Source organism: Pecten maximus, chromosome 10 (assembly GCF_902652985.1).
Source record: "Pecten maximus chromosome 10, xPecMax1.1, whole genome shotgun sequence".
Taxonomy (NCBI): domain Eukaryota; kingdom Metazoa; phylum Mollusca; class Bivalvia; order Pectinida; family Pectinidae; genus Pecten; species Pecten maximus.
In genome coordinates, this window is record NC_047024.1 from 43,244,431 (window position 1) to 43,306,218 (window position 61,788).

General features: G+C 38.9%; 2 protein-coding genes across 5 annotated transcripts; one reads left to right on the top strand and one right to left on the bottom strand.

The window, feature by feature from the left end:
• Positions 1–3,400: 3,400 nt before the first annotated feature.
• Positions 3,401–17,213, bottom strand: LOC117335653 (peptidyl-prolyl cis-trans isomerase FKBP4-like). Of its 4 annotated transcripts, XR_004534474.1 has the most exons (11): positions 16,859–17,213; positions 14,943–15,107; positions 14,264–14,290; positions 14,097–14,168; positions 11,810–12,057; positions 10,686–10,769; positions 9,866–10,105; positions 7,605–7,796; positions 5,946–6,128; positions 5,884–5,914; positions 3,401–4,419 (listed from the first exon to the last, which is right to left on the bottom strand). XR_004534474.1 is itself a non-coding variant. In XM_033895798.1 (10 exons), the coding sequence occupies exons 1-9, from the start codon at positions 17,061–17,063 to the stop codon at positions 5,970–5,972; spliced, it is 1,392 nt and encodes a 463-aa protein (XP_033751689.1). In that variant the 5' UTR covers positions 17,064–17,213; the 3' UTR covers positions 3,401–4,419; positions 5,946–5,969. The 4 variants fall into 4 exon arrangements, 2 of the variants coding, with proteins under 2 accessions (XP_033751689.1, XP_033751690.1); XR_004534473.1 differs by lacking the exon at positions 5,884–5,914 and having other exon boundaries at positions 5,915–6,128; XM_033895798.1 differs by lacking the exon at positions 5,884–5,914.
• An 8,634-nt stretch (positions 17,214–25,847) lies between these two features.
• On the top strand, positions 25,848–55,956 carry LOC117335565 (dynamin-binding protein-like). Its single transcript, XM_033895643.1, has 20 exons — positions 25,848–25,970; positions 27,244–27,428; positions 29,356–29,641; positions 30,200–32,317; positions 33,679–33,746; positions 34,435–34,573; positions 36,511–36,752; positions 43,838–43,961; positions 44,316–44,407; positions 44,545–44,694; positions 45,572–45,677; positions 46,456–46,586; positions 48,716–48,820; positions 49,434–49,565; positions 49,927–50,067; positions 50,427–50,612; positions 52,124–52,300; positions 52,767–52,962; positions 53,759–54,021; positions 55,114–55,956. The coding sequence occupies exons 3-20, from the start codon at positions 29,356–29,358 to the stop codon at positions 55,291–55,293; spliced, it is 4,836 nt and encodes a 1,611-aa protein (XP_033751534.1). The 5' UTR covers positions 25,848–25,970; positions 27,244–27,428; the 3' UTR covers positions 55,294–55,956.
• The last annotated feature ends 5,832 nt before the right edge of the window (positions 55,957–61,788 follow it).

The window sequence follows — 61,788 nt, forward strand, 5'->3', positions numbered from 1 at the left end:
ACTTAACCTTGTTCTCCATAGTAAAACATTAAGTTATTGAGCATCTACCGGACTTAAATATATTTGTTGGGTTTTAATCCACAAAATACTCCCTGAACCTACCCCATAAAGTAATTGTTCAAAGCCACTCTAAACACATCAGCTGTGATGGAGAATAGTGATAAATGATAATGATGATGATTCTTTTGTTATAAGACAATTAAACACTATACTGAACAATCAAAATTATGCAATTTTGCTGTTGTAACAGCTCTTTGTACGTTAGACTTCAACAGTTAGCTCACACCTAACATTCACACTACTATATACTTCACTTACAGTAGAGTCACATAAACATATACACTGTAGCATTTTGTGACCTGCGTTCGGTCCATACACATTTCAGAATGTTCGTCAGTGTAACATAGTGTAGTCAGTTCATGGAATTTGTGTAATACACAGAGACTGGTACATAATTACAAATCTAATCTAATCTTTACCTACTCAGGAAAAAAAACAAAAAATTCACTAAAACAAATACGGTACAAAAACTACGTAGAGATATGCTTATTGTATTACACCAGAGAAAAATTCCCATCCCCACAGTTTGTATTGGTAAGTTAACATGGCGCCATCAGTGGTGGTCATTATTTATTTGGACCCAGATTTCTATACTAACTGTCGGGTTAGGAATTCGTACCAAAGTCCCTGTGGTTTACACCGAAACATTTAGTATTACACCGATAGTGTAAAGTCTACACTGATTGTGTTACACTGAGTGTAATGTTGTTCCTCAGCTCGCTTCTACTGGCTGGCTTTCTTCTCCTGCATCCATATTCTCCTCCTCCACAGTGGATTTGTTGTCAGAATTCTGAAGGTCTTCTGACTGTCCCTTATCCTCTTCTATATCCTTCTGTAAAGATAAAACGACAAAGAATCTGATATTATCATCCTTCAAGAAAATGAGTGTAACTTGATGTAATTTGTGTAGTTTTATCTACAAGTATATTTATCAAAATGAATAAAATAAGAAATGTATGAAGAAAAAATCGACGACAAAATGTTTTAATTGTGATGTTGTTTTAAAGTATTTATATCCCAGTAGTGTTATTATACACGTCTTACAATATTTATGACTTAGGCAGTGACCGTATTTATTACATGGTAGAATGGGCCATGTGATAAACCTACATAAACAAGAGGCCCATGGGGCCTGTATCACTCACCTGGTTGGATTTGACCAAATGTCAAAATAATGTTCATGTTCAATTTGTTAATACATATACAAAAATGTACTCCCTGAAAGACCATATGGATTATTTTTACACCATAATGGTGTTTAAAGAAACTAAGTCCCTTAGGGTGGGGAAAACCCTTTGGCCTATTTTTACATAAGAATTGTGTTTATCCCTTAATGCCCAGCGATACTATACATAGTTATGGGATTGAGGGTCACAGTAACCATTTATGCAAAATCTGTTCCCCCATCACCACGGATGTTTCTGACCAAATTGGGTTCAAATCCATTTAAAACTCAAATCTCTATTTCCCCTATTTGGCCCCTCCCTTCAGGCCCCTTGGGGGTCAGAGTCAATATTTATATAAACTCTCTTTCCCCCTTCCCCTAAGGATATTCCAGACCAAATTTGGTTCAAATCCATTCATAACTTTATGAAAAATAGCGATTTAAAGGATAAACCCCTATTTCCCTATTTGGCCCCGCCCCTCAGGCCCCTGAGGGTACAGAGTAAAAATTTATCCAAACTCGGTTCCCCTTCTCCCAAGGATGTTCTTGACCAAATTTGGTTAAAATCCATTTAAAACTTTATGGCAAATAGCAATTTAAAGACTTATCTCTATTTCCCCTATATGGCCCGCCCCTCAGGCCCCTCACTATTTATACAAACTCTTTCCCCCCTTCCTCTCTGGATGTTCCTGACCAAATTTAGTTAAAATCCATTCGTAACTTAATAATTAATAGCGATTTAAAGGATTAACCCCTATTTTCCCTATCGCACCCCACTCCTCAGTCCCCTGGGGATTCAGAGTAAACATTTATACCAACTTGGTTCCCCTTCTCCAATGAATATTCCTGACCATATTTGGTTAAAATCCATTTACAACTTTATGACTAGTAGCAATTAAAAGACTAATCTCTATTTCCCCTACTTGGCCCCACCCCTTAGGCCCCTAGGGGTACAGAGTAAAAATTCATATAAATTCTGTTCCCCCTCCCCTCAAGGATGTTCCTGACCAAATTTGGTGAAAAGCTATTCAATACTTTATGACTAGTAGCGATTTAAAGGAGTAACCCTTTTTCCCCTATTTGGCTCCGCCCCTCAGGCCCCTGGGGGTTGAGAATAAAGATTTAAACAAACTCTGTTTCCTTTCTGCCAAGGATGTTACTGACCAAATTTGGTTCAAATTCATTCATAATTTTATGACTAGTAGCGATTTAAAGGAGTAACCCTATTTCCCCTATTTGGCCCCGCCCCTCAGGCCCCTGGGGGTTCAGAGTAAAAATGTATAAAAACTCTGTTCCCCTTCCCCCAAGGATGTTCCTGTTTTGTGAAAATCCATTCAATACTTTAGGACTAGTAGCAATTTAAAGAAAAAGTTGACAGACGCCGGACGCTGCACCATGGCATAAGCTCACCGGCCCTTCGGGCCAGGTGAGCTAAAAAACCTAAAGACAGACAGCAAACTTTGATTGTCAGGTACCTATCAGTCTTGAAATTGAAAATGGACAACTTGAAACCAAAGAGAATTTGAGAAAGATGTGTGAAGTACGAGGGTTGATCGATATGTTGTGAGCCTCGTATTAAAGGACTGGTCTCATTTGATTAGTTTATATCGGCGAGGTAGTACTCGAAAGTAAACAAGACAAGTGGCTTTTGCAAAATGGGCAAAATCGGTAAGGGTTAGGGTGAAAGAGTCACGATTGTGGCTTTAAAATGATTGAGCATCTGCCTTATTCACCTGATCTCGCTCCATCAGACTTTTATCTATTTCCAAAACTGAAAACAGCTATTTAAAACAGCTATATAACCCTAACATGCAGTGGATGACTTTCTAAACGTACCCACTTTCAATCCGATGATGTCATACATGCAGTGGATGACTTTCTGAACAACCAAGAAAAGGGGTTCTATAAAAGTGGCATTGAGGCCCTTGTCAATCAGCCCTCATACTTTCCGAGAAAGAGTGATTATTGTAACAAAATCCATGTTAGCCGTCTTGTATTTAGCCCCCTCGCACGGATTTCCACATTTACATTAGTCAGTTTTTCTAGCAACAAATGAACTCACTCAAGATTGTCAGCGTTGATGTTCAACAAAATGTTTGCTTCCAATATCCCAAGGTATCAACTTATCCCTTGATTTCAAGTGTCACAATTTATATTTAAGAAATCAACACAGCAGAGATTTAATACATTTTTAATATGCTTGACTGAATTTGCACATTTTACAACAAATCTTGTGGTCCTTGAAAATTTGATATTAAAATCATTTAGGCTTGCAATAGACATGGCCACACATCGTACATAGCACTTAACCTTGTTCTCCATAGTAAAACATTAAGTTATTGAGCATCTACCGGACTTAAATATATTTGTTGGGTTTTAATCCACGAAGTACTCCCTGAACCTACCCCATAAAGTAATTGTTCAAAGCCACTCTAAACACATCAGCTGTGATGGAGAATAGTGATAAATGATAATGATGATGATTCTTTTGTTATAAGACAATTAAACACTATACTGAACAATCAAAATTATGCAATTTTGCTGTTGTAGCAGCTCTTTGTACGTTAGACTTCAACAGTTAGCTCACACCTAACATTCACACTACTATATACTTCACTTACAGTAGAGTCACATAAACATATACACTGTAGCATTTTGTGACCTGTGTTTGGTCCATACACATTTCAGAATGTTCGTCAGTGTAACATAGTGTAGTCAGTTCATGGAATTTGTGTAATACACAGAGACTGGTACATAATTACAAATGTAATCTAATCTTTACCTACTCAGGAAAAAAAAAAAAAATTCACTAAAACAAATACGGTACAAAAACTACGTAGAGATATGCTTATTGTATTACACCAGAGAAAAATTCCCATCCCCACAGTTTGTATTGGTAAGTTAACATGGCGCCATCAGTGGTGGTCATTATTTATTTGGACCCAGATTTCTATACTAACTGTCGGGTTAGGAATTCGTACCAAAGTCCCTGTGGTTTACACTGAAACATTTAGTATTACACCGATAGTGTAAAGTCTACACTGATTGTGTTACACTGAGTGTAATGTTGTTCCTCAGCTCGCTTCTACTGGCTGGCTTTCTTCTCCTGCATCCATATTCTCCTCCTCCACAGTGGATTTGTTGTCAGAATTCTGAAGGTCTTCTGACTGTCCCTTATCCTCTTCTATATCCTTCTGTAAAGATAAAACGACAAAGAATCTGATATTATCATCCTTCAAGAAAATGAGTGTAACTTGATGTAATTTGTGTACAAGTATATTTATCAAAATGAATAAAATAAAGAAATGTATGAAGAAAAAATACAAAATTAAAACTCTGCTTAGAAAAGTTTCAAAGAGATAAACCAATCTAAATACCAAGATTAAAACAAAAATAACCAATGGGCATTTAATTGGACCTGTGGTTTGCTGAGGGTTAACTTTAACTACCTGTGGTTTACTGAAGACTAACTATAACTACCTGTGGTTTGATGAGGGTTAACTTTAACTACCTGTGGTTTACTGAAGACTAACTATAACTACCTGTGGTTTGATGAGGGTTAACTTTAACTACCTGTGGTTTGATGAGGGTTAACTATAACTACCTGTGGTTTACTGAAGACTAACTATAACTACCTGTGGTTTGATGAGGGTTAACTTTAACTACCTGTGGTTTGATGAGGGTTAACTATAACTACCTGTGGTTTACTGAAGACTAACTATAACTACCTGTGGTTTGATGAGGGTTAACTTTAACTACCTGTGGTTTGATGAGGGTTAACTATAACTACCTGTGGTTTGCTGAAGACTAACTATAACTACCTGTGGTTTGATGAGGGTTAACTTTAACTACCTGTGGTTTGATGAGGGTTAACTATAACTACCTGTGGTTTGCTGAAGACTAACTATAACTACCTGTGGTTTGCTGAAGACTAACTTTAACTACCTGTGGTTTGCTGAAGACTAACTATAACTACCTGTGGTTTGCTGAAGACTAACTTTAACTACCTGTGGTTTGCTGAAGACTAACTTTAACTACCTGTGGTTTGCTGAAGACTAACTATAACTACCTGTGGTTTGATGAGGGTTAACTTTAACTACCTGTGGTTTGATGAGGGTTAACTATAACTACCTGTGGTTTGCTGAAGACTAACTATAACTACCTGTGGTTTGCTGAAGACTAACTTTAACTACCTGTGGTTTGCTGAAGACTAACTATAACTACCTGTGGTTTGCTGAAGACTAACTTTAACTACCTGTGGTTTGCTGAAGACTAACTTTAACTACCTGTGGTTTGCTGAAGACGAACTATAACTACCTGTGGTTTGCTGAAGACTAATTATAAATACCTGTGGTTTGCTGAGAACTAACTATAACTACCTGTGGTTTGCTGAAGACTAACTACAACTACCTGTGGTTTGCTGAAAACTAACTATAACTACATGTGGTTTGCTGAAGGCTAATTGTAACTATCTGTGGTTTGCTGAAGACTAACCATAACTACCTGTGGTTTGCTGAAGACTAACTATAACTACCTGTGGTTTGCTGAAGACTAACTATAACTACCTGTGGTTTGCTGAAGACTAACTATAACTACCTGTGGTTTGCTGAGGACTAACTATAACTACCTGCGGTTTGCTGAAGGCTAATTGTAACTACCTGTGGTTTGCTGAAGGCTAATTGTAACTACCTGCGGTTTGCTGAAGGCTAATTGTAACTACCCTTAGGCGCTGGATTGCCAGTTTTCAGTGGCTACCATTCGGAGTTTCATGGTTGTTTGTACCACGGACAGGCATGGTTTCACCAAAGGCAGCCATCTCCTGTTCCAGGGACATCATACCAGCAGCCATATCATTATTCCACTCGCCCAGACTAGCAAGGCCATCCTCATACTGGTGCTGGGGCTGAAGTTAGGGTCAGAGGTCAAAGGTCAGGACAGTGTTTGGGTCAACATTGCTCATTTATCATTATAGAATTCCACATGTTAACCTCATTTGGAAAAATACCTTTTTTTTAAAAACCTGTTTGTGAAGAAGGTTGTAAGCAAACAATTTTGGCAGTATATTAGCTCAGCAAGCCACAGGCTGTTCACATGTTTATAGAACTTTACAATATAGACTTAATTAATATAAACTAATGTTGCTACAGGCTATCATGTCTGTAAGTATATCCATGAGGGAAACAAAATCAGAATTATCATCTTTAATGGTTTCACGCAAGTTTGAAAAAAAAAAAAAATCCCAATTGTAGCAAACAAAGTCTGTTGCAAATTTCACTGTTTTCAAAAGGTCCCTCTGAGAAAAAATAAATACTTCCAACTGTCAAAATCCAATATGGTGGCATATGGCCATCTCTTGGCCATTTTGTGATTATAGTCAGTCTCAAAATTAAAAGATGCCTAACTGGGAACTTCTACATATGAAATCTGGGAAAGATCCATTAAGATCTTTAAAGACAAACAGATGATATATACCATAGAAGCCAGGGGATTCGAACCCACCATGACTATGGTGGGCTGACAATGATATAAACAAACTTGATATAGCTTTGATCTGTATAACAGGTATATGGTTATACAAGCATCATTTGACACTTCCCTAGAAACACCTTTACATTTCATGTGGGGAATAAAAGTAAGGTGAGTAAGGCTTTCAATCTGATGCTTCACATTTTGACCACCACTGTAATTAGTCTATGTGTTATCCAATACCCAGGCTCAACAAAGGGTATATATGTACATTGATATACACAATCAAGTTTAACCTCTGGCCTTGACTGATGATCTTGATGGTGTGATGTTAGGGTGATAATATAAACTAAATCTGTCCAGAAGTATATTTGATATCTTATTAATAAGCTTGTAGTCATGCTTTGCACAGACAATCATGTATTTTTTTCCAGACTGATACGCCGATACAAAGACAAAGTAATTATTATTATTTACCCTTAAATAAGTGGGGACATAAAGAGAAACCCTGTCTACAGGCTACACATTATCTAATTTATTCTAGGTAATCATACGTCAGTGTTGAGTCTAATGACAAGGATGTGACCATACCTTTTTATATTTAATCCCTAAATTTACAAAAAATTCTTGTAGATATTTCATTGCTGGTCAGCCTGTTGCTCAACAAATTTTTTCATTTATCAAAAGTTTTCACTAAGCTTTTCAATCAGGATTGCATCTGTTGTATTATGATGGTTATAAAAACCTTACCAAGTCCTTGATGTGTGGTCTTTCTAGGACTAGGAAGAGTGATTTAGTATAACTCATGTTAATTTTCATAACGTGGTATGCATAAATGTTCCTAATAAAGAATTTCTTCCAAAACTCAGAAATAATACTATCAACAAAGGTAATAAATTTGTAAGCATCTCACCTTTTTGCTGTCTGCCTCTGCGAATTTCTGGAACATTCCAGCGTAGATTTTTTTCTCTTTGTCCTTAAACTCCTTGATCTTCTGTATACACTTTGTGACTTGGTTCTTAGCTGCTTTGTTCTCAGGGTCAAGCTTGACAACTTGTTCAAAATCTGTTTTAGCCAGATCATAATCGCCTTTGTTTTGTAGGGCCTATAAAACAAGCATAAACATCAGTACTTTAACAATGTTTGCTGTAAAATCTATTCCTTGTATAACTGTTTATGTCTAACTCTGACTAAAACGTAGTCTAAATCTGACGCAAATATCCAACCAAATCGTAGTCTAAATCTGACGCAAATATTTAACTTAAACGTAATCTAAATCTGACACAAATATCCAACTAAGATGTGGTCTAAATCTGACACAAATATCAAACTTAAGCGTAATCAAAACCTGACAATGGTAATGGTAATGTGAAACATGAATTTGTGTCCGGCATTTCTTACTTGACCCATGTATGAAGTTTACTTTAAATGCATTAAATAATGAAGTTGTAGACAAAGATTACTCATAACTAGTAATCAAAGTGACTCTGACCTTCACCTCGAAACACAAACTTGTTTGAGGTATTCTCCTACATAATCAACAAATCAAAAGGGCATTCTTTTGTTTGATTAAAGTTTAGGTTGTCAAATTTGAACTTCAATGAAAATATGTATTTTCCCCAAGTAGTAAAAGTTATTAACATTACATTAACCCGACAGTTTTACTCACAAGATAAAGTTCTTAAGTATTAAATCCTAAAAATTCTTTATTTGCCCCGAAGTATCACTAATCATATTACTGCAAAGACAGACAGTATTTGTGTACGATTTGTCATTTTTCTGTACATTTTATTACTACTAGTCACAAACACTCATATAATCCTTGTTCGGACATATATTTCACCAATAGAGATTTTGCATGTTTCTGTTGTCCAAACAGAAATGCCCCTTTAAGTTTTAAGAGAAATCTGTCTAAAAGTAAGGTTGCAAGACTACTGGCAAAAGGTGAAACCATGAAATGAACTGCACACAGGTATACAAAATGACCGTTATCTCCTCTCGGACTTTGTAGCGCTACTTGAATATGGCAGTTCATTTCATTATGAACTTCTACGTACCAGACACAATGTATATCAGTCTGCCTACAGAATAATGTTAGGTATATATTATTGGTGCAACAATTTACTGATACCATAGCCATGTCTATCAAATCGCTGTGAAACCTAGGAGTTAATGAAATGTGTTGGTTATCTCCCTTTCCTCATGTACAAAATGTAAAAAAAACAAAACAAAAAAACAAACAGGAAATCTGGCTAACAAGCATTCTAAGAGTATTGCTGAGCAATACATCACATGCAATACATTACATGTCCCCTACCAGCCACCACTAAAAATAGAAACAGTGTCCTTGACCCAAAAACACCGAAACTTGAACTTGATCTGTAGGTGCTCATACTGAAGTTACATACATTGAACTTGATCTGTAGGTGCTCATACTGAAGTTACATACATTGAACTTGATCTGTAGGTGCTCATACTGAAGTTACATACATTTTATCAACTTTAGACAACATATCTTGAAACATGGCTGAGAAAAGTGTGAAAAAGTGAGTGGACACACGGGAAGCCTGAGAGGAAACCTATAGCTCCCCCCCCCCCCTCAGTTGTAGGGGACTAATAAACACAGGGCATCAAGTTGATCCTCAGGGCTTTTTTTCACTACTTTAGGATTGGGAAAAAATGTGTGGCAACAGGTAAATGGGGAAAAATGGACATAATGATAAAAATAACAAGTAGACACAAATATGTATCTATGCTATATCTATTTAGACTCTAGAGCATTATCTTCCTTTATCAGGCCAGAATAACCAATAAAACGTAGACGGGACTGCACCATCCGGATTTTTAAAGACATAATTTTTTTTTATAGATCATTCGATTGGGAATTTTAACTGGTTGGATTGGTAAAATATCCAATTTTGCTGTGGGGAATGGGGCCGAAATTGGTCCCAAAAAAAGCCCTGATCCTTGATGATTTTCATCAGTTTTAGAAATCAAATCACTATTTCGCAGAAAACTGAAGGTTAAAACGCATATATCAAATAGACATGTTCCTTCAAACCCAAAAATCAGATTTCATTTCAGGGAGTCAAAAACTTACTATCGGCTGGATGTCCTGAAACACCTAATTTTTAACTAAGTTTGTACACATCTACATCCTGCAGTTAAACCCACCTGTCCACGTCTGAATAGTGCCTTGACATTGTTGCTGTCCTGTTCCAGGGCCTTGTCACACTGACCATGTGCTTCGTGGGAGTCCCCCATCTTGAGATAACACATAGCCAGATTAAGAAAGGCGGCGAGTAGGAGGGAGGACTTTCGTTTGGAGTCTTCCTCCGAGTCCATACCCGTGGCATTTTCTAACAGCGACACAACAGCAGTGTAAAACTTGACAGCCAGTTTGTACTTCTCAGCCTACAAGTAGAAATAAACAAAAAATGTCTGAAGAAGGAGTGTGAAAGACAACTGAATATCAACACTACCCGCCAATTCCACAGTGAGTGTCAGCGTACCACAGTGTCAGCGTACCACAGTGTCAGCGTACCACAGTGTCAGCGTACCAGTGTCAGCACACAACAGTTTCAGCATACCACAGTGTCAGCGTACCACAGTGTCAGCGTACCAGTGTTAGCATGCCACAGTTTCAGCGTACCACAGTGTCAGCGTACCACAGTTTCAGCGTACCACAGAGTCAGCATTCATCAGAAAACATTTAAACCACAGGTATTATTTTGGGCTACCAAATGGATGGTTCATTTTCAAGAAAAAGAACTATCTGTTGTAAAATTTATGGGTCATTTATAGAAACTTCAGGATTTTTCAGAATCACGTGAGTCATTCAGGAAAAGTGTGAGCCAATAACCCCATGACCCCCTCCAAAATAATCTCTAAAACCACATTAACATCTAATGTATCATGTCCTTCTGTCTGTCCAACACAGTAAGGAAACTTTGTCCTTTGGTTTAGTGTATAGACAGTGATTAGAGCTCCATACCTTGAAGTAAGAGGTTCCCTTGGACTTCTTAATCTCTGCCTGTTCCAGCTTCTCACTAGCATCCATCTCCCAAGATTCTTTAGCCTGTAAACACAGCCATTCTTTGTAGTTAAACAATTAAAAGTCTTTATGGAAAACTGTTAACAGATCAAATGCTTAACTCTCACATAAAATTGTGATTATTATATATATATACACACACATGTATATGTTGGTTTTCCCCGGGTACTCCGGTTTCCTCCCACAGTAAGACCCCTCGCGCACTTCCATCCGAGCCAAGAAGCGTGTTTAATATAAGTTGATATAACTTGTTTCACATTTGTTGTAAAATAAAGTGTACATAGTTACTTAAGCATTGATGTCATTTTTTAAAAAGTTTTATTGGGGTATGAAAAAAAAAAATGTTTGCAAACTGTATAAATCTGCGCAGCACATTCTTAAAAAATTTTGAAACAATTTTTAAATGATTAGAGTCCCCAGTGCCCTTCAAGTTTGTAATTTCAAATAACGTATCAACAGGTCGAAACCAATTTTCTTTATCCTGACCCCACTCCAGTATATTTTGCGTGGAATTGCTTTCAGTTAATGGTTACGAGTGTTGAAAATCTGTTGTGATTTCACTCTTAATGATTGGTTATCAGCGGTTACAATCGGTTAACATTTTGCAAAAAAAAAACCCAAACATTTTGTTCTGAATTTCTGAAAATCTACAATATTTCACGTTGTACATTGTGTATGGTAATTATATTATGCACCAAATATTTAATCATATTATTTTGCATTAGAATAAATAAAATTACGAACTGAAAGTGTATAAGATTTCTCCTTAGGTCAAACCAAAGCATGCATGAAGACAGAGCTGTCACACATGACTGATTATGACATTCGCCTTTTTTACAATATGGCATGATCTTCTTTCCATCGTTTCCTCTCACATTTATTCAGCTAGGTAGGACATCAATACATCGAAAATTGTTTATGTTCGATATTGGGAAATCATGATCGATTGCTTGGTCATTTGAAGTCGGCGACCAATATTCAATCATTTCAATTAATCTCACCACCACTAATTATTACTAATAAAATTAAGTGCTATATGGTCTTGTTAGATGAAATTGACATACCTTTTCAAATGATAGCATTTCAACATCAAACTGAAGGGGAGTGTTAGGTGGAATGTTAAACTTTGAGTTTCCTGCGTCTCCATAGGCCATTGACGGTTGAATTTCCAGTCGACACTTTTCCTTATTTTTCATTTTTTTGATTGCCACCTCAAGAGCATCAATAACTCCAGCCTCCTCCCCCTCTCCAAGGATAAACTCCACCTGCTGGTCGTCAAATACTGTCATGCCACATCGACCTACATAGTGTACTGTAATAACAAAGACATACACCCTTATACGTCACCATCCCACAATGCTCTCTATCATCACACATAAGTAGCCGTTACAGGGAACATCATATGCAGGGAATGAAAACTTTATATTAGAATCAAAGGGTTCTTTAATGAGAATAGAATCAAAGTGAGCATGGCTGACATAGATAACTGGCCAATCCCCTATCTGTAAATAGTTGATGTGATTTACCTGCATCAATAAATTCAAAAGTCACCAAGTCTTAGAAGTTAGCAGTGGCGTAGGAAGTCGTCAAAAAGTGGGGGGGCACAATTTTTTTTTAACCTTAAATTTTACGCACTAAACAAATCGTATGCCATCTCTGCAAAATTAGGGGGGGGGGGGGGGTACAGTAATTTAGTAATAATGCGAGCGCCGTAGGCGCGAGCCAATTTTTTTTTGTGGGGTCCGAGGGGCCGCCCAGCGGGTCCAGGACAGCGCCCTGATATGGGGTTCAAGGGGGTCTAAGCCTCCGCGGAAAATGAATATAGCACATTTCCAATAATTCGGGATCAGGCGCGGATCCAGGAGTTTTCGAAAGGGTGGTCCAGTAAATAAGTGACCAAGCGAGCGCCGTAGGCGCGAACCGATTTTTTTTTCCTTTTTGCGAGAGGTCTGGGGGCCGCCCAGCGGGTTCCAGGGTGGCGAAGCCCCCCTGTAGATCTGCAATCGAAAGGGGGGGGGGGCAGTAATTTAGTGATAAAGCTCGCGCCATAGGCGCGAGCCAATTTTTTTTTTGTATTTTCTCGTACCTGTCGGTAATTAGTATCACTCTATTCACGTTAAAACCGCGCATTCTTCTTCATGTTGTGTTTCTGTCTTTTTCTCATTATGAACTCAATTAACTTCACAGATTATCATCAACTTATTGAATCTATGTGATGAAGTTAAGCAAAATTGCGTATTAAGATATAAATATTGACTTACCAGGCTATTGCAGACGACCGACACACAGGTCTGAGGATTGATATACTAGTATAAAAGTCGAAATGTTCCGGATGTACAAGATAAAGTTTTTACCGTTGCCTTCAAGAAAACATTATCGGTTCGGAAATATACAGATATTTATCGAAATGAATATATAAATTCGCGTTTTATCCCCTTTTTTAGATTTTGGATGTCAAAAAGTGGGGGGGCAAAAAGATATGTTTGCCCCCCCACTGAAAAAAGTGGGGGGGCAATTGCCCCCCCTGCCCCCCCGCTTCCTACGCCACTGGTTAGTGTTAACTTGGATCTTCAACATGGACTAACGACCATAAAAATGTAATCATGAGTTATATAAGAGAGATGTTATATTACAGATTAACTCTTTCAGTACCGTTGTCCTCCGTTTCCCCCGTTGTCGACTATAGTCGACATAATTTCAAGCTCCCTCTTCCCCACTGTTGACTATAGTCGACAGGTTAAGTTGGCGTTATTAAAGTATTGATTTGTTGAAAACATCAACCGACATATAAAATTATCCAATGCAATGATATATAAAATGCGTTAAAAACTTTAGAAACAAACATTTTGGTTGATAAATTTGTTTTTATTTCGTTTGTGTTACGTGTTTTCCGTTAGAGTAATAGGTGATATTTTCTCAATATGTTGTTAATGTAAACAATATGGCGGCTTGTATTATTTGCATTTTAGATATCAGAGTCTAGGACGTTTCAGAGTGTTCAATCTGACATCTAGATCTAATTTTGTTAAATATTTCTTAATCATGTACAAAGATAACACTAACCTTTCTGTTTCTATATGAAAAAAACAACACACCAAAAATGTACATGTAGTCTGCCATTTTGTTTAAACTTCTGGGGGCGAGCCTAATAACTACTTCCGGTACGGAATCCGGAAAGAACACAAAGTATGGAAAGAGTTAAATATGTAAATCTGTGTATAGATTCATGTGTTATCTGGTACACAAATGTTTTTGCTAAGGATGCTACCAAACCTCCTCAGGGGTATGCATTGTACAGGAAAGAAGCTCTCTCTGAAGACACACAACTACTCGAAGAGCGATCGCTAGTACCTTTGACGCTGGCTCCGTCGTTCGGTGATTGGTACCCTTCTCCAGCCTGTACAATGTGTCGGATAACAGAATCTATCAATTTCTGAGCCATCTTTCTTCTCAGAGATGTCTTCTCCTAAAAGATTAGTGTATAAAGTTTGATTTAGATTATCTATCAATTTCTGAGCCATCTTTCTTCTCAGAGATATCTTCTCCTGCAAAGATTAGTGTATAAAGTTTGATTGAGATTATCTTGCATTTTCCGAGAAACAGTGATAAACTCTAACCCTGCAATCAGAAATAGACTCTGTTCTGTGAACTCACCACGATTCATTGATAACAAGATCTGTTGACAGATAGAGCCCAGACAAAAATACTGTTTGAATGGTCCAACATCTCTACTTAATAGTACATCCATGTAACAGTAGTGATGGGAATTGGTTTCACTTTCAAAATCGATAATCGGAAACTCAAAAATTAAACACAAATCATTTTGATAATCTAAATCTCCTTAATCACATGTAAAGGACTAACATATATATCATTGAAATATAACATCAACTACTTACCTGTTTGGTTACATTACAAAAATATGCGAAGCTGAAGATTTACTAACAAATTTCAGATTACGTAATTGCTTTTTCAAAATCGTCATCAACAATGTTTTTTTGTTTTTTCTTCTTTTTTTTTTGAAAGTCATTTTCAATTATTTTTTTATCATCAGCCTACCACTATGTACCACTATACAATTGTGATACCTGAGAGATTAGATAGATAGATTCACTCATCTAAGCTGAGTGTTAACTATTTAAGAAATTGGAGGGACAGCAAACATTTGATCAATTTGTATTTTATCCTGTGTTTTACCTTTCCATTCAAAGAGTTCTACTTCAAATATAAGCGTAGCATTAGCAGGTATTTTAGGCGGGGAGCCATTCTCCCCATAGGCGTAGTCACTGCGACATGTGAGTCGACAGACTTCTCCCTTCTTCATAGTGGCTACACCAAGGTCCCATGACTTGATGACGCTGCCTGAAAAAAACAAAATGAAAGACATTGCAGTTTTGTAAAAGGAGAAAGAGTTCATTTTCTTGTAAAGGTGAAAGTAAGTTTGTAAAATATCCTGTCTTATCATAAATCATTAATGTTTTGGGTGGTAAAACAGAAAATCTGTCTTAATGCTATTACTCAAAATAGTATACTGTTCCAACTTGCAGGTTTTGATTTCCTGGTTTCTGATAGAGGTGCATTCTGGTCCAACACCAGAAAATTATACATAAAAAATGTCTATAATCTACTCAATCTATACACATTCAGAAGTGTTGCAATAATTAATTACTATATTAGAGCGAGGGTCTATATGGACGGAATTTAATACTGATACAGGATTAAATGGGTATTTAGGGGTAAATAAATATCTCAATTATCCATTTATGTAAGGTGGGCGTTATGTCACACCTGATTTTATTGTTTGCACCAAAATCTTATAGCAACGCCAAAAGGTGTTGGGGAGAATTCCACAATAGTAGCACACTCTGGCCCTACATGTACACCAGACATGGTGTCAGGGCCAGAGGAAACACGGGCTACTTGCATTGCTGATATACTTGTAACCCAGGTGTTATATACATATTCATATATATAGAGAAAAAATAATAGTAGTCCTTGTGGAAGAAAATATATGGAAAAATTAAAAAAATGACTCAGACAACATCTAACGTTTTCGTCCCGTCTAGGGGACTCTTCAGACTGTTCATATATATATATATATATATAACATAGTATACGCATTGTACGTTGTATACCTGTCCATGTATACATAAGTATGCATTGTGTACGTGACATGTTGTTTATATGATCCTGTCAAAGTACCTGTCCTGTGGAATGTAAGGTATGTGTACAAAGTAGCCGGACCAGTCAGACGTGACATGGACATCAGCATGAACGCAACTCAGCAATTAACACCTGCACTTGCTTTGCACGCTCGTTGCGTTCCCACACCTGTCTACGTAACTTCTCTTCTGGCTTTCTATCTCTCTCCCTATATAGCTATCATTCCATTGCTGGACGTCGGCGCAAGCGGTCCAGCAGCGCAAAGCACTCATATCGGTCATCGAGAGATTACCGAGCTGAATTTGACGCCATAGAAGCCTGGTAAGTTGACATAGTAGTAATGGTGAATGGTGTGTGGAACTCGCGTTCGAGACTGGGTGAGTGTGTTCGATTTGGAAGACTTTGTGAGTAAATGTTTGTCTCGTCTTTGTAGGTTTCAGGACCTGATTAAAACATCAACCGAACAACCTCTTCTGTGTCTCTCTGGATCTGTATTCCACACCCCTGGTGACATACTTCTCAGAGCTTTTTCTGGGAGGTTTTTGGGGGCCATTGATGGGCCCCATTCCCAATTGAAATTGTTTCATATTTAAGCCAAATTCCCAAAAATTTCAGTTTACTCCTAAAATCTTTCCCAATAGTCACCAATTTTCATCCCAAAATGAGACCAAAAGGCCCTAATTCCCAAACCAGTGAGAAAAAGCCCTGCTTCTTCATACTGGGCTCGTATATATTATTTCACTGATGTAAAGAAACGAGCTTCTGTACATGTGCGCAAAACTGGGTTCCAGTACACATGTTGATCGGTGTGGTAGCCAACAGCCACTACAAGATTACACCGTTTCAAATGACACAAAACGGTTGGCGGGTTCGATTCATGGAGACGAAACCTCGTGGTGCAAAAGTGAAAATAGGTTGAAAGGGTATAAAATTCAACTTTGAGCGAGTACCTTTTCCCAAGTCAAATTCAAATTTGTCTCCTCTTCTTCTACTGGAGTCGAATTCTGATCCGTCTTCAAGTGTGCCGACATAATGTACGAGCACTTTATCGCCGGCTAAAGGCTTATCTTCACCAGTTCCTTCTCGTAAAATTTCTTTCAGTACTCCGCCATCTTTCGAAGGCGTAATGTCTATTTTTTCCGGTGTTGCATCCATATTATGTTCGGTAGATGTATGCAATGCACACTTCAAAGAAGAGGTGTAAGCTTTCTTCCAGAAACAACAAAACGCCGGTTATTATCTAGTCTCAACTGTGTTTGCTGGAAATTTCTATTTTCACACGTGATAAGCCAGATCGTCGATATCTTACAGGCGCTTGGCACATTCGAGGTGAGACTATTTGCTTCAAAAGTCGAATTTGAGCTAAACACCTTAAACAACCGAATGTTCACGCTTGACCAGTGTCAAACGTAATTCAACCAGCGACTCTAATTATGGAAGCAAATGTTTTTTTATCTGCCACTTAATTATTTTATAGGCTAGCTGCTAGAATCTATATAATGCTAATGTTAATCGGTTTGACGAGAGGACCGTCTGTAATAATCTTTTAGATGGTGATGATGATGATGGTGGTGGTGGTGGTGGTGGTGGTGGTGATGATGATGATGATGATGATGATGATGATGGTGGTGGTGGTGGTGGTGGTGATGATGATGATGGTGGTGGTGATGATGATGATGATGATGATGGTGATGATGGTGGTGGTGGTGGTGGTGGTGATGATGATGGTGGTGGTGGTGATGATGATGGTGGTGGTGTGATGATGATGATGATGATGGTGGTGGTGGTGATGGTGATGATGATGATGGTGGTGGTGGTGGTGGTGATGATGATGATGATGATGATGATGATGATGGTGGTTGTGGTGGTGGTGGTGATGATGATGATGGTGGTGGTGATGATGATGATGATGATGATGATGGTGATGATGATGGTGGTGGTGGTGGTGGTGATGATGATGGTGGTGGTGGTGATGATGATGATGATGATGATGATGGTGATGATGATGATGGTGGTGGTGGTGGTGATTGGTGGTGATGATGATGATGATGATGATGATGATGATGATGGTGGTGGTGGTGGTGGTGGTGGTGATGATGATTGTTTCTGTACATTAATTGGTCCTTATAATTATATGTGCGCTATCGGAGCGATAGCTTTCAGAATTTTTAATTTGTATGTGGTCGTTTCATCGATAGGTTACGCATTGCAGAATTATTTTGATATTTTTAAAGGTTGTCAATGTTAAACAAAATGTTTTGTGCTGTAATGTAACATGTGCTAGATATATAATTATCATCGATAGAAACTGTATGAAAAACCTTTTCTCTGATATGTAATGTAAAATTAAACTCTAAAAACTGAATAACCCAGCAATACTTGAGAGGGCATCGTGCGTATTTTAAAGCGATGTCACCAATATCGCACGAAAAGGGAGACGTAAGGATACATTACGAGATATAAATTAAAAAACGAGTGTATTTGAAAATGTAAATGAGATGAAATGGTGTCAAATACCATTCTATCGAGAGCATTAAAAGAAATATGGACAATATATGTTCAGCATCATCAACTTAATAATAATATAACCAAAGAACACGTGGTGAAATTAACTTATTTTGTAATTTGTCTTCTCATTTTTATGGGCGGCCGTTTAAGGATAAAATACAGACACTACTTAATAGTCTAGTCAGACTACAGTTTTGGCACAAAGAAATAGCAACAGAAAGAATTTTTGCTTTGAAATAAACAAGATATCATACTAATCTATGTATAAAAAATCTAAAAAAAATCTAAGTTGGGGAAATAGTAAAATTTAGCGATTTAACATGGTAAAAATTGCAGCAAAATGTATGGCATCTATAGGCCGCCGTAGGACAAAAGAGCTCTCAAAGGGCGGTAACTACGTCGAATCTCCGAACAATGTAACCAGAAATGAAGAAATCAAAACAAAGCTTATTGGTTCTATTTGGCGGTTTTCATCAGAAATGGTAAGTGACTTTAATACTCATTGGTCTTATGTTGATAATAGAAATACTGAAATGAATATTTCTTGTTGTAAAGCCTATTGTTACTCTTTCCCAATTCATCGTCTGCTATCGACACTACAGTGTGTTCCCGCGTATCATACTTTATACGTAATTTTGTTTATTTGATTATAACTTGTTTTTAATAAAACTAATGATAAAAATGATCTATTGTATTTAATATTAGAGGCATTTGTCGGGTTGGGGGGCGTATTGATACTATAAAACCCTCAGTTTGACCAAAAATAAAATCTATGGAAGCCCATATTCCCGTGTTTGAGAATGTGGTGTCGGTTCATAATTGCAATGTATCTAGTGAAATATTATGCAATTCCCGGGCATTTTCTTCCAAACCAGAAGGCCAACAACAATGTAACTACACAATATGATGTCTAAATGTACAATAATTTTTCAAAAGTTCGTCCAATTTTCAAGATGGCGACCATTTTAAAATCCGTTTTTTGGCATAAAATACAATTGGACAATCCCTCGAGGAACACCCCAAAGACCAACTTACGGTACTCAATCTTGTAGAGAAGATGAAAGGTCTTGTCGGTGATAATGCATAGTGCTATATACATGAAATCTAAGTTGATTGAACATTTCGGCGAAAGAATTTTAATAACGGACATAAACGGTAGTGCGAATGTTGTGACATTTAAATCAACTGCATCTTACATTCTCAGGGATTTTTATAATTCACCACAGACTGATACTGAGACTGAAAAGAAAAAAATGATTGAAACAGCCGCAAAATTAATACAATCTGACATCAAGGAAATCAATTTAACCAAAGTAGAATATCCTTCCACGCCAGATATTGCATCGATAAAATGCAATATTGACTTTGTTCCGACTAGTTTACAGCAGTTTTTGCGTTTGCTATTTACTGAACATGACGCAGAGTTGAAAATCGACCAAGAACGCTTATCGCTCCACTTCAACTTGGGTTAGGAGTACAAACACACCATCAGTTTGGATCTAGGTTTTTGATAGATATATTGTATAGTTTGGGATTTTGCGTGTCCTATGGGGAAATACAGAAGTTTGAGGAACATGCTGCTAAATCTGGCGGAACTGACATTGACGAGCTCCCGACTGGTCATGTAATACAATACATATCTGACAACGTCGACCACAATCTACGAACACTGGATGGTCATGATACATTTCATGGTATGGGGATCATTGCTGGTATTACCCCCGTTACCTCTAAGCATAGACCGATTCCACGAGGAGACGTATCTCGTTGGATGAAGTGGCAGAGTTAGGTAGACTTAACATCGACTTTTACAAGCTGCGTTCAAATCCCCTCGAATGTTTAACATACGGAAAACTCAACTTACTTGACGATTCGGAAGCAAGTAGAAACATTGACCTTCTCTCAACCATTGTTTGGCCATTAAAGACTTCTAGACAAGGATGGTCCGCTACAATGTAAGCCGTTCATCATGGTACATTTCCTGGACAATCGTCCATTGTATTCTTGCCGAAATTAATGAGCAGATACCGGAAAATTTAGAAGTAGAACACGAGAATGACCTTCAAGTTGCTGCACGAATGTATGACATGTTGATGTCAGGTGATATCACATTAGAATCCATCGAGAATTCTGACAGGCTCCTCAGTATTCAGGAACGATTGAAAGAAAAGATATCTTCCCTTTCCGGAAACAGAACTTCCAAGCTCTGGCTCCAATATATGGACATGATTGCGATTCTTCGACGTTTTATCAAGGCGGAAAGAACCGGGGATTGGAATCTTCATCTTGTTTCTGTACAACAGACGCTACCATACTTCGCATCATCCGGACATAATCTTTACACCAAATCGGCTTACACCTACTTACAAACAATGCTTGATCTTGAGAAAACGTATCCCTCTGTCTACGAGCTGTTTCAATCCGGTCACCACGTTTTACGGCGGAGTGAGAGATATTGGGCGGGCCTATCGACAGATCTAGTAATAGAGCAGGTTCTGATGAGGAGCGTGAAGTCCACAGGTGGTTTGACAAGAGGCCGTGACATGAGCGACATACAACGAGCAGTATGGCTCCTTTCCATGCCAGCTTGTGCGGACGTAAATAACGCCATGCAAGAGCTATGTGATGTCAATTTTACCACGAGTGACCAGCACAAGGAAAGTGGAAAGTCGCGTCGGGAAAAAGACAGAAAGGATACCGAAAACATCCTCGGTTTTCTTTACACCAGGAATCCGTTTGAAGGCGAAGTCTCTCTTCGAAACATCGAAACGGGAGAAACTGACGATGGGAAATCGAATGTCGAAACGTCTAGATCCATTGGGAACAACATCATTCAATCCATGGAAGGGCACAACGTTTCTGAATATGTCTTCAGGAAAGCAGCAAAGGCCATAACACTAAGCACAAAACCTACAAGTGTGAGTATGGGAAATGAACATTTGAACGTCGACCCTCAGTTGTTATTTCAGAGTCTGGTTGCTGCGATAAATGTAAATGGACTAGACGATCTGTCCAACGTGTTCTCGTATGAACTCGCGGCTTCTCCCTCTTCGTTATTTGAGGCATCCGGCCTCATGAGGGCGGCGCAGAAATCGGCTTTGGCGGAAACTATTTGGATCTCAGGCGATTGCTCATCTGCCATACCAGACGTTGTGCATTACGTACTTGATTGTGGATCCCTTTTGCATCGGCTTCCGTGGATTAAAGGCTCAACATTTAGAGATATATGTGGAAATTATGTGGATTATGTCAACAAGAAGTACGGCAATGCTACTGTTGTTTTTGACGGATACTCATCTGGACCATCTACAAAAGATGTAACCCATCTTCGCCGTAGCGGAGGTCCGACTGGAACTAGATTTGATGTATCCGAAACATCCATATTTCGATCAAAAAAGGAGACATTTCTGTCAAACAACGAAAACAAACAGTCCTTCATTTACATGCTTGCGCAGTCATTGGAAGACAGTGGTTGCAAGATTATCCATGCAGAGAGTGACGCGGATTTCCTTATTGTTAAAGAGTCAACAGAAAACGCCCTCAACAGGACTACAGTTGTTATTGGAGAAGACACCGACCTTCTTGTAATGCTGATTTTCCACACAAGTTTGGAGTCTTACAACGTCTTCTTTCACTCTGTTGAATCTGGATATCGAAAACTGAAAATTTGGGATATACATAAAACCAAGCAGTTGCTCGGACCACACATATGCTATTACATCTTCCGTTCCTTCACGCAGTAATAGGATGCGACACAACGTCACGTATTTATGGAATCGGTAAATCGGTAGCACTAAAAAAAGCTCAAAAAAATTATGAACATTTCAAACAACAAATCCTGGTGTTTTGTGACAGCTCTGCTTTACCGGGGGACGTTGTTGCTGCAGGTGAGAGGGTAGTCGTTTCCCTTTACAACGGAGAGACAACAGAAGGACTTGACACTCTACGATACAAGAAATTTGTAGAGAAGGTTACTTGTGTTAAATCTTGTGTACAGGTCCAAACACTCCCCCCTACATCAGCGGCCGCAACATATCACAGCAAGCGGGTATATCTTCAAACTCAAGTATGGATGGTAAACGATAGACTTTTAGCCGAGGAATGGGGATGGTATCTTAATAATGGTATGCTTTCGCCCTCAAAAACGGATTTGCCACCTGCGCCAGAAAACTTGATTAAAATCATCCGTTGCACTTGCAAGACTAATTGCGACTCTAAACGTTGTACATGTCGGAAACATGGCCTGGAATGTTCACAGGCATGCAAAGAATGCCACGGGTTCAGTTGCTCTAATGTACAGGCAATTTTCGAGGTAGACACCGATTGTGACAGTGAAGGATAGTTTTTGTTCCTTTAATACTATTATCACTTAGTTAAGGAACACCATACCGATATATGTGCTTGTCATAAAACGAGCTAGATACTGTATATCACTACACTGCATGTATAATAGTAGTTTTGGAAACGATGAAGTGAGTTGATATTAGGTACAATACTCTGATGATAATGACTTTCTTTACAATGTCATCCCAGTGCCAGACTTATCTACTGTGACTTCGTGTGCTTAACTGTATTGAGTGAGACGTTATCTGATCCGGGTAAAACAAAGCCATTGGACACGGATCTTACAGCAATAGCATTGTTGCAAAACTTCTTTAATGGGTGAGAATGCTTACTTAGCGTATTAATATGGATTATATGACATATACTGTTCTGTGAAGGAACATGACACACTACAAGTTGCTTTAAAGTGTTTTTTTTTTAAGATAAATCAACTCTTAAACAATCATTTTGTAATTTATTTGGAAGAGAAGGATGATTGCATATCGTCAATTGGTCAAAATGATTTTTTTTTTTATTAATTTTAACCTTTGACCTTCACTTGAACTAAATCAACCCTAACCTGTCTGTTGCCTAATTCACGGGACATGCACAAGCTACATAGAAGGTCAAAACCCATATATAACAGTCATGTAAGAAACTGCATTGAACTTCAACACTGAGTAGGAAAATAACCTTACCAGTTCCCCCTATACCTCCATTATATTTGCAAGTTTGGGCATCCCACAAATGACACTTATATATACATAAATGTGTATGTATTTTTCCAATTTTATTTTCTTAAATTGTGTATATGTGTTGTTTAAAACATGTTAAAGGTGAAAGAACACAAAACAAAAACAAAAATGTGGCATTCTTATTTTTTTACCAATAGATTGAGATAAAATGAGCAGTATCAATTTTCTTAAGTGCAAAAAAATTAACGTAATGGCAAAAAACCACATAATGGCAAAAACTTTTTCACTTAAGTGCAAAAATCACATAATGCTAAAAATCGTCTTTTGTCATTATGTAGTAATCTTTTTACATTATGTACCTTCGCACATAAGTACGAAAAAAATCTTCGTATCCCTCTCTTCAAAATGGATTGTTCCAATAATACTGCAACTCTTTTGCACTAAACACCACAAATGATGTCCCTTGTCTGCGCATGTCAGCCTCATTGATGTTGAAAAAATGGCCGCAGATCAGGTAGATGATTTTTGCAAACGATTTCGCGCAATATTGTCACGGTAAAAACTTTTTTGCCACTTAAGTGCAAAAAACTTTTTTGCCACTTAAGTGCAAAAAAAAAGTTGCCACTTAAGTGCAAAAAACTTTTTGACACTTCAGTGTAAATCATTTTATGACACTTAAATGCAAAATTTTACTGTGACACTTAAGGCTGTAATACATTTATTATCGGTTTTAAGATTAACACGAGGTAATATAGAAGTCGCCATATTGTTTACGTATCGCTAGGGTACACTGCGACAGTATACATGATTTGATTGGTCGATACGAAATTGATAGAACTTCGCCCATTGGTCGACCAATCATTGTGCTTCATTTTGGAACAGTCGAAACTTTACTTCGGTAGGTGAATTTCTTGTTGGAAACCGCTTCATATTTTTTGCACTTAGTGTCAAAAGAACATAATGGCCATTTTGCTTGTTTTGCACTTAACTAGTGTCTGTATTTTATCCTACAACGGCCGCCCATACATTTTACTCATCGATCAAATAGTTTAATTATGATGGGAATATAACTCAGCAAAAACAAAATTGAAGCAAACGTGATCGAGGAGTGATCGCCTAAAAGGCAAGGTGTAAACACATCTGAATACAAGGTCCGATAAGATTTTTCGACCTTACATTCACACTGTAACAATGAAGTCTGAATAGACAGTCTTGGATTAAAAAATTGCCAGATATTTATATTTTTAATTCTAGAATTTCGTGTTCGAAGATCGACCAATAGGTATGATAGCAATTGGAAACGCCAAGATTTAAAAAAAATGATATACAGTATCAACTCGATATACTGCTACCTTCCATTTTAGTTCAGACATCATGCGGTCGATCGGTCACCTTGAATTGGCCGGTTTCGTTTTGGCGGTCCAAGTCGTTAGACCACTTGCACCGGGGTTTATGAAATAAAGACGGACCTGGTGATTTTATATTGTTTTCAGACGAGCCTTGACAAAGACTTCCAAGGCCTGTGTTAACATTTGCAGGTCCGTCAAGATATATGTTTGAAATGTTACAATTAAAATTGACGAACCGGTTTGTCCGCATAAACGAACAGGCCCCGCACCCCTGCAGCCCAGCCACGTGCATGAGTTACATGTACTTCATTGGCACCTGATCTAAATTACCAGAGCTAGATTATCCTCGGTATGTATACATGTTCTGTGTATAGGACATATCTAGTTCTAACTCTGATGTTAACTACCAGATACAAGTGGTTGTACGGGTACTCCACAAGTTTCCTCCCACATTGACCCTCGCTCTTCCATCCGAGTGACAACAGTAATATTACATATCCTGAGTAACATCATTGTCGCTCTCGATTTCAGTGTTGTTAAGTATTGGACAAAATTACTCAATGTGAAATGAGAGCAACACATGTTTGTTTGTTTGTTTGTTTGGGGTTTTTTTTGTACGATATTAATAAAATCAATATTGAACCTATCTTCAATTATTTATATATAATAAAAAAATATATATATAAAATGTCATCGTTATATGGTATATTTATTATAAATAAAATGAAAGCAAAATATACAGTAAGTCTTATGGGAGCAAGATTTAAAAATAGATCATTCTACCTATGTAGGTACACCACAGCCACGTGAGTTTTTTTTTTTTTAACGAAAGTCAACACAAGTAATTAATTTGTCGTATATTATCAGAGACGTATGTATCATAAAAGGATCTATATAGGCATGAATTTATAATTTCCTGTCTCTCACAGGCCAGTAACATTTAATAGTAATCTTGCAAATGATAATTGAAGACAATCTTGTCGCTTGTTGTCGATTAAAATTACACCGCATTTAGATAAACGAGTTATCTTCCCTGACACGCCAGGTGGCGTTAGTGGTTTGGAATGGCGACAACCTGTCAAAAGAAACTAGTGTTTTGCACTGCATCTCGTAAAAAAAGTTGACATAGAGCTGCAATAACGCAATGTCACTGACAGAAAGTGGTAGGCCCGTGAGTTAGAACTTAGGTAACATTCTCATAGACTGTTGGGTGCTGAACCCTTCTTATTGCGCTGTTTACATATGTAGTCTACCACCACCTGTGACCTGGATTTGACGTTTTACAATTTAGGGACGACAATTCAGTTGTCAAATAATAACAAACAGGCAAGTATTTGCTGTTGAAAGTTGTGATGAATACATTCTAGCTCGATGATAACCATGAATTCACGTGAAAACTAACAGTTAGGGACATCCGCTGCATGGTGTGTGCCTGGTCTTAATCACGGAAACATTTTTCAGTCTCTGACCCCGAGTCTACTCCAACAATGTTGTTAGGTAGTCCGAATTTTTTTGACTATCTTGTTACACAGTAGGCCAAAGTCGCTACAGGACAGGTAAAAGGCGATATTAACACCAAACCTATTCAGATTATTAAGAGAATAACCTAGCGTGTCTGAGAAACGTATGCTGTCGTGCTAACCCGATCTGAGAACGATGCATGTATACAAACCCCTGCAGTACTGATCAACGGTTGACTTGTATCAAAGTATTGTGTTAGCCTTTAACGTACGTGTGCGCTATTTATAGACCAGTGCCACAAAGCCTATACACTGCACAGGTACTGAGACTGCAGTAGCCGGGTCTCGATCAACTAGGATTGGTTGAACGAAACTGAAAGTACATGTGGGGTTTTCACTTTTGTCAGAAAATGAAGCATGGAAGGTACTGACATGGATGCGTTTTTAAGCGATATTAACCTAGGTTTGGTGAAATACAGAGAGGAGTTTGAGAAACACTCGGCCACAAATAATGAAACTTAACGCTTTCTTCGGGCAAATGAGGTCCATTAAATGAATTACGTGTCGGTTACCACCGCCATATTCCCCACAGTTCAATGTTGTGGAGCATGTATTTCATGCTATGAGATACCGTCTCCGAAATCATTTGATATTTATCGAGAACTTCACAGAATTGTTTGGTTGACACAATACTTCGATACAAGTCAACTATTGATCGTTAGGGGTTTGTATACATGCATCATTCTCAGATGGGGTAGCACAACAATAACTGTTGGACGGCATAAAAAAAAACAACTATCCAGAGAACTTTAAATAGCTGAAGAAACCACATACATGGGCCCTAAAATGGAAACTGTTGGAAATTATGATCATGTAAACTTCGACTGTTCTTGTATACATTATTGCTTAGGCCATACTATATATATGATCGTAATAATGACAATTAAGTGATGTAGTTGTTTTCCCCACATTTTGTAAGTGACTTTGATTATTTCAACAGGTATCATAGCAACAATGAGTGTTGAGCTGTCAACAACCCCCAATTGCAACAGTGTGTGTGATTTGATGGACAACATGTAACAGCAGCCACATGTGAACTATTGGAGAGAGATGTGTCTCACTGTGAATCTGACTGACTATACAGATCCTGGCATCTGAAGGATATACACAGCATAAAATATCAAGGTAGCTCAATATGATACAGCTTAAAATATCAAGGAGGCTCAATATAATACAGCATAAAAGCTCAATATGATACAGCATAAAATATCAAGGAGGCTCAATATGATACAGCATAAAATATCAAGGAGGCTCAATATAATACAGCATAAACTATCAAGGTAGCTCAATATAATACAGCATAAAATATCAAGGTAGCTCAATATAATTAATACAGCATAAAATATCAAGGTAGCTCAATATAATACAGCATAAATTTAAATATCAAGGTAGCTCAATATGATACTGCAGCGTTCAGTAATGTGACATTGTCTCAATATGATACTGCAGCGTTCAATAATGTGACATTGGTTCAGAATGATACTGCACAGTTCAGATTACCACCAATGATATATACTACATTGTAAAGTAATGTGACATTGGTTCAGATTAATCAATGATACTACATCGTACAGTGATGTGACATTGGTTCAGAATGATACTACATCATACAGTGATGTGACATTGGTTCAGAATGATACTACATCATACAGTGATGTGACATTGGTTCAGAATGATACTACATCGTACAGTGATGTGACATTGGTTCAGATAATCAATGATACTACATCGTACAGTGATGTGACATTGGTTCTGATAATCAATGATACTACATCGTACAGTGATGTGACATTGGTTCAGAATGATACTACATCATACAGTGATTTGACATTGGTTCAGATAATCAATGATACTACATCGTACAGTGATGTGACATTGGTTCAGATAATCAATGATACTACATCGTACAGTGATGTGACATTGGTTCAGAATGATATTACATTGTACAGTGATGTGACATTGGTTCAGAATGATACTACATCATACAGTGATGTGACATTGGTTCAGATAATCAATGATACTACATCGTACAGTGATGTGACATTTGTTCAGAATGATACTACATCGTACAGTGATGTGACATTGGTTCAGAATGATATTACATTGTACAGTGATGTGACATTGGTTCAGAATGATACTACATCGTACAGTGATGTGACATTGGTTCAGATAATCAATGATACTACATTGTACAGTGATGTGACATTGGTTCAGAATGATACTACATTGTACAGCGATGTGACATTGGTTCAGATAATCAATGATATTACATTGTACAGTGATGTGACATTGGTTCAGATTTATCATCAGTGATGTGACATTGGTTCAGATTTATCATCAGTGATGTGACATTGGTTCAGATTTATCATGAGTAATGTTACATTGGTTCAGAATGATACTACATCGTAAAGTGATGTGACATTGAATTGATATTTACCTCAGAAGTGGTTCTTTCCACAGGTGTACATGTAGTGACTTGTGAAAGGTCTCACCAGATTCATTATTTTCATCTGGTCCCAGTTGGCTAAAATATCCGGTACATCTAACTTATCTAGTTATAAGTTTATTAAGATTACTAGTGTCACATAATGTTTGATATTAATTTATCTTAAAGTGCATTTACTGAAAACGCATTGTAACATGTTGATTTGTCTGAACATAAGAAATAATGATATGTTATTTATTTGTCTGAACACCACAACTTATGATCTGTTGTTGATTTGTCTGAACACCACAACTTATGATCTGGTACTGGTGTTGATTTGTCTGAACACCAGAAATAATTATCTGTTGTTTATTTGTCTGAACACCACAAATGATGATCTTTTGTTTATTTGTCTGAACACCACAAATAATGATCTGTTATTAATTTGTCTGAACACCACAAATAATGATCTGTTATTAACTGTCTGAACACCACAAATAATGATCTGTTGTTTGTCTGAACACCACAAATAATGATCTGTTGTTTATTTGTCTGAACACCACAAATAACGATCTGTTGTTTATTTGTCTGAACACCACAACTTATGATCTGTTGTACATTTGTTAGATGAAGCCCGGTGTGTCAGATTATGTGGACCAGTACGTCCGTGCAGTGTATGATTTCAATTCCACCCAGAGAGGGGAGTTAACTCTAACAAAAGGAGAGATAATTCGTGTGTCTTCCTTGGTTGACAATAATTGGCTGAGGGGAAAGAAAGGAGACCAGGAGGGAAATTTTCCAGTGAGTTTTGTGGAGAAGGTCACTCTTCCAGCTGTACAGCTGGGTCAGAAAGTGTTTGGGGCTATAGAAAACTTCCCTGCGCAACAAGATGGTGACCTGCAGTTTAGGAAAGGTATATATATATATACATGTCAGTTTCTGTAAGTCTTGTAGGTGCGAGAGAAAATTTTCTGTGTTTTTGTCTTGTAGGTGGGAGAGGAAAAACTATCTGTGTTTTAGATAAAAGAAAATTTAATACTTAATTTCACATCATCCAATGATATTGTTATGGGTGAGAAATATTCAGTAAGAACTAATTTGTAGATTCTGGAAATATGATTACTTATTAATCATTCAATCCATTAATAAGTTGAATATGTTTCACATAACTACCCTGTTATCAGTGTAATTACACTCATTGTTGATATTTATACACACGTATGATATATTGGTTATCATTAAAGGTTGACCGTTCGTATTGTTCTCATATGAAATGTGGTTGCAATGGATATTAAAACAGGCTTTGTGCTTGTATGTATCTACCATTCCCATAAGTACAATTATTCAAGGTAGCTGACCTTAGTTTTGTACATATATCAGGCTAGTGCTCTAGTTGTGCCTTTAGACATTTAATTGGTGATATTTTTAGATCATCTTCTGCTCTAGTGAGTAATTTGTGCTCCTGTTTTAGGTGCGGTGGTCGTGGGCCTGCGTCGGATAGATGAGAATTGGTGGGAGGGTAAAGCCGGAGATCACCACGGGATTTTCCCACTGACACACGTGATGGAGCTAGAGGTCCCTTCAGATCTTCGTGAGAGATCCAAAAGTGTGCACTCGTCGGAACCCATGTTTGCTCGGGCCTTGAGGGATGCTGTAGCACAGCTGGATGGAGAGCTGGGTTTCCAGGTCGGAGATATGATCACCATCACCGAGGTCGTAGATGAGGACTGGTACATTGGTGAGTTGAGTGGACGCACCGGCATGTTCCTCGCTTCCTGCGTGGAGTTATTACAAGACACTACCGCTCTGGAAAATTCTCATCAGAATGACCCTGGTCAGATTTATCAGGACCCTACTCCTGTGGGGATACCACAAAGTGTGCCATACCAACCCATCTCCTCCATGCATAAAAGTGATACAGACTCGGAAAGTCCAATGGCTGTCATAACAAAGGACTCCACCGTACCTTCAGATGTTACTCCATCACGTTCCACCTCACGCGAGGCAGACATCACACCGTACGCACGCACTCTTTACCCCTTCGTTGGTCAGTCAGAAGACGAGTTGACATTTCGTGGCAATGAGATGGTGTATCTCATACAACATGTGGATGATCAGTGGATTGAAGGCGAGTTGGAAGGGAAATCAGGGCTGTTTCCCGCCTCGTATGTCTCTATTATTGTGGATTGTCCGTATGCTTCTGATGCGACATCTACAGACATATCTTCACAGTCAAGCATTCAATGTTCAGCCCCGGAGGTGTCCGAGGTCAGTACAGAACCACGGTTGAGTGATACAGTGCAAAAGTTTGGTGGCAATGATACCAGTGTAGGCCGATATGGACTGGTTAAATTCACGTTTGTCGGGGAAAGTAGCGGGGACCTTAGTGTCATGGAGGGTGACACTGTCCATATCATAAACCATATTGATGATAATTGGGTCATGGCTCAAGATGACAGAGGCAAGTCGGGGATCTGTCCCAAAAACTTTGTGGAAGTCTTTGATGATAGCCCTGATGTTCAGCCTCAAGGAAACTCACCAGAAGTCAGGCAGGAACAGACAACAGGACATCAAGTTACAAAAACAACACAACATTTGGATATTGAGACTTCAAAAAATAAGATTATTGACAAATCAACAAAGCCATCTGTGAAGCCTATGGTGTCTCCAAAGCCAGCTCTTAAACCTAAGCCAGCGTTACTTCCAAAACCGTCACCAAAGCTGATGGGGTCATTGAAGACCTCCGCCCCATTGACAGTACAAAGTTTTGATGAGAGTGGCTGTATGCAAAAGTCTCCATCCTCTCCAGTCCTAACTAGTGCAATACTTCCTAATGCAAGCTCAAAACCTAAATCTTCATCTACCTGTGAACTAGACAAAGTTGGTTTAGTTCAGTCTCAAAAATTAGCAGAGGGGTCTAACATAAACAAAAATCTTGACTCATTAATCGCCAGTGAGATGGAAAAGGCAATGGAAGAGACTCGGTCCAGAAGCTCTAGTACTCAAAGTACCACCTCCTCAGGGTCAAGTGTGGCTTCTGTGACAAGAGATACTGAAAGTCTGGGGTCGGTGAGAGTAAAACGGCCTCCACCACCTAGCCAAATGTCCTCCAACCAGTTCCGACACTCTGTAAACTTTCCTGTGACCTTTGACTCCTCAGACATGCCCCAGTCCCGGATCAGCAGGCAGAAGAGTGTAGTCACATCTCCAAGTAACCAGATCAGTGTTGGAAACTCCACCTTCTTTACTGATATCCTCGTCCCGGAGCGTAAAATCCCAGCCCAGAGGAAGCCACCTCCAACTCCACAAAGGGTGCAGTCTGTTGATATACTTGACCGGAAATTGTCTTTGAAAAAGCCACCTCCACCCCGCCCAACTGTGCCCTGGGGTAATGCACCGGATGTACATGCCTCTCAGAGGATGTCTAGTAAGGCTGTACATGTACCTCACAGATCTGCGCCCCGCCCTCCAAAAAATGTGCGTGTTCCATCCCGCCCTGCTCCACCCACCCCATCACAGGTGTGTCCTCCTCCTCCTCCGAAGCGACCGCCTCCACGGAGACCCTTATCAGAGGAGGCCATCGACAAATGTAAGTACGACCAGTGTAAATGACAGACCTAGTGAAGTGGGAAATTCATTTATTTTGCCTGTTTCCTTTCATTTTCTATTTCATTAGCTCACCTGTCATGGTGCAGCATCTGTCGTCCTGTCCAGCATAAAGTTTTCCATTTCAATGATTTCTCATTAACCAAACAGTTGGAATCATGATATTGTCTGATTGGTCCAAGGATTGAGTTCAAAAAATTTTGTGAACAGAAATGCCATTGACCTACATCTGGGATCTCTTGTTGCGTCTTTTGCCGTGTAAATTATTACAACTTTAGCTGTGTAAATTATTACAACTTTAGCTGTGTTAATTATTACATCTTTAGCTGTGTTAATTATTACATCTTTAGCTGTGTAACTTATTACAACTTTAGCTGTGAAAATTATTACAACTTTAGCTGTGTTAATTATTACATCTTTAGCTGTGTTAATTATTACATCTTTAGCTGTGTAACTTATTACATCTTTAGCTGTGTGAATTATTACATCTTTAGCTGAGTGTTAATTATTACATCTTTAGCTGTGTAAATTATTACATCTTTAGCTGTGTTAATTATTACATCTTTAGCTGTGTAACTTATTACATCTTTAGCTGTGTGTTAATTATTACATCTTTTGCTGTGTAAATTATTACATCTTTAGCCGTGTTAATTATTACATCTTTAGCTGTGTGAATTATTACATCTTTAGCTGAGTGTTAATTATTACATCTTTTGCTGTGTGAATTATTACATAATTTATTACATTTTTAGCTGTGTAAATTATTACATTTTTAGCTGTGTAAATTATTACACCTTTAGCTGTGTAAATTATTACATCTTTAGCCGTGTTAATTATTACATCTTTAGCTGTGTGAATTATAACATCTTTAGCTGTGTAAATTATTACATCTTTAGCTGTGTTAATTATTACATCTTTAGCTGTGTTAATTATTACATCTTTAGCCGTGTAAATTATTACATCTTTAGCTGTGTTAATTATTACATCTTTAGCTGAGTGTTAATTATTACATCTTTAGTTGTGTACATTATTACATCTTTAGCTGAGTCAGGTGTAAATGATTACATCTTTAGGAGTATAAATGATTACATCTTTAGTTGTGTACATTATTACATCTTTAGCTGTGTACATTATTACATCTTTAGCTGTGTACATTATTACATCTTTAGTTTTGTGAATTATTACATAATTTATTACATCTTTAGTTGTGTACATTATTACATCTTTAGGTGTATGAATTATTACATGTTAAGCTGTGTTAATTATGAATGTTAAAGCATTGCCCTAGGTTCACCTTTCAGAATAAATATGATTTTTATAAAAATAGTATTTTTTTTATTGAAGATGAAGCCAATGCTGAGGTGATACGAGACTTGCGTAACAGGATACAGGAATTGGAAAATGACTTGGAGGTAAGCTTTTAGTACTGTTAATGCTGCGATGATTCGTTTTATATACAATATGTAAATTTGGAGAGACACCAATTATCTTAACAATGACTCAAACATGCATTAATCAAAGAATAAGTTAAGCTTGTGTGAGATGAGCTTACTGTTTTTTTGAGTAAGATATATAGCCTATCTGGCCAAAGAACATGTGATGTCATAGCTGGGGTGTAGCATCTGTCCATTGTCCATTAATTACGATATGTACAAATCATAATGTATTTGGAAAAACTTTTATTCAATGCCTTTTAAAATTTTCAATAATCACACTAAAACTTCATAGAGTGATTCATTGATGAATGTGGTTGTATTGGAATCTTTCCAGGTCAGAGGTCAAGGTCATTTATTAGAAATTAGAAAAAAATGCTTTCTACATATGCTTCATATGCATATACATATGCTATACAAAATGCTTCAGTTGTCAGACGAGAGTTCCCTTGCTGATCAAACTTTATGCACTGGTTTTCTATTGAAGGCTTTGTATTAAATTACTTTTCATGTTGGGAGGTCAAAAGTCAGGGTCATTTTTGAACTTAGTCTAGCTCCTCCACAATCATTTTGATTTCAGAATTTTTCTACATTGGCAGCACTATTGTATAAAAAACATATTTGTTGACATAATGGTTGTAAATATTAAACTGTTATTTGTTGATAGAATTGTCGTAGGTGTAAGAGCGAGTTGGAGGTGATGCTAACTAACAGTCGAGAAGAGGATCGTGCGGAGGTGTACGACAATGTGGAATTTTATGACGAAAACATCAAAGGTCTGACAGATGAATTACAAAACCTGAGAGGTGAGTACTTTTTACTGAAGTCAACATTAGAAAAGTCTGTATCTCAAAGTGGAAGTCCACATCACAGACACCTGTATCTGGGAGTGGAAGTCCACATCAGAGACACCTGTATCTCCGAGTGGAAGTCCACATCACAGACACCTGTATCTCGGAGTGGAAGTCCACATCACAGACACCTGTATCTCCGAGTGGAAGTCCACATCACAGACACCTGTATCTCCGAGTGGAAGTCCACATCACAGACACCTGTATCTCCGAGTGGAAGTCCACATCACAGACACCTGTATCTCCGAGTGGAAGTCCACATCACAGACACCTGTATCTCCGAGTGGAAGTCCACATCACAGACACCTGTATCTCGGAGTGGAAGTCCACATCACAGACACCTGTATCTCCGAGTGGAAGTCCACATCACAGACACCTGTATCTCGGAGTGGAAGTCCACATCACAGACACCTGTATCTCGGAGTGGAAGTCCACATCACAGACACCTGTATCTCCGAGTGGAAGTCCACATCACAGACACCTGTATCTCGGAGTGGAAGTCCACATCACAGACACCTGTATCTCGGAGTGGAAGTCCACATCACAGACACCTGTATCTCGGAGTGGAAGTCCACATCAGGGACACCTGTATCTCGGAGTGGAAGTCCACATCACAGACACCTGTATCTCCGAGGGGAAGTCCACATCACAGACACCTGTATCTCGGAGTGGAAGTCCACATCAGGAACACCTGTATCTCGGAGTGGAAGTCCACATCACAGACACCTGTAACCTCGGAGATAGAGTCACAGATTTGAGTTTACTGTATCTTTAAAAAAAACATACATTAAAATACTTTATAGGTGATTTGAGAGTTTAATACTGATGATAAATCGTTAACTACTCTGGTCCATCAAGGACCAAGTGAAGCTTATGTCATACCATGGTGTTTGTCATCCATCGTCCATCTGTCTGTCTGTCAACAATTTAACAAAATCAACTGTTTCTTAACTACTGATTTGAATAAAACGAATTTTACTGGAAGCATCAGTGAGTGGTGGGGATTCAAAAAGCTACAAAAAGTGGGGCTAGCCCCTGAGGGGGCTGAGAGGCAGGGCCAAAAGGAAGCAATTTGACAATGTTGCTATAAACAATTTCTTCTCTGGAACTAAGCAATGGGTATCGCTCATATTTGACTGGTATCAACCCTATAGGTGGTGGGGATTCAAATAGCTACAAAATGGTGCAGCTGACCCACACAAGGCTGGAGGGGGTGTTAAAAGAACAGCTTCTTCTCTGGAGCTTAGCAATGGATATTAGGCATAATACTTAATTTGACTTGAAGCGTCTTTAGTTGATGGGGATTCAAAAACCTACAGATGGGTCTGACAGGCAAGGCCAAAAGAGAGCAATTTGGCTATATTGCTAAAATCAACCGTTAAGATCCTGACCCCATAACCGTATATAGCGTTGTAAGGCAACAAGAGATAAATTCAATCCTGTTGATAGAAAAGACCCTGTGGTCTTTCCCCCTATGGAGTCTGGACTTTGTTTCTGGGTTGTATCCTTGAAGCAGTTGAGATCCCCACCCCATAACCATTTATAGCATTGCTCGAATTCAAGTTAAGCTATTAATGAATTGAACATGAACATTATTATTTTGGCGTTTGGTCAAATCCAACCAGGTGAGCATTACAGTCCCTCTGGGCCTCTTGGTTTTACCATATATCAACATAAGTTAAACTAAATTTAATTTGATATCACAATTATGATGCTTAAGTTTGTACACATTATTTCCTTTTGTACTGGAGAGGGTGAGCATCTATACTCTGTCTTTATTATAATCAATGATACATTGTAACATTAAACAATGGTACTTGGGTTTGACTGGAGGTGGTGAGCATCTTCTGTTTATACAGTTGATAACTTTTGGATACTTGACTTTTTTATAGAAACTCTACAGAAACTCTCTCCAGAAGAAGTGGATGCTGTGGAACAACAGATTGCCGAAGAGAAACAGAGACTAGAAGAGGAAAAACAACGTATTGAAGATAAGAAAAAACATGAAGAAATGATGCAGAAAAGAAAGGAAAAGAGATCAAAAGTGATTGAGGAGTTGGTACAGACAGAAAAAGACTTCCTGCAGAGTCTTCACTTGTGTATGGAGACTTTCCTTGGTCCTCTGTCAGACAAGGTAGTGTATCTCACCTGTGTATAGAGACATTCCTTAGTCCTCTGTCAGACAAGGAAGTGCATCTCACCTGTGTATAGAGACGTTCCTTAGTCCTCTGTCAGACAAGGAAGTGTATCTCACTTGTGTATGGAGACTTTCCTTGGTTCTCTGTCAGACAAGGTAGTGTATCTCACCTGTGTATAGAGACTTTCCTTAGTCCTCTGTCAGACAAGGTAGTGTATCTCACCTGTGTATAGAGTCCTCTGTCAGACAAGGTAGTGTATCTCACCTGTGTATAGAGTCCTCTGTCAGACAAGGTAGTGTATCTCACCTGTGTATAGAGACATTCCTTAGTCCTCTGTCAGACAAGGTAGTGTATCTCACCTGTGTATAGAGTCCTCTGTCAGACAAGGTAGTGTATCTCACCTGTGTATAGAGACATTCCTTAGTCCTCTGTCAGACAAGGTGGTGTATCTCACCTGTGTATAGAGACATTCCTTAGTCCTCTGTCAGACAAGGTAGTGTATCTCACCTGTGTATAGAGTCCTCTGTCAGACAAGGTAGTGTATCTCACCTGTGTATAAGAGACATTCCTTAGTCCTCTGTCAGACAAGGTAGTGTATCTCACCTGTGTATAGAGTCCTCTGTCAGACAAGGTAGTGTATCTCACCTGTGTATAGAGACTTTCCTTGGTCCTCTGTCAGACAAGGTAGTGTATCTCACCTGTGTATAGAGTCCTCTGTCAGACAAGGTAGTGTATCTCACCTGTGTATAGAGTCCTCTGTCAGACAAGGTAGTGTATCTCACCTGTGTATAGAGTCCTCTGTCAGACAAGGTAGTGTATCTCACCTGTGTATAGAGTCCTCTGTCAGACAAGGTAGTGTATCTCACCTGTGTATAGAGTCCTCTGTCAGACAAGGAAGTGTACCTCACCTGTGTATAGAGTCCTCTGTCAGACAAGGTAGTGTATCTCACCTGTGTATAGAGTCCTCTGTCAGACAAGGTAGTGTATCTCACCTGTGTATAGAGACGTTCCTTAGTCCTCTGTCAGACAAGGAAGTGTACCTCACCTGTGTATAGAGTCCTCTGTCAGACAAGGTAGTGTATCTCACCTGTGTATAGAGACGTTCCTTAGTCCTCTGTCAGACAAGGAAGTGTACCTCACCTGTGTATAGAGTCCTCTGTCAGACAAGGTAGTGTATCTCACCTGTGTATAGAGTCCTCTGTCAGACAAGGTAGTGTATCTCACCTGTGTATAGAGTCCTCTGTCAGACAAGGTAGTGTATCTCACCTGTGTATAGAGACATTCCTTAGTCCTCTGTCAGACAAGGTAGTGTATCTCACCTGTGTATAGAGACATTCCTTAGTCCTCTGTCAGACAAGGTAGTGTATCTCACCTGTGTATAGAGTCCTCTGTCAGACAAGGTAGTGTATCTCACCTGTTTATAGAGACGTTCCTTAGTCCTCTGTCAGACAAGGTAGTGTATCTCACCTGTGTATAGAGTCCTCTGTCAGACAAGGTAGTGTATCTCACCTGTGTATAGAGTCCTCGGTCAGACAAGGTAGTGTATCTCACCTGTGTATAGAGACATTCCTTAGTCCTCTGTCAGACAAAGTAGTGTATCTCACCTGTGTATAGAAACTTTCCTTAGTCCTCTGTCAGACAAGGTAGTGTATCTCACCTGTGTATAGTCCTCTGTCAGACAAGGTAGTGTATTTTACCTGTGTATAGAGACTTTCCTTAGTCCTCTGTCAGACAAGGTAGTGTATCTCACCTGTGTATAGAGTCCTCTGTCAGACAAGGTAGTGTACCTCACCTGTGTATAGAGACGTTCCTTAGTCCTCTGTCAGACAAGGTAGTGTATCTCACCTGTGTATAGAGTCCTCTGTCAGACAAGGTAGTGTATCTCACCTGTGTATAGAGTCCTCTGTCAGACAAGGTAGTGTATCTCACCTGTGTATAGAGACTTTCCTTAGTCCTCTGTCAGACAAGGTAGTGTATCTCACCTGTGTATAGAGTCCTCTGTCAGACAAGGTAGTGTATCTCACCTGTGTATAGAGTCCTCTGTCAGACAAGGTAGTGTATCTCACCTGTGTATAGAGTCCTCTGTCAGACAAGGTAGTGTATCTCACCTGTGTATAGAGACTTTCCTTAGTCCTCTGTCAGACAAGGTAGTGTATCTCACCTGTGTATAGAGACTTTCCTTAGTCCTCTGTCAGACAAGGTAGTGTATCTCACCTGTGTATAGAGTCCTCTGTCAGACAAGGTAGTGTATCTCACCTGTGTATAGAGTCCTCTGTCAGACAAGGTAGTGTATCTCACCTGTGTATAAGAGACATTCCTTAGTCCTCTGTCAGACAAGGTAGTGTATCTCACCTGTGTATAGAGTCCTCTGTCAGACAAGGTAGTGTATCTCACCTGTGTATAGAGACTTTCCTTAGTCCTCTGTCAGACAAGGTAGTGTATCTCACCTGTGTATAGAGTCCTCTGTCAGACAAGGTAGTGTATCTCACCTGTGTATAGAGTCCTCTGTCAGACAAGGTAGTGTATCTCACCCGTGTATAGAGTCCTCTGTCAGACAAGGTAGTATATCTCACCTGTGTATAGAGTCCTCTGTCAGACAAGGTAGTGTATCTCACCTGTGTATAGAGTCCTCTGTCAGACAAGGAAGTGTACCTCACCTGTGTATAGAGTCCTCTGTCAGACAAGGTAGTGTATCTCACCTGTGTATAGAGTCCTCTGTCAGACAAGGTAGTGTATCTCACCTGTGTATAGAGTCCTCTGTCAGACAAGGTAGTGTATCTCACCTGTGTATAGAGACATTCCTTAGTCCTCTGTCAGACAAGGTAGTGTATCTCACCTGTGTATAGAGACATTCCTTAGTCCTCTGTCAGACAAGGTAGTGTATCTCACCTGTGTATAGAGTCCTCTGTCAGACAAGGTAGTGTATCTCACCTGTTTATAGAGACGTTCCTTAGTCCTCTGTCAGACAAGGTAGTGTATCTCACCTGTGTATAGAGTCCTCTGTCAGACAAGGTAGTGTATCTCACCTGTGTATAGAGTCCTCGGTCAGACAAGGTAGTGTATCTCACCTGTGTATAGAGACATTCCTTAGTCCTCTGTCAGACAAGGTAGTGTATCTCACCTGTGTATAGAAACTTTCCTTAGTCCTCTGTCAGACAAGGTAGTGTATCTCACCTGTGTATAGTCCTCTGTCAGACAAGGTAGTGTATTTTACCTGTGTATAGAGACTTTCCTTAGTCCTCTGTCAGACAAGGTAGTGTATCTCACCTGTGTATAGAGTCCTCTGTCAGACAAGGTAGTGTACCTCACCTGTGTATAGAGACGTTCCTTAGTCCTCTGTCAGACAAGGTAGTGTATCTCACCTGTGTATAGAGTCCTCTGTCAGACAAGGTAGTGTATCTCACCTGTGTATAGAGTCCTCTGTCAGACAAGGTAGTGTATCTCACCTGTGTATAGAGACTTTCCTTAGTCCTCTGTCAGACAAGGTAGTGTATCTCACCTGTGTATAGAGTCCTCTGTCAGACAAGGTAGTGTATCTCACCTGTGTATAGAGTCCTCTGTCAGACAAGGTAGTGTATCTCACCTGTGTATAGAGTCCTCTGTCAGACAAGGTAGTGTATCTCACCTGTGTATAGAGACTTTCCTTAGTCCTCTGTCAGACAAGGTAGTGTATCTCACCTGTGTATAGAGACTTTCCTTAGTCCTCTGTCAGACAAGGTAGTGTATCTCACCTGTGTATAGAGTCCTCTGTCAGACAAGGTAGTGTATCTCACCTGTGTATAGAGTCCTCTGTCAGACAAGGTAGTGTATCTCACCTGTGTATAAGAGACATTCCTTAGTCCTCTGTCAGACAAGGTAGTGTATCTCACCTGTGTATAGAGTCCTATGTCAGACAAGGTAGTGTATCTCACCTGTGTATAGAGACTTTCCTTAGTCCTCTGTCAGACAAGGTAGTGTATCTCACCTGTGTATAGAGTCCTCTGTCAGACAAGGTAGTGTATCTCACCTGTGTATAGAGTCCTCTGTCAGACAAGGTAGTGTATCTCACCCGTGTATAGAGTCCTCTGTCAGACAAGGTAGTATATCTCACCTGTGTATAGAGTCCTCTGTCAGACAAGGTAGTGTACCTCACCTGTGTATAGAGTCCTCTGTCAGACAAGGTAGTGTATCTCACCTGTGTATAGAGTCCTCTGTCAGACAAGGTAGTGTATCTCACCTGTGTATAGAGTCCTCTGTCAGACAAGGTAGTGTATCTCACCTGTGTATAGAGACTTTCCTTAGTCCTCTGTCAGACAAGGTAGTGTATCTCACCTGTGTATAGAGTCCTCTGTCAGACAAGGTAGTGTATCTCACCTGTGTATAGAGACATTCCTTAGTCCTCTGTCAGACAAGGTAGTGTATCTCACCTGTGTATAGAGACGTTCCTTAGTCCTCTGTCAGACAAGGTAGTGTATCTCACCTGTGTATAGAGACTTTCCTTAGTCCTCTGTCAGACAAGGTAGTGTATCTCACCTGTGTATAGAGACTTTCCTTAGTCCTCTGTCAGACAAGGTAGTGTATCTCACCTGTGTATAGAGACTTTCCTTGGTCCTCTGTCAGACAAGGTAGTATATCTCACCTGTGTATGGAGACTTTCCTTAGTCCTCTGTCAGACAAGGTAGTTATCTCACCTGTGTATAGAGTCCTCGGTCAGACAATGTAGTGTATCTCACCTGTGTATAGAGACGTTCCTTAGTCCTCTGTCAGACAAGGTAGTATATCTCACCTGTGTATAGAGTCCTCTGTCAGACAAGGTAGTGTACCTCACCTGTGTATAGAGTCCTCTGTCAGACAAGGTAGTGTATCTCACCTGTGTATAGAGTCCTCTGTCAGACAAGGTAGTGTATCTCACCTGTGTATAGAGTCCTCTGTCAGACAAGGTAGTGTATCTCACCTGTGTATAGAGACTTTCCTTAGTCCTCTGTCAGACAAGGTAGTGTATCTCACCTGTGTATAGAGTCCTCTGTCAGACAAGGTAGTGTATCTCACCTGTGTATAGAGACATTCCTTAGTCCTCTGTCAGACAAGGTAGTGTATCTCACCTGTGTATAGAGACGTTCCTTAGTCCTCTGTCAGACAAGGTAGTGTATCTCACCTGTGTATAGAGACGTTCCTTAGTCCTCTGTCAGACAAGGTAGTGTATCTCACCTGTGTATAGAGACTTTCCTTAGTCCTCTGTCAGACAAGGTAGTGTATCTCACCTGTGTATAGAGACTTTCCTTGGTCCTCTGTCAGACAAGGTAGTATATCTCACCTGTGTATGGAGACTTTCCTTAGTCCTCTGTCAGACAAGGTAGTTATCTCAACTGTGTATAGAGTCCTCGGTCAGACAATGTAGTGTATCTCACCTGTGTATAGAGACGTTCCTTAGTCCTCTGTCAGACAAGGTAGTGTATCTCACCTGTGTATAGAGACTTTCCTTAGTCCTCTGTCAGACAAGGTAGTGTATCTCACCTGTGTATAGAGACGTTCCTTGGTCCTCTGTCAGACAAGGTAGTGTATCTCACCTGTGTATAGAGACGTTCCTTGGTCCTCTGTCAGACAAGGTAGTGTATCTCACCTGTGTATAGAGACGTTCCTTAGTCCTCTGTCAGACAAGGTAGTATATCTCACCTGTGTATAGAGTCCTCTGTCAGACAAGGTAGTGTATCTCACCTGTGTATAGAGTCCTCTGTCAGACAAGGTAGTGTATCTCACCTGTGTATAGAGTCCTCTGTCAGACAAGGTAGTGTATCTCACCTGTGTATGGAGACTTTCCTTAGTCCTCTGTCAGACAAGGTAGTGTATCTCACCTGTGTATAGAGTCCTCTGTCAGACAAGGTAGTGTATCTCACCTGTGTATAGAGACATTCCTTAGTCCTCTGTCAGACAAGGTAGTGTATCTCACCTGTGTATAGAGACGTTCCTTGGTCCTCTGTCAGACAAGATAGTGTATCTCACCTGTGTATAGAGACGTTCCTTGGTCCTCTGTCAGACAAGGTAGTGTATCTCACCTGTGTATAGAGTCCTCTGTCAGACAAGGTAGTGTATCTCACCCGTGTATAGAGTCCTCTGTCAGACAAGGTAGTGTATCTCACCTGTGTATAGAGTCCTCTGTCAGACAAGGTAGTGTATCTCACCTGTGTATGGAGACTTTCCTTAGTCCTCTGTCAGACAAGGTAGTGTATCTCACCTGTGTATAGAGTCCTCTGTCAGACAAGGTAGTGTATCTCACCTGTGTATAGAGACGTTCCTTGGTTCTCTGTCAGACAAGGTAGTGTACCTCACCTGTGTATAGAGTCCTCTGTCAGACAAGGTAGTGTATCTCACCTGTGTATAGAGACTTTCCTTAGTCCTCTGTCAGACAAGGTAGTGTATCTCACTTGTGTATAGAGTCCTCTGTCAGACAAGGTAGTGTATCTCACCTGTATATAGAGACTTTCCTTAGTTCCCTGTCAGAAAAGGTAGTGATTTTTTTTGATAATGCATTTTTTAAAATGGCTGCTGACTTCTGATTGGTTTAGTCTTGTCTGGACAACTCCTACTAAAGTACTGTTCTGATTTCAACAAAACTTGGCATGTATAATAAGTACAACATGTAGTTGTGCATCTTGACTTTTTTTTTTGCGATAATGCATTTTTCAAAATGACCGCCGACTTCTGATTGGTTGAGGCTTGTCTGGACAACACCTACTTAAGTACAAAACAGATTTTAACCAAACTTGGCATGAAGTTATGCCCAACTAAAATAAACACAAGTCAATTTACAATGTTATCAGGAGTGTTAAATATTTGATACCGAACTGATGTACAGTTGCAGTTTTGGATGGTGTATATCATGTACATTTATCAATTGGAGCTGGTTTTAGATCGATTGGTGTCTTAATATTGTCATTCATCAAATGTAATAACTGACTGGATTAGATATGATTACACTCACCAATAGCCTACTCAACTATAGTCGCCCATGAGGGGTATTAGTTATCCCTTGGGATACAACTCTAGTCTTTTTTGGACTTATTTCCAAGGTCAGTCTTTTTTAAAGTGATGTGACTTGTTTCAGCACCCTGATGTGGATATTGAGCTGGTGCTTGGGAACATGGAGGAGATCGCTGAGGTGTCGCAGAAGTTACTAACGTTGATGGAGGAGGCAGTTGGAGCTAGAGAGTTCGAGGATAAGATAATAGGTAAGGATGTTTATTGTTAAAGTTAGCTGTGAGGCTGATGAGTGGACTAAGATTGAAGTTAGTTGTGAGGCTGATGAGTGGACTAAGATTGAAGTTAGTTGTGAGGCTGATGATTGAAATTAGTTGTGAGAGATTATATGCAGAATGATATTAATTGTGAAACTTTGGAGTTGAAGTAATGGTAATAAAAAGTTTAGTTGACAAAGAAGATCAGTTGTGATCATATCAATTAATCAGATATAAATGATGTAAGACAGTCGGTGTTGTCAGAGTTCAGAGGATATCTGTCACAATGAAATGACATGTTCTATTATATAATGCCATTTTGTGGTAATTATTTGTTTCTTATCTCAGGCCCGTGTTTTGTGTCGCTGGCAGAAGATATGAAGAATGTTTACGCACCGTACTGTCGTAACCATGATGATGTTATAACAGTCCTGGAAAAGGTTAGTATCAATAGCCAGTCAGAAATTTAAAAAGTAGAAATTAATCCTACACAAAATTAAGATTATAAGAAATATCTAGATTCCTTTTGTTACAATATGAATATATAAATGATTAAGTGAGGTTTGTTATCCTACAGTACCATACCAACGCTTCCATCAACGAGTACTTTGAAAGAATGCTGGACATAATGCGAGAGCAGACAGTTGTGTTTGATGTAGAGGCGCTCCTCATAAAACCAGTACAACGCATACTCAAGTATCCCCTCCTACTCAATGAGCTCATCAAGGTAAGACTCTCACTCAGTGAACTTGTCAAGGTAAGACTCCGGCTCAATGAACTTGTCAAGATAAGACTCTCGCTCAATGAACTTGTCAAGGTAAGACTCACGCTCAGTGAACTCATCAAGGTCAGACTCTCGCTCAATGAACTTGTCAAGGTAAGACTCCGGCTCAATGAACTTGTCAAAGTAAGACTCTCGCTCAATAAACTCATCAAGATAAGACTCTCGCTCAATGAACTCATCAAGGTAAGACTCACGCTCAGTGAACTCATCAAAGTCAGACTCTCGCTCAATGAACTTGTCAAGGTAAGACTCCGGCTCAATGAACTTGTCAAGGTAAGACTCTCGCTCAATGAACTCATCAAAGTCAGACTCTCGCTCAATGAACTCATCAAGGTAAGACTCTCACTCAGTGAACTTGTCAAGGTAAGACTCTCACTTAATGAACTTGTCAAGGTAAGACTCTCACTCAATGAACTCGTCAAGGTAAGACTCTCGCTCAATTAACTTGTCAAGGTAAGACTCTCACTCAATGAACTTGTCAAGGTAAAACTCTCTCTCAATGAATTCATCAAGGTAAGACTCTCGCTCAATGAACTCATCAAAGTAAGACTCCGGCTCAATGAACTTGTCAAGGTAAGACTGGCTCAACAAACTCATCAAGGCATTAGGTCTTTAATCAGCGTTTATATCCTCAAGATATTTTTCAATTGTTCAAAATCAGTTCTTAACCTATACTCACAATTTTTGTCATCTTACATTTTTGAGAAATTTTTGACCCTGATTCTTGCGGGTTTTTTTTCTAGAGATCAGTAAGAGTCATCCATCGTTACTATGGTGGTCTATAAGAAATTAAAATTTGATGTTGTGTTTTGTTGACCAGACTACTGAAGAGAATCACAAAGACAAGTTAGAACTTCTCAATGCCATCAACAGCATGACCAATGTGGCAACGGCTATCAACGAGTACAAACGTAGGAAAGACCTAGGTAAGTTTACTGATTGGTAAGAACTTACAGGTTGTGAAACTACAGGTAAAGAATATTTAAATCTAACTTCTCTTGTCTGTACCATATAGAAATTTAAAAGGAAATTCTGTTGACAGTCATTTTGGATCTAAGTAGACCCCTGCCTTTTTCTAGTAAGGAACATTTGCATGCACTTTAACGTGTTTCTTACCTCACCAGTTGCTATCTGCAATACGATCTACAGTGACTTTCCTCTCATTGCATGTTTGCTCTTCGCGCACCAACAAGTATACCCAGCAATGTACTGTAATAAGTTTTAACATTTGATTTTCAATCTCTGTTTATTTTCTGTTACCAAAGTTCCATGTCATGGCATGACCAATCTTAGCTATTTAAATCTTTCACTTGAAAATAACTTGCTGATTCCTGAAAATTACACAGTTGGTGGATTCTTAACTTTCCATAACCTTTGGACTTTATTGACTTACCATAAACATCATGATAATAATAGTTGAAAATTAGTTTGCCCCAGTAATGTTATTTTAATTTCGATAAATTGGTGGCATTTGTTCACAGCATCTAATCATTCTGGGAGATATTCTTTTTATAGGTGTGATTTTATATTCCTGATCGAAAAAATTATCATGCCCTTTTGAAGATTTCCCTCAATGACTCTTTCTTTGTTTTTAAAAATGTTTAAAATGGCTATTGACAAATCAATTAACTTCAGGAAATTAAATCATTTAGAATGTACTGTAAGAGTGTTTGTTGTTTTAATTGTGATGATTTCTCCTTACAGTTTACAAGTACAAGAAGATAACTGATGAAAGTCTCGGGGACAAACTGGCAAAACTCAGTCTCCACTCACTGAAGAAAAAGGGCAGTCGCTTCAAGGGTCGATTGTCAACATCTATAGGGCTGTCCCCACAGGTAAGGCAATGATCAACATATATAGGGCTGTCCCCACAAGTAAGGCAATGATCAACATATATAGGGCTGTCCTCACAAGTAAGGTGATGATCAACATATATAGGGCTGTCCCCACAAGTAAGGCAATGATCAACATATATAGGGCTGTCCCCACAAGTAAGTCAATGATCAACATCTATAGGGCTGTCCCCACAAGTAAGGTGATGATCAACATCTATAGGGCTGTCCCCACAAATAAGGCAAAGATCAACATCTATAGGGCTGTCCCCACAAGTAAGGTGAAGATCAACATCTATAGGGCTGTCCCCACAAGTAAGAGGAAGATCAACATCTATAGGGCTGTCCCCACAAGTAAGACAATGATCAACATCTATAGGGCTGTCCCCACAAGTAAGGGGAAGATCAACATCTATAGGGCTGTCCCCACAAGTAAGGCAATGATAAACATCTATAGGGCTGTCCCCACAAGTAAGGCACTGATCAACATCTATAGGGCTGTCCCCACAAGTAAGGCAATGATCAACATATATAGGGCTGTCTCCACAGGTAAGGTGATGATCAACATATATAGGGCTGTCCCCACAAGTAAGGTGATGATCAACATATATAGGGCTGTCCCCACGAGTAAGGCAATGATCAACATCTATAGGGCTGTCCCCACAAGTAAGGTTATGATCGGCTTGTGTAGGGCTGTCCCCACGAGTAAGGCAATGATCAACATCTATAGTGCTGTCCCCACAGGTAAGGTGATGATCAACTATAGGGCTGTCCCCACAAGTAAGGTGAAGATCAACATCTATAGGGCTGTCCCCACAAGTAAGGTGAAGATCAACATCAATAGGGCTGTCCCCACAAGTAAGGCAATGATCAACATATATAGGGCTGTCCCCACAAGTAAGGCAATGATCAACATCTATAGGGCTGTCCCCACAAGTAAGGCGATGATCAACATCTATAGGGCTGTCCCCACAAGTAAGGCAATGATCAACATCTATAGGGCTGTCCCCACAAGTAAGGCAATGATCTACATCAATAGGGCTGTCCCCACAAGTAAGGCAATGATCTACATCAATAGGGCTGTCCCCACAAGTAAGGCGATGATCAACATCTATAGGGCTGTCCCCACAAGTAAGGCAATGATCAACATATATAGGGCTGTCCCCACAAGTAAGGCAATGATCAACATATATAGGGCTGTCCCCACAAGTAAGACGATGATCAACATCTATAGGGCTGTCCCCACAAGTAAGGTGATGATCAACATCTATAGGGCTGTCCCCACAAGTAAGGCGATGATCAACATCTATAGGGCTGTCCCCACAAGTAAGGGGAAGATCAACATCTATAGGGCTGTCCCCACAAGTAAGGCACTGATCAACATCTATAGGGCTGTCCCCACAAGTAAGGTGAAGATCAACATCTATAGGGCTGTCCTCACAATTAAGGTGAAGATCAACATCTATAGGGCTGTCCCCACAAGTAAGGCACTGATCAACATATATAGGGCTGTCCCCACAAGTAAGACGATGATCAACATATATAGGGCTGTCTCCACAAGTAAGGTGAAGATCAACATCTATAGGGCTGTCCCCACAAGTAAGGCACTGGTCAACATCAATAGGACTGTCCCCACAAGTAAGGCAAAGATCAATATCTATAGGGCTGTCCCCACAAGTAAGACGATGATCAATATCTATAGGGCTGTCCCCACAAGTAAGGTTATGATCGGCTTGTGTAGGGCTGTCCTCGAAAATCAATCAAAATCTGCTTCACCTGAACAGAAAGCTTCACATGAACAGAAAGCTTCACCTGAAGAGAAAGTTGTATAATTGAGGAAAGACTTCCACTGATGGGTTGTGTGTTTCTTTTCTCAATTCTATTCTGCATCACATTCAAGGTTTTTAGCTCACATGGCGAAGTGAGCTTAAACGAAATTTGAGCTTAATCAATATCTTCTCATTAACCAAGAGGCCCAGAGTAATGATATTTGGCTGCTAGGTTCCTGGGGTGAAGCCCCACAATGTTTGTGAAAAGAAATGAACTTGACCTTTATTCAAGGTCACAGGGGCCATAATTGCTTAAACCTTTCAACAAGTTCTTCTGGTTAATCTTTCGGTTTTAAATTTCAGACAAAAGATGAAGCTTTTGACAGAGAAGAGAGCCGTTTCAGGTTGTTAGAGAAAATTGTGAGGGTTTTTGTTCGAGACATACAGGTGTATATGGAGCAAGTTCAGGTAAGTTTCATCATTCTTGAATATGTAATCCTACAACCTGTTCCAGGTACTATGACTGATGTTGACTTCTCCATAGCAGGTGTAAATGGCCCCAATATCTTAATTAGATTCCGTGACACATCTGCTCTGTATGGGTTCATCTATGAAAGATAAGATGCTGCATATAAGGCACAGGTCACTGTTTTAAGTGTTACGTATTTTTTCGTTCTTTTCAAACTAGCGGCCATTGTTTATACAGGTCATCATATCACATAAACGCTTGATTATTTTTACCAGACTTACAAACACATACGTGATACTGACTATTGGATAGACTAAGCTCCGGAACCGAAACCGATAAAAAAAACAACAAATAAAAACACTTCAAAAAATAGAATGGGTCGCACGCATTTGTAGGAGTCGGGCGGCTCACTCCAAACAGTTTTTTTATTTTGGTCCGAGCTGTTTTCTAACCCCCATAGGACAAAATATCTTACGTTTTTGTTTTAGGTACATATATATATACTTTCTCACAATGATCTTCCAAGAACTGTGTTAGGGTATATATTGCATAACCAAAAGAAGGTACAGACTGATAGGTTAAAACAACACTGATCTGTTTTGTCGTCCTCAGGAGTCTGTTCGTTGCCATGAAAGTATGGTGGTAGATGTGGAGGATTTCTATGAGGATGTTCCGAATCTTGCCATGATAGAGAAATACAAACAAGTACACAGCCTTATTGATTGCCAGTTCCTGCCTGCATTTGTAAGTCTTACTAACCTCTTGTTTTCCTTTCTGATTTTCAGATAGGAAATCTATTATACATGTAGTCAAAGTAGGAAATCTATTATACATGTAGTCAAAGTGTCATCATGTCACCTGAATATCGTCTTTGTTACAAACATATGACCATTAAAAAGAAAATACTTTTGAGTGTCCATTAAATGGTGATGGAGTTGAATTTCTGCATAACTTTGCTGTAAATTATAGGGAAAAACCTGACAAAGACAAATTTCAGGATGGCGATCTTCATCAGTCTGTACATATGATATTGGATTCTCTTGGGATCTTGTGTTGTATGTGTGTAAGGAAGGAGCATGCGTACATTGTTGGTTTTGATTGACAGGTGAAATGTGTGACGGACCAGGTTATCTCCCCTTTGGAGCGCCTAGTTCAGTTTTTCATCGCTCCAAACAAGGTGATACAGAAAAGGTACGACAAACTGCTGGACTACGACTCGATGTTACGCAAGTCCAAGGATGACAAGGTATGATATTTTTGTATGAAAATCAAAGGATGCAAAGTATGATATCTTTGTATAAAGATCTAAAGATGAAAAGTATGATATCTTTGTATGAAAATCAAAGGATGACAAGATACAATATCTTTGTATGAAAATCTAAGGACAACAAGGTATGCTATCTTTGTATGAAATCTAAGAATGGCAATGTATATGCTATTTTTCTATGAAAATCTAAGGAATTAAGTTGACTATATGTTTTAACTTATGGGTCAAATATAATGGCAAAGTGGTTTATTTCTCACTGTGTATAGGTAATATTTCATAATTAACAGTAATTATGACTGGATTTATTATGACCATTTTTCCTTTCTGTTTTCCCTCAGACACTTGAGAAGGCTCTAGAGATGACAAAAAAGAATTACGAGGCCATGAACGCCCAGTTACTGGATGAACTTCCTTGCCTATACAGCTTGGCACTGAGCCTTCTCCAAGACTGCGTCGCAGCCTTCGTCAGCGCTCAGCAGGTGTACACTGATGGCGTACTGCACCAGATGTCAGAAGTGCTGGATGTAAGCTACACTTTCTGTACAATAATACATATTTATGTGCTGTTACGGATGTTGTAGTTGTCGTCACTGCTGTGTATAGTCGGGGATTAATAAACTGTTATGGATGTTGTAGTTGTCACTGCTGTGTATAGTCGGGGATTAATAAACTGTTATGGATGTTGTAGTTGTCGTCCCTGCTGTGTATAGTCGGGTATTAATAAACTGTTATGGATGTTGTAGTTGTCATCATTCTGTGTATAATCGGGGATTAATAAACTGTTATGGATGTTGTAGTTGTCATCATTCTGTGTATAGTCGGGGATTAATAAACTGTTATGGATGTTGTAGTTGTCACTGCTGTGTATAGTCGGGGATTAATAAACTGTTATGGATGTTGTAGTTGTCATCCCTGCTGTGTATAGTCGGGGATTAATAAACTGTTATGGATGTTGTAGTTGTCGTCACTGCTGTGTATAGCCGGGGATTAATAAACTGTTACGGATGTTGTAGTTGTCACTGCTGTGTATAGCCGGGGATTAATAAACTGTTATGGATGTTGTAGTTGTCATCATTCTGTGTATAGTCGGGGATTAATAAACTGTTATGGATGTTGTAGTTGTCGTCCCTGCTGTGTATAGTCGGGGATTAATAAACTGTTATGGATGTTGTAGTTGTCGTCCCTGCTGTGTATAGCCGGGGATTAATAAACTGTTATGGATGTTGTAGTTGTCGTCACTGCTGTGTATAGTCGGGGATTAATAAACTGTTATGGATGTTGTAGTTGTCGTCCCTGCTGTGTATAGTCGGGGATTAATAAACTGTTATGGATGTTGTAGTTGTCGTCCCTGCTGTGTATAGTCGGGGATTAATAAACTGTTATGGATGTTGTAGTTGTCGTCCCTGCTGTGTATAGCCGGGGATTAATAAACTATTATGGATGTTGTAGTTGTCATCATTCTGTGTATAGTCGGGGATTAATAAACTGTTATGGATGTTGTAGTTGTCATCATTCTGTGTATAGTCGGGGATTAATAAACTGTTATGGATGTTGTAGTTGTCGTCCCTGCTGTGTATAGTCGGGGATTAATAAACTGTTATGGATGTTGTAGTTGTCACTGCTGTGTATAGTCGGGGATTAATAAACTGTTATGGATGTTGTAGTTGTCACTGCTGTGTATAGTCGGGGATTAATAAACTGTTATGGATGTTGTAGTTGTCATCATTCTGTGTATAGTCGGGGATTAATAAACTGTTATGGATGTTGTAGTTGTCCCTGCTGTGTATAGTCGAGGATTAATAAACTGTTATGGATGTTGTAGTTGTCCCTGCTGTGTATAGTCGGGGATTAATAAACTGTTATGGATGTTGTAGTCGTCCCTGCTGTGTATAGTCGGGGATTAATAAACTGTTATGGATGTTGTAGTTGTCATCATTCTGTGTATAGTCGGGGATTAATAAACTATTATGGATGTTGTAGTTGTCGTCCCTGCTGTGTATAGTCGAGAATTAATAAACTGTTATGGATGTTGTAGTTGTCGTCCCTGCTGTGTACAGAGAACAGTGTGATGGACGTGTTTACCCACAAACATGTTTCGGTGGTGGACAAAATGTCACAACTTTCCTTCATTCCCAAGGGTTTCAACCCACGCATGGAGCTTATCAAACAGGACAAAAAGGCTAAGCGTCAGTCGATGGACGTCACAGACAAGGTAACACTTCGTAACAATTTATTCCGCATTTTCTGACAGAATGAAATTACAAAATGGCCGACATGTGGCCATCTTTGAGTGTGACAGTTGAAGTTATTACTATTTCTAACAAAATGCTTGAAGATTTGTCCCAATTTTATAGATAGTCGAGGTTCCCTTTAGCACCAAATTGTGCATATTAAAAACTTAAACTGATCAGAGGAATTATGCCTGACAGATGTCAGTTTAAGTTTGACATTGCTATTTCTCAGAAAGTACCTGATTGAGAGAAACAATTTAGATCCTACCATGTTGAGCTCTAAGACCCTTCAGGGATCTCTTGTTCAAAGTCAAATTGTCCAGAGTAGCATCTCCTTGACTGTGTAGATGATCTGAATTGTGCCTTGTTTACTTGTTTACTGTCATACAAAATTTGACTGAATACAATTCAATAAAGTTTATTTTGTTGATATTTATTTACTACAAGGAATGTGGTGATCAGTCAGACAGTCAGCGTATGTATGTGACCCAGAAATATCCTGCTGACAAACTGTACATCGTGGATGAGAAATACACCCCTACAGACATGATGGACATCTCCCTCCAGGCGGGGGCGCTAGTAGGCATTGTCATGGAGAAGGACCCGATGGGCAACAAGGATCGCTGGTTTGTGGACAATGGAGGTGAGTCACATTGTATGGCGTATCATCCAACTTTTATTCAGCAGAATTTTGTTTTTTAAGAGGTCTCCTCTCTCTTTTTCAACAGTATTTGAAACTTGATACGCTTGATCATGGCATGTTGTTGTATTTTCAATTGGCCAAAATTTGAAAAAGTAATTTGCCGTTTGCATTTAAATTTTGTCTTGTAATCTTATCACTCAATTTTAGTTCTCTATCGGTGAAACTGGGGAGACTTTTGGTTTCCTCTTAGACTGTCTTGTATATAATGATGTTTGTAACACCAGAGTTTGTCAGAGATCTAGCAGTTTCATTCCTCGAGGGATTTCATTCAAATTTCACACAATGATAAAGCAGCATAACATCTTGGACAAGGTCGAGTTTCAGAGTTTTTCGGTCAAGGTCAAGGTCATGGTTACTATTACCGTAGTGGGGGCCGGTAGGGACATGTATTGCTTTAGTAATACCCAGAATCCTTGTTAACATTGAGCTATTCAATTTATCCTTTGTCTATGTGGTCCAGCCATCACTCTCCCAATCTTCAACAATTTTTGTTATCACTATAGCGTCAGATTTACTGGAATGGACTTTCTCATATTTCCTATGTGGTTTTCCTTGGTCTATGTATCTGTAATTTTTCTGACTCCAGATTTGCATGATCCCTGTATCAGGCCGGTCACGTTCAAAATGGCTCCCGGGTATCCGTCTTATCCAGAATATAAACATTGAAACTAGTCTTAATATCCTGTCCCACTAGGAAGTAAAATTGTAATTTTACAAAAAAGATTGTTTGTTTCAGCAACCAAAGGTTTTGTTCCGAGGAATATTCTGAAAACCTACCAATCCAACCCATCTTCTCTAACACCAGGACTGCAATCTTACTCTCCTCCCTCTCTTGTAATATCCACGGTGAGTGGAGCTGTTCTAGAGCCAGACAGAGCGGACACAAGGCTAGCGACAGCCATTGAACAGGAGGATGAGTTTGACTTCGCATTGGAGGAAGATATGAGTCCAGAAATCACAGAGGAGATTCAAGTTGCGAACACGAGTGGTTCAGAGGAGGTATGAAATTTTAAGGACTACCGATCTCAAGTCGTTTGATGTTTTTTTCTATTTTCACCAGTATAATTTAACTAGAATAAAAATCACAGGATCGTACATGAAGGAAAATTGCATCTAAAGTAAAAAGTAAAGATCACACAATATTAACAAGTTGAAAGGCGAAGGTTACATATTTAGGTCAGCTGTAAAGGTCAGACATATACATTGAGGTCAGCTGTAAAGGTCAGACATATACATTAAGGTCAACAGTAAAGGTCAGACATATACATTAAGGTCAACTGTAAAGGTCAGACATACATTGAGGTCAACTGTAAAGGTCAGACATATACATTAAGGTCAACTGTAAAGGTCAGACATATACATTAAGGTCAACAGTAAAGGTCAGACATACATTGAGGTCAACTGTAAAGGTCAGACATTCATTGAGGTCAACTGTAAAGGTCAGACATTCATTGAGGTCAACAGTAAAGGTCAGTCATACATTGAGGTCAACTGTAAAGGTCAGACATATACATTAAGGTCAACAGTAAAGGTCAGACATACATTGAGGTCAACTGTAAAGGTCACATTTTGAGGTCACAGGTTGATTGACACCTAAAAACAATGAGTGGTGCTGAATAGTTTAAATTGTATATGTCATTGAGCAGGTGGAGAACATTTTGAAGTCATGAGGAACATTACACCTAAACTGCACACTGATTTTATACTTAATGAGATGTCATCGTTAATTAATGAGATATCATCATTAGACCAAAGATATAAACAAGTAAATACTATTATATATAGTTACTATATGTGTTGTAATCTACAAACCACCATACCTGCCTTTTCAAACCTATAAATTAATGTGTTTTATTTACAGGGTGTTCATGCCAGGCACAAAATAAGCCAAAATTTAACCACATAAAATGTATCCTAGTGTATGGTGTACAGAAGCACAAAAATAACATTAAAATCTAACGACCTGTATATTACATTTATACTTTATTAAGCAGATCCTTCAGTACAGATTTTTTATGTAACATGGCATCCATAGTCCAATACTTCCCACGAATCTCATGTTTTTCTTTCTTTTTTTTTTTTTTTTGATAGTTTTATTTTGCGGAGTATGGCTTTGATGCCCGGACTGTTACAGAGGTGTCCTTGTTCGAGGGCCAGGTGGTGACAGTGCTAGCCAAACATGATCAGGAGGGTAATACAGAATGGTGGTATGTCGACGCCGACGGACTCAAGGGCTATACGCCATCAATCTACCTCAAACCCATGAGCTGACCCCAGCTTATTGGGGTCAATCGGACAATCACCTTCAGAGATTAGAACTGGACATACTCATTGTGTGTCCGACTGGAGTACTGGACATACTCATTGTGTGACCGACTGTAGTACTGGACATACTCATTGTTTGTCCGACTGGAGTACTGGACATACTCATTGTGTGACCGACTGTAGTACTGGACATACTCATTGTGTGTCCGACTGGAGTACTGGACATACTCATTGTGTGTCCGACTGGAGTACTGGACATACTCATTGTGTGTCCCACTGGAGTACTGGACATACTCATTGTGTGTCCCACTGGAGTACTGGACATACTCATTGTGTCCGACTGGAGTACTAGACATACTCATTGTGTGTCCCACTGGAGTACTGGACATACTCATTGTGTGTCCGACTGGAGTTTGAAAGGAGACATAGGGGTTTATTAATAATATTGTTCCTAATAGAACACAAACTGCAGACCAAACAAATTAACTCAAGCCAATTTGTTTTTCCTTCATCAGTCTGTCCATCTCATTGCTTCTCCCACTTTTGTTTCCTGAGATTAGTTAGTTATGCCAGTAGATAATGAGATGATTGGTTTTGAAATAATGTGTTGCAGATTTAAGTTATGGCCCTTAGAACTTACGGGCCGGTAGGAAACATGCATTACCTCAGCGATGGGACGTAGTTGCAAATACACGATTGATTATCAGTTATAGTCAGACATGGTATAACTCTAAACTAGTCAGCTGATTAGAAAATTTGCTGACTGTGTTCAAATATGAATATGAATTCATTCTCTGTCAAAGCCATAATTTATTTCGGTTCCTTGAACTGAAATTGCCTTTCTTATTTAGAAATTACATTTTACATGAAAATTGTTCAGGTAATAATTGTAGGCTGAGAATGTTTGTGTTAATAAAAACACCGGATTTAACAGCTGGTAGACAGCTATGTCTCCATGGTAACCGTGGATTATATAGACCGGAGATGGTGTACGGTTATGTCTCCATGGTAACCGTGGATTATATAGACCGGAGATGGTGTACGGTTATGTCTCCATGGTAACTGTGGATTATATAGACCGGAGATGTTGTACGGTTATGTCTCCATGGTAACCGTGGATTATATAGACCGGAGATGGTGTACGGTTATGTCTCCATGGTAACCGTGGATTATATAGACCGGAGATGGTGTACGGTTATGTCTCCATGGTAACCGTGGATTATATAGACCGGAGATGGTGTTCGGTTATGTCTCCATGGTAACCGTGGATTATATAAACCGGAGATGGTGTACGGTTATGTCTCCATGGTAATCGTGGATTATATAGACCGGAGATGGTGTTCGGTTATGTCTCCATGGTAACCGTGGATTATATAGACCGGAGATGGTGTTTGGTTATGTCTCCGTGGTAACTGTGGATTATATAGACCGAAGATGGTGTACGGTTATGTCTCCATGGTAACCGTGGATTATATAGACCGGAGATGGTTACGGTTATGTCTCCATGGTAACTGTGGATTATATAGACCGGAGATGGTGTACGGTTATGTCTCCGTGGTAACCGTGGATTATATAGACCGGAGATGGTGTACGATTATGTCTCTGTGGTAACCGTGGATTATATAGACCGGAGATGGTGTACGGTTATGTCTCCGTGGTAACCGTGGATTATATAGACCGGAGATGGTGTACTGTGATCGTAGAAATCCTATTGGAACTCTCTGCAGCAATAAAAAACTTGTTAATTAGACATTCCTCGTTTAATATTATATACAAATACTAATGGCACATACAATGGCAAGTATTTAAAGTTTGTTAAATGTTTATAACCTGTATATTGTTACAGATAAAGGTATTGTATCAGAAAGTGTATTCTGACTCACTCTGAATAACTGATGTTATTACTGTCTTCCCTAGGAGGAAATACATGTTTTTATCTACGTTATTGTGATATATTGCTACTTATTCTTGTTGCTGTGTGAATGTTTAACCTATATTTAATGTATTATATATATATGATATATATCAAAGAGCTTTCCCCTACATGTCTGTTACTAAACACTGTCCTATGTCAACATTTATATACATGATTATATTGTTATATACGAGAACACAACTTGATATATATAGTATGGAACCTCATTTAACAAGCTGGCAGTAAGAATTTCAACCTCTCCAAGACAAAAAAATGTTTATCAGACTTTTTAATATTCACATAAAATACATTTATGAAAACAATTACATTTGTAATGACAGTTTTTAATTTGCAAGTCAGATTGAGTGAGGGTTAATGTAGAATACATAAGTTTTGAGTGAGGGTTGTAGAATACATAAGTTTTGAGTGAGGGTTGTAGCTCTAGAATACATCAGTATTGAGTGAGGGTTGTAGAATACATCAGTATTGAGTGCGGGTTGTAGAATACATCAGTATTGAGTGAGGGTTGTAGAATACATCTGTATTGAGTGAGGGTTGTAGAATACATCAGTATTGAGTGAGGGTTGTAGAATACACCTGTATTGAGTGAGGGTTGTAGAATACATCTGTATTGATTGAGGGTTGTGGAATACATCAGTATTGAGTGAGGGTTGTGGAATACATCAGTATTGAGTGAGGGTTGTAGAATACATCAGTATTGAGTGAGGGTTGTGGAATACATCAGTATTGAGTGAGGGTTGTAGAATACATCTGTATTGAGTGCGGGTTGTAGAATACATCAGTATTGAGTGAGGGTTGTAGAATACATCAGTATTGAGTGAGGTTTGTAGAATACATCTGTATTGAGTGAGGGTTGTAGAATACATCTGTATTGAGTGAGGGTTGTAGAATACATCTGTATTGAGTGAGGTTTGTAGAATACATCTGTATTGAGTGAGGGTTGTAGAATACATCTGTATTGAGTGAGGGTTGTAGAATACATCTGTATTGAGTGAGTATTGTAGAATACATCAGTATTGAGTGAGTATTGTAGAATACATCAGTATTGATTGAGGGTTGTGGAATACATCAGTATTGAGTGAGGGTTGTAGAATACATCAGTATTGAGTGAGGGTTGTAGAATACATCAGTATTGAGTGCGGGTTGTAGAATACATCTGTATTGAGTGAGGTTTGTAGAATACATCTGTATTGAGTGAGGGTTGTAGAATACATCTGTATTGAGTGAGGGTTGTAGAATACATCAGTATTGAGTGAGGGTTGTAGAATACATCACTATTGAGTGAGGGTTGTAGAATACATCTGTATTGAGTGAGGTTGTATAATACATCAGTATTGAGTGAGGGTTGTAGAATACATCAGTATTGAGTGAGGGTTGTAGAATACATCACTATTGAGTGAGGGTTGTAGAATACATCAGTATTGAGTGAGGGTTGTAGAATACATCTGTATTGAGTGAGGGTTGTAGAATACATCAGTATTGAGTGAGGGTTGTAGAATACATCTGTATTGAGTGAGGGTTGTGGAATACATCTGTATTGAGTGAGGGTTGTATAATACATCTGTATTGAGTGAGGTTTGTAGAATACATCTGTATTGAGTGAGGGTTGTAGAATACATCAGTATTGAGTGAGGGTTGTAGAATACATCAGTATTGAGCGAGGGTTGATGTAGAATACATCTGTATTGAGTGAGGGTTGTAGAATACATCTGTATTGAGTGAGTATTGTAGAATACATCAGTATTGAGTGAGGGATGTAGAATACATCTGTATTGATTGAGGGTTGTGGAATACATCAGTATTGAGTGAGGGTTGTAGAATACATCAGTATTGAGTGAGGGTTGTAGAATACATCAGTATTGAGTGCGGGTTGTAGAATACATCTGTATTGAGTGAGGTTTGTAGAATACATCTGTATTGAGTGAGGGTTGTAGAATACATCTGTATTGAGTGAGGGTTGTAGAATACATCAGTATTGAGTGAGGGTTGTAGAATACATCACTATTGAGTGAGGGTTGTAGAATACATCTGTATTGAGTGAGGTTGTATAATACATCAGTATTGAGTGAGGGTTGTAGAATACATCACTATTGAGTGAGGGTTGTAGAATACATCAGTATTGAGTGAGAGTTGTAGAATTCATCTGTATTGAGTGAGGGTTGTAGAATACATCAGTATTGAGTGAGGTTTGTAGAATACACCTGTATTGAGCGAGGGTTGTAGAATACATCAGTATTGAGTGCGGGTTGTAGAATACATCACTATTGAGTGAGGGATGTAGAATACATCACTATTGAGTGAGGGTTGTAGAATACATCTGTATTGAGTGAGGGTTGTAGAATACATCAGTATTGAGTGCGGGTTGTAGAATACATCACTATTGAGTGAGGGTTGTAGAATACATCTGTATTGAGTGAGGGTTGTAGAATACATCAGTATTGAGTGAGGGTTGTAGAATACATCAGTATTGAGTGAGGGTTGTAGAATACATCTGTATTGAGTGAGGGTTGTAGAATACATCAGTATTGAGTGAGGGTTGTAGAATACATCAGTATTGTGTGAGGGTTGTAGAATACATCTGTATTGAGTGAGGGTTGTAGAATACATCACTATTGAGTGAGGGTTTTAGAATACATCACTATTGAGTGAGGGTTGTAGAATACATCTGTATTGAGTGAGGTTGTATAATACATCAGTATTGAGTGAGGGTTGTAGAATACATCAGTATTGAGTGAGGGTTGTAGAATACATCACTATTGAGTGAGGGTTGTAGAATACATCAGTATTGAGTGAGAGTTGTAGAATACATCTGTATTGAGTGAGGGTTGTAGAATACATCAGTATTGAGTGAGGGTTGTAGAATACACCTGTATTGAGTGAGGGTTGTAGAATACATCAGTATTGAGTGCGGGTTGTAGAATACATCACTATTGAGTGAGGGATGTAGAATACATCACTATTGAGTGAGGGTTGTAGAATACATCAGTATTGAGTGAGGGTTGTAGAATACATCTGTATTGAGTGAGGGTTGTAGTATACATCAGTGTTGAGTGAGAGTTGTAGAATACATCAGTATTGAGTGAGGGTTGTAGAATACATTAGTATTGAGTGAGGGTTGTAGAATACATCTGTAATGAGCGAGGGTTGATGTAGAATACATCTGTATTGAGTGAGGGTTGTAGAATACATCAGTATTGAGTGAGGGTTGTGGAATACATCAGTATTGAGTGAGGGTTGTAGAATACATCAGTATTGAGCGAGGGTTGATGTAGAATACATCAGTATTGAGTGAGGGTTGTAGAATACATCAGTATTGAGCGAGGGTTGATGTAGAATACATCTGTATTGTGTGAGGGTTGTAGAATACATCAGTATTGAGCGAGGGTTGATGTAGAATACATCACTATTGAGTGAGGGTTGTAGAATACATCAGTGTTGAGTGCGGGTTGTAGAATACATCAGTATTGAGTGAGGGTTGTAGAATACATCAGTATTGAGTGAGGGTTGTAGAATACATCTGTATTGAGTGAGGGTTGTAGAATACATCTGTATTGAGTGAGGGTTGTATAATACATCAGTATTGATTGAGGGTTGTAGAATACATCAGTATTGATTGAGGGTTGTAGAATACATCTGTATTGAGTGAGGGTTGTAGAATACATCAGTATTGAGTGAGGGTTGTAGTATACATCTGTATTGAGTGAGGGTTGTAGAATACATTAGTATTATGTGAGGGTTGTAGAATACATCATTTTCAAGTGACAGTTGTAGAATGCATGTTTTGAATAAATGGACTTGTATATTTCACATGAAAAGTTAAAGTTACTTCAATGTTACATGTGTAAATTTTAAAGTTTGCCATTTTTCACAACTGTTGAATGCCGAGGTTAAGATAAGGCAGTACTAACTATTCTTGCCCAAGAAGTTTGTGGGTGGGCGAGTGTGTGTGTGTGTGTGTGTGTGTGTGTGTGTGTGTGTGTGCTGTGATTTAGAAGAATTGGTGAACATTTTCGCTGTTACAGTACAATATCCAAAATGTTGTCAATGCATGTTACTGTAAACCAACTTTCATGGTTAATAATTTTAACAATTTGTCATTCCTGACAAATAGACTAGTTTATTTATTATCATTTATGTCTAGTGTAAATACCAAATTAATCTGGTGTAAATCAAAGTAAAAGTCCATCAGAGTTGATTAATAGTTTGTATGGCTTCATTAAGAGTCACCCAGACATTCTCCCCTTGCAAGCTCCCTTTCCACCAAAAAAGCTCCCTTCCCACCAAAAATAGCTCCCCTTCCACCAAAGATAGCTCCCCTCCTCCAATAAACAGTTCCCCTTTCACTAAAAAAAATATTGCCAACTCCTAAATCTTTTATTATTAGCCCTTTAATTCATAATGATTAATTTTCACAATTTTGTTTTGTTTTTGAAATTTGTGAAAATAAATTGCACACAAAAGAAGGTTGGTATACAGTAGCACATTCTCCTCTGTGTTTACAAAGAAATGCTTACATAATGTCAGCTAGGATTATAAACGTAAAATACATTGAGTTGAAGCTGCTA

Excerpts from the sequence above, each read along its gene's own strand:
- LOC117335653 (XM_033895798.1), bottom strand. The coding sequence starts at position 17,063 with ATGGATGCAACACCGGAAAAAATAGACATTACGCCTTCGAAAGATGGC. Across the intron at positions 14,291-14,942 it reads AGAACTCTTTGAATGGAAAG|GAGAAGATATCTCTGAGAAG; the intron begins GTAAAACACAGG and ends TAATCTTTGCAG. Across the intron at positions 10,106-10,685 it reads AGGGAACCTCTTACTTCAAG|GCTGAGAAGTACAAACTGGC; the intron begins GTATGGAGCTCT and ends TTCTACTTGTAG.
- LOC117335565 (XM_033895643.1), top strand. The coding sequence starts at position 29,356 with ATGAAGCCCGGTGTGTCAGATTATGTGGACCAGTACGTCCGTGCAGTG. Across the intron at positions 32,318-33,678 it reads AGAGGAGGCCATCGACAAAT|ATGAAGCCAATGCTGAGGTG; the intron begins GTAAGTACGACC and ends TTTTTATTGAAG. Across the intron at positions 45,678-46,455 it reads CAAACGTAGGAAAGACCTAG|TTTACAAGTACAAGAAGATA; the intron begins GTAAGTTTACTG and ends TTCTCCTTACAG.